This window comes from Dasypus novemcinctus, chromosome 9, assembly GCF_030445035.2.
Source record: "Dasypus novemcinctus isolate mDasNov1 chromosome 9, mDasNov1.1.hap2, whole genome shotgun sequence".
NCBI classification, from domain to species: Eukaryota; Metazoa; Chordata; class Mammalia; order Cingulata; family Dasypodidae; genus Dasypus; species Dasypus novemcinctus.
The window spans coordinates 130396124-130457219 of record NC_080681.1 but is presented as its reverse complement, the minus strand read 5'-3'; the positions used below and the strand labels follow the sequence as shown (position 1 = coordinate 130457219).

Here is a 61096-nt window from a genome sequence, read left to right as displayed (position 1 = left end):
TCTGACTCCAAGGCAGCTGCACACCCTGGGAGGTCCGGGGGTAGGGCCCTGCAGCAGCTGGCATTGTTCATGAATTCCAAGCACAGATACTGGATTATGCCTTCAACGAGTCTGTCTTCTGGGTGTGATTAAGTTATGATTAAGGCTTTGATTGGGCCACGTCAGTAGGATGCTGAGTCCCCGCCCCCTTGGCGGGCAGAGAAACCCCAAGGCAGAGAAGGGGGTTGGAGTTTCTGAGCTGGAGCCCGGGAAGCATGCACACAGAGGACCGGAACAGCTGAGCCCAGAGAGAAACGAGCCCTGGGGGAGAGGAACCCAGGACGGCTGGACCTGGCAGACGTCGGCAACCATCTTGCTCCGACATGCGGCAACAGACTTTGGTGAGGGAAGCAAATTACACTTTATGACCTTGTAACTCTAAGCTTCTACCCCAAATAAACACTCATTGTAAAAACCTACAGATACCTGGTACTGTGCATTAGCACCCATTTGGCCGACTGATATACCCCCCCATCTCCACCAGGGCCAAAGTGGCCCGCCCTCAATCCTTCCAAACTGCAGGATCCTTGGTGCTAGACAAGGGGGCCCTGGAGCAGGGGTGAGGCTGCACTGCAAGGGGCTCTGGGCCTCCCAGGAGGCTCCTGTGGATGCCTCACCTTTTACTTTGCAGGGCTAGAAGCAGGGAAGTGGCTTGTCCAGCACCCACCCTTCCAAGGGTGAGAAGGGCAGGAGGGTGGGTGAGCGTCTCCCGGATGCGGGCAGGGGCTGGGGCAGTGGATGTCTGACAAAGACGGCAGGGCCTGGGCGGGCTACCAGGCCGTCAGTGGAGCCGGCAGCCCCGAGGCCGCCTCCCGCCGGGTTCTCGCCCGCAGGCCTCTTCAGGCCGCTCTGGTCCGGGTCCACGAGGAGGCCACTCTCAGCCGCCGCCCAGGCCTCGGAGTAGCGACGCTCCTCCAGGCAGCGCTGCCGTGGCGCTGGAACCACGCGGGCGGTGGGGGCCCTGCCCGGCCGCCCCCACAGGCTGCTCAGGGCGGGGGCCGGCGCCAGCTCCAGGGCCCGGGTGAAGGCCCCAGCGGCCCCCGCCTCGTCGCCCAGGCTCAGTAGCAGGCGGCCCTGGGAGCACAGGTCCCTCCGCCCGCGTCGGGGCGTCCCCGTCTCCCACGTCCATCTGTAGCACGCGGTCCAGGTCCCCAAGGGCCCGGCCAAACTTGCGCAGCTCGGCCAGGCAGGCGGCCCGTAGGCGCAGGGGCTGGGCACTGTCCCCCGCCGGCCAGCACCGCCAGCGAGCAGTAGCCCAGCGCCTGCCCGGGGGAGCCCTTTGCGCAGGAGGGCGCCGGCTTCCTGGGCTGCGGCCTGCAGAGGGAGGGGGCGAAGGTGAGCCCAGGAGGCCGCTGCCACCCGCTGGGCCCTGGCCAGCCAGCCTGTTGGCTCCAGTGGGCACACCCCTCGCTGGCCCTGTCCCTCATAAGCAGGTGCTGCTGGCTTCCCCAGGAGAGCGGTGAGTGGGGAGGGGTGGGGCAGGCAGTGGCCTCCTCCCTGCAGCCCCCTGCCCGGCAGCGCCTGCTGCGAGGCCCTGCTCAGATGGCGTCCTCAACTCCCACCTGGCTTGCTATCACCTCCTCTCCAGTCCTGCCCCTTCTCGCACCCCCACTGCCCCACGTCGGCACCCCAGGGCCTGTGCTGCTCTCAGCAGTCACCTCTGCAGGCCCAGCTCCCCCGGGGCTCAGCGTCCAGGCCGCAGCCAGGGGTCCCCTGCGGGCTCCGTGTGGGGGGGTTAGGGGACGCAGCCTGCAGGCCTGCGCTTGAATTCCAGCACCCCCTTCCCTGCTGTGTGACCCCACGGAGCCTCTTAACCGCTCTGTCCTCAGGCTGCGCGGCGTGTGCGAGGATGGCCGAGGGTGCGGGCAGCGGGAAAGGCCTGGGCCACCGGCGTCTGCCGGGGACGTTCGGCGAAGGGGCCACGCCCGCCCCCCCGCAAACGGCCGCCCGGGGAGCGTCGGGGCGCTCGGCCGCCGGGAAGCGGGACCCCCACGCGAGCCCGGGTGGGGGGTTAAAAGGCGTTCGGGACCGCGTAGACTCTCCGCGGCCTCCAGGGGAGCCTCGGGGGACCCCCGGTGAGAGGCAGGCGGACTCAGGGCCCACTTCCGGGCCCGCTGGGCGGAGCCGCAGGCTGCGCAGCCGCAGTACCGCCCCGGAGCAGGAAGCGGACACCACCACTTCCGGCCCGCTTCCGGGTCTGCCCGCGTCGTCTGGCAACGGCCCGGGTCGCGCAGGCGCTCGTCGCAGCCCGAGCGGGCCTCCCGGCAGCCCCGGATGTGAGCGGCGACCCCTCCGGCGGCCTCAGCTTCCCCGCCCGCCCCTGCTCCAGCTCGGCAGCCGCCCTCCCTCCCCTGCCCGCGGCCCCACCGCCTCAGCTGCGTGGGCTCCCCGCCTCCTTCCTGAGCATCCCAGCACTTAGCTACCCCAGGGCCTTCGCGCTGCCCTCGCCGCGGCTGGTTTCTCCCGGGCGCACCTCCAGCGCCCCCTCACTACCCCACTGCCCTGCTGTCGTGTTGACCCTTCACCACCGGTCACTCTGAAACGGCCTCGCGCATGTCTGTTTCTGGGGGAGGGGGGCCCCAGGCCCCCTCCCGTTGGCTTCTGGTGGGAGCTGCTGCACGGCCCGCTCTTAGCTCCCCACTGCAGGGTCACCGCCTTGCCCCACCCCTGCGTGGCCGCGGCCCCTGGGGAGGGGACTCTGACCTGACCTGGAGGTTGGGGTGGGCCTCCTCAAGGGCGAGGTGTTGGTGGCTGGCTCAGACCGGCTCTGAGGGGTACCCCCCGCCCCCCAAGTCATCTGTGGTTTAGGTGTCCCGTGCAAAGAAGCCGAAAGGTCCGTAGGGTTGTTGGGGTCAAGTGGCCAGAGGCCATCTTGTTGGGCCAGACCCACCCCCACCCCACCCGAAAGGGGACCATGCAGGTAGAAGCTGCCGGAAGGAACAGCAGGGAGGGAGGAGTGCCCCGGGCCTAGGGGTGGCGTTGGGGTGGGGGTTCCATGGGTGCTTCTGCACACCTGGCTGAGGTCGTGCCGCTCCGAGGCCCCCAGGAGACGCAGCAGGAAGCCAAGGTCCCCGGCGTCCTTCTCCGCCAGGCACTGCAGCTCCCGGGCGGCGGCCAGCGGGTCGCCCCTCTTGAGCCGGAGCAGGCCGAGCCGGGCCCGGGCCGCCTCGGACCGCGGCGCCAGCTGCTGGATTTCTCGCAGGCGGGAGTCGGCCTCCTCATAGCTGCCTGTCGGGGTGGGGAGGATGGCGAGAGGGTGGGGCTGGACGGGATGCCCGAGAGAGGCGGGGCGCGCGGGCACCAGGAAGCCCCCCACGCCTTTGCTTGACCCTGGGAGTGAGCATCTGCGGGGAGCAGGCGCAGGGAGCAGGTGTAGGACGCAGGCCAGGCCCTGTGGGTCACCGGGACTCACTTGCTGACTCAGTCTCTGCGCCCCGTGGGGAAGGGGGTGTTTTAGAACCAGGCAGCATGGGACGGGCACCCACAGGCCACAGCCGCAGGAGCCCCTGGGAGCCCCTGGTCGGGACACCTCCCACCGCTGGTGGTGAGTGGACAAGGAAGATTGGGCTGCAGAGACCCCCTCAGGTGTGCCTCAGGTGTGCGGGGCAGAGCGAGCTCCCTGCACCCCTGAGCCCAAGGAGGTCCCGCCCACACGAGGGCCCCTGCAGGTGCCCGGCCAGTCTCCGTTGACCACGTGGACGGAGGAGGCCGAGCCGGGAGTCCCGGCAGCAAGCTCAGCTCGCCCCCTTGCCTCTCCGTGCAGACCAAGGGCCAGGTGAGGCCGGGGGCCCGCCGCCCGGGAAGCAGGGTCGTGGGCCGTGCGCTGTGGGATTGGACAGGACCTTGGAGTGTCCAGCGTCCTTTCCCTCAATTAACAGAAAATAGGGAAGGCCGGGGAACCTGGCGCCAGGCGCCATGGCCGCCCCCGGGGGCCGCACCTACCCATGGCCAGGAGGATGTCGGCGAGGAGGATGTGCGCGCCGGGCTGCCGGGCCTCGAGTCTGACGAGAGCCTCCCCCGCAGCCAGGAGCGCCCGCGCGCGTCCTCGTCGCTGAAGGGGGCCCTGGGGTCCTGCGGCCGGCTCAGGAGCGCGCGGCAGTGGGAGTGGAGGCCCCGCGCGACGAGGGCCTGGGCTTCTGGCTTCAGAGAGCGGATCTCGGAGACGGTGGCTGCGGGGTCCAGCGTCAGTGCAGCAACGATGTCATCCGTGGCCTCCTGCAAAGGCGGGGCGGGGGCTGCCGAGGCCCAGGGCAGGGACGCTGGCCCGCTCCGCCCTGTCCTCTGGGTTCCGCTCCCCGGGGCCCTCGAGGGTCCCTGCTGCCCCGCTTTCAGGCCTTCCCCCTCCCCCCACGGTGGCAGCCCCTTGCCCTTCCATCCCTTTTCTATCCAGGGTATTTGGGGGTCCCGGCTCATTGGCTTCTTCTCCAGCCCAGAACCCCCTTCCCGAGGTGGGCCGCACGTCCCCTCGTCGGACCTATAGGCTTCAGCCCCGTTGTGGCCTGGGCACCTTCTCTGTGCAGCACGGCCACTCCACCTGCAGATGGCCCTGCCCTGCACCTGCCCCTCCTAGAAGGGCCATCTGGTCTACCTCACAGGTGGCGCCTCGGGAGCTCAACAGAAATTGGCCAAGAGTTCTTCCCAGAGCGGGGGGCCGAGGCCTTCAGGAGGATGCAGGAACATGGGGCTCGGCCTCCCGCCCCCCGGGGGCGGCCACAGGGAGGGCCCGGGCACAGCGGTGAGCAGTCCCCGCAGCATGGCCAAGCTCCCCGGAAGCATGCCAGAGTTCTGGAAGGGGGGAGGATCAGAAGTGCGTGGCAGAGGATGGCACTGAGGGCCGCCCAGGGGACGAGCTCGGGCAGGGGCCGCGGGCAGGACTGCCCCCCAGGTGGGGGCTGGAGGGGGAGGATTGGAAGTTTCCGGAGGCCTCGCCTGAGGCCGTGGAAGCCCGGGCGACCAGAGCAGTGGGTGGCCTCCTCCAGGAGGGCCTCCATGGTCGAGAGCGCGGTTTGCGTCTGCGCTGGCGGCAGCGTGGGGCCACCGGGCGTCTTCACATCCGTCTTCCTGCTGTTTGTTCTCCACTTGTCCTTTAAGGGTTTGAATTCTTTCCTGAAAACAGTTGTTGGAAGCAAATTCCCAGGACCACACAGGGGGGCTTATTTGCAGACAGGATCAACGTGGGGAACTGAGTTCCAGTGAGGTCGCGGGGTGGGGCGCCCTGATCTGGGGTGACTCATGTCCTTACGCAGAGGAGGCTGCGGCTCGCCAGGAGGCGGGAGCGGCCCTCCCCGTGCCGCCGAGGCCACGCAGCCCTGCGCCCGCCCTGACTTCTGGCTTCCAGAGCGGGAGAGTATAAATTCCTCTTGTTTTAAGTCACCAGTTTGTGGTACTTTGTTTGTGACCGCCCTGGGAAGCGAGGACTTCCTGGAGGCGTGTGCGGTGCGTGCACATGCGCCTGTGCTCCTCCCTTCCTACCTCCTTTTTTTTTTTAAAGATTTATTCATTTCTCCCACGCCTCACCCCATTCCCCCTGTTGTCTGCTCTCTGTGTCCATTTGCTGTGTGTTCTCTCTCTGCTTGTGTTCTCGTTAGGCGGCTCCAGGAACCGATCCTGAGACCTTCCGGAGTGGGAGAGAGGCAATTATTCTCTTGTGCCACCTCAGCTCCCTGTTCTGCCAGGTATCCTCATTTTCTCTCCTCTGTGTCTCTTTTTGTGTCACCTTGCTGCGCCAGCTCTCTGCATCAGCTGGCACTCCTACGCGGGGTGGCTTTCCTGTGCTGGGTGGGATTCCCGCATGGGCCGGCACTCCACGTGGGCCAGCTTGCTGCTTGGGCCAGCTTGCCCTCACCAGGAGGCCCTGGGCATCGAACCCCGGACCTCCTGTATGGTAGACGGAAGCCCAGCTGGTTGAGCCACATCCGCTTCCCCTCTACCTACTTTTGTGTTAACAATATTTCTAGTGTTTCCTTCTCATTTCTCTGTTGGCCTTTTAGCTACACCTCTTTCTGTTACTCTGGGCAGATGCTCTAGAGATTACAATGTGTATCCTTAACTTACCACAGTCTGCATAAAGCCAACAGAGAACCACTTCATAGAAAACGTGCAAACTATGCAGTGGTAAGTTTCATTTTCCCAACACCACCCCTTTTGTGCTGTTCTTGTCATATACTAAGCAATAAACCGTAGAGTGAAATGTTATTTTTGCTTTAAATGACTTTGTTCAAAGAAATTAAGAGGATAAATAAATATCCACTTTTGTATTTAAATGTGCTCTTCATTTCTTCCAGCAGAGCATTTCCATTTGCTGTCAATTCTCTTCAAGCTCATGAACTTCCTTTAGCATTTCTTAAAGTGTGAGTCTGCTGGTGATGAATTCTCTCAATTTTTACTTATCTGAAAATATCTTTACTTCCACCCTAAGTTAAAAAAAAATTTTTTTTAAGGAGATACTGGGGATTGAATCCAGGACTTCATACATGGGAAGCGAGCGTTCAGTCACAGCTACGTTTGCTCCTCAATGAGAGTTGTTTTTTTTCATTTGTTTGTTTTGTTTTTAGGAGATACTGGGGATTGAACCTGGGACCTTGTACATGGGAAGCAGGCACTTGACCACTTGAGCTCCCCTCCACCCTTGTTTTTGAAGAATATTTTAACTGGATATAGATTTCTGGTTTGACCCTTTTTTTCTTTAAGCATTTGAAAAATACCAGTTTGTTGTTTTCTGGTCTCCATGGCCTCTGATGACAAGCCAGTCATTATTCATATTTTTGGCCTATGGTATGCAATGTTCTTTTTCTCTGACTGTTTTTAAGATGTTCTTTATTTTTCCTTGTCAGCAATTTGAGCAAGATGTGCCTAAATGTAGTTCTCTTTGCGTTTTTCATCTTAGGGTTTGCTGAGCTTCCTGGAAAAATTTCTACAAATCTATCTATTTACTTACCTACCTAGATTTGCCCCACTCTTTCTCCTCTTCATCTGGGACACTAGTTATATACGTTAGACCACTTGGGATTGTCCCACAGCTTACTGAAGCACTCTTCATTTTTTCCTAATCTTTTTTCTCCTCTGCTTTTCAGAGTGGATAAGTTTTATTGGTCTATCCTCATGTTTACTAACTCTGTGTTCCACAGTTTCCAATCTGCTGGTAAACCCATCCAGTAAATTTTAAATTTTAGATACACTTTTCAGTACTAGACTTTCCATTTGGTTCTTTTTTATAGTTGCCATTTCTTTGCTAGTATTCCCCATGTGACAAAATTTTTCTTTTAAACCCTTCACGTGATTACAGTAGCTGCTTTAAAGCCCCTGTCTGCGAAAGCCAGCGCTGAGGTCGTCTCAGGGCCTGTTCCTATTGCGTGCTTACTTTCTTGATTATTGGTCACATGTTCCTGGCTCTCTGCTTGCCCAGCCATTTCTTCATTTTGTGCTGGTCTTTGTGGATGATACGCTGAGCCTGGATTATGTATGCGTTCTTTACAGGGCATTGAGTTGTGTCTGGTAGGTGTTAAATTATTGATGGATCATTTTGGTCCTGCAGACTTGGCTTTTTGTTTGTTTGTTCTTAAATAGGCTCAATTTTTTTTTTTTTAAGAACAGCTTTTTCGTTTACAGTGAACTTGCACAGAAAACCCAGAAATCCCATATTCTCCCCGTGGTAGTTTGAGGCTTTTATGGACCCCAGAAAAGATCGTGTCCTTAGTGCCAGCCCGTCCCCGTGGGTGTGAGCCTGCAGTCGGGGACCTTCCTTCTGACTGGCCACTTCAGCAGGGCGTGGCCAGGGCGGGCCTCAGTCCTCTTCCTGGAGCCCCTTATAAATGGGTGAATATGGGAGAGGAAGCCGCAGAGAGAAACCCGCACAATCTGAGAGAGGAAGCCAGGAAGCCAGGAAGCTGAGAACGGCACGACCCAGAGGGCAAAGGAGAGGCACCGTGTGCTGTCCCACGAGACAGGAGTCCAGGATCGCCGGCAGCCGGCCACAGGGAGAGCCACCTGATGCCTTGATTTGGACATTTTTTCCAGCCTTGGAAGTGTAAGCTTATAAATTAATAAGTCTCCATTGTAAAAGTCAACCCATTTCTGGTATATTACTTTTGGCAGCTTTTAGCAAATTAAAATGCTCCCACACATGGCTTTTCCTATTACTAACATCTCACGTTCGTGTGGTCTGGTTGTTACGGATGAACCAGTTTCGATGCAGTGTTGTGACCTGAAGCCCATTGTTTACAGGAGGGTTCAGTTTCTGTGCTGGACAGTTTTGGGCTTTGACAAACGTCCAGTGACACAGATCCTCCAATACAGTGTCATACAGAAGAGTTTCACTTCCCTGAAGTCCGCAGTTCTCCACCCGTTCATCCCTCCCTCCCCTTCCCCCCAGGTCTCTGGCAATCACTGAGCTTTTCACTGTCTCTAGTTTGGCCATTTCTAGACTACTATATAGTGGAATCTCATATGCAGCCTTTCCAGACTGGCTTTTTTATTTTTTTATTTTTTATTTTTTATTTATTTCTCTCCCCATCCTCCTGTTATCTGCTCTCTCTGTCCATTCGCTGTGTGTTCTTTTATGTTTGCTTGTGTTATCTGGCGGCACTGGGAAACTGCATCTCTTTCTTATTGCATCATCTTGCTGCATCAGCTCTCTGTGTGTGCGACACCACTCCTGGGCAGGCCGCGCTTTTTTCATGCGGGGTGGCTCTCCTTGCGGGGTGCACTCCTTGTGTGTGGGGCTCCTCTACGTGGGGACACACCTGTGTGGCATGGCACTCCTTGAGTGCAGCAGCAGTGTGCATGGGCCAGCTGACCACATGGGTCAGGAGGCTCTGGGGATCGAACCCTGGACCCTCCATGTGGTAGACGGATGCTCTGTCAGTTAAGCCACATCCGCTTCCCCAGACTGGCTTCTTTTACTTAGCAACATGCGTTCAAAGGCCCTTCCACCTCTTTTCATGGCCTGAAGCCTCATTTCTGTTTATTGCTGAACTGTATGGGGCCACCAGTTTATCTACTTACCTATTGCAGGGTATCTTGTTTGCTTCCAATTTTATGAATAAAATCTGCTATAAACATTCATGTGCAGATTCTTGTGTGGACATAAGTTTTCAGCTTCTTTGGGTAAATACCTAGGAGCACCACTGCTGGGTCGTATGGTGGGCCTTAGTTTAGCTTTGTAAGTAACTGCCAGCCTGTCTTCCACGGTGGCTGGACACTTTGCATTCCCGCCAGGTGCTGCCCCACCTCCTTGTCAGCATTTGGTGTTGTCAGTACTTTGGATTTTAGTCATTCTGATAGCTGTGTAATGGTATCTAATTGCTGTTTCAATTTGCAGTTCCTAATGACACATGATATTAAGAATGTTTTCATATGCTTATTTGATATCTGTGTAAGTTTTTTGGCAATGTGTCTTCAGATCTTTTGCCCATTTTGTAATAGAGTTGTTTATTTTCATATTGTAGAGTTTTAGGTGTTCTTTGTATATTTTGGATACAAGTCCTTGATCAGATTTGTGTTTTGAAAATATCTTCTTCTACTCCATGACTTGTATTTTCATTCTCTTAACAGGATCTTTCACAGAGCAGCAGTTTATACTTTTAATGAAGTCCAATTTACCATTTTTTTTTCATGGATCAGATCATACTTTTGGTGTTGTACGCAAAGTCATTTAGATTTTCTCCCGAGTTACCTTCTAGAAATCGTATAGTTTTGTGCTTTACATTTGGGTCTGTAATCCATTTTCAGGATCTTTTTGTAAAGGCTCTAATGTCTGTGTGTAAACTCATTTTTTTTCATGTGGATGTCTAGTTGTCTGAAGACTGTTTGGTGAAAAGACCTTCTTTTCTCCCTTGAATTGCAGCTGCTCCGCTGCCAGAGATGGGTCGGCTGTGCTCGTGGGTCTATTTGTGGCTCTCTGCACAGCTCCGTTGAGCTGTCTGGCTCCTCTTTCAGCAGTCCCGCACTGTTTGGATCACTGTAGCTTCGGGTGGGGTGGGCCTCTTTCTTCTTCCTCAGCACTGCGTTGCCTATTCTGGTTCTTTGGTGTTTCTTTAGGAACTTTAAAGTCCATTTGCCAATATCCACAAAACAACTTGCTGGGACTAAGGTTGGGATTGGGTCGAATCTATAGCTCAAGCGGGGGAGCTGACATCATAACAACATTAAGTCATCCTATTCATTACCGTGGAACAGCTCTCCATGTAATTAAATACCTTTTTCTCTCATCAGTGTTTTGTCATTTTCACCATACCACTCTTGTACACATTTTGTTAGGTATATACCTAAGTCCTTAATGGATTAATTAAAAACCAGCCGAGCACACAGCCTGCCAGCCGGCCCCACCGGCGGGGGAGTGGCCCTCTGCCTGCCGCCCGCGCCCCTGGCCGCGTTGAGCGGGAGCGGTTTCTGCGCGCAGAGCCCTTCCCGCGGGTGAGGCTCGGCCAGGGTTCTTGAAGCTCCGCTCCTGCGCCCCGAGCCGACCTGGCACTTACGCCTGGACACGGCTTTGGCCTCTCCACCCCCGCGGCTGGGCACCCCTCGGCGGCCAGGTGCCGCTCCCACCCAAGCCTTCCGCGTCTGCGCAGAGCGCTGCCCCAGCGGCTGAGCTGGGGGACACGGGGCGGCCCAGGGGCAGGGGCCACGTGGCCTGGGGGGGCCGGGCTCGGTGGGCTTCCCCTACCCGCTCCCTCTTCGGGGCTGAGGGCCTGCCGGGCCCCCGCGCCCGTCCCCCGCGGTACCTGCTGCCGGTCCAGGGCCAGGCGCACGAGGGCGCGCCCGCACAGCGCCGCCACGCTCCCCGGCTGGGCCCGCAGCGCCGCGTCCAGGTCCAGCAGCGCCGTCTTCCTCTGGCCCAGGAAGCCGTAGCAGCGGGCGCGGGCGAGGAGGGACTCGCTGGCCTGGGCTCCTGGGAGGGCAGGGGGTGTCGGGACCCTCGAGGCCGCCCTGGCTGTTGCCCTCACCCCGCATCCGCCGCCCGCCTCCCCCGCCTCAGCCCAGGGGGTGGCCCCGGGGCCCCCGGGGGGACACAGCCAGGGGGGCACAGCCAGGGGAAACTGCCAGGGGTGCCCGGGGGCACTGGCCGCTGGATGGGGGCCAAGCAGGAGGGGTGCGGCGGGGAGGGCTTCCGAGAGCGGGGCGGGGGCAGGGATGGAGGGACACTCGGGCGAGGGGGCCAGGCAGGCAGGGCAGGGGCTGGCCGGGGGAGGGCCCCGAAGTCCTGCTCCTGTCCCCGTCCCGGTCCCGTGGACGTGGCCTTGTTTGGAAACAGGGGTCTTTGAAGGAGTGACCGGTTAGGAGGAGGCTGCGCTGGCGGAGGGGGCGCCGATGGGGCCCCTGAGATGAGCAGAGACTCGGCAGCTCGGGGGACGGCCACATGGCCACGGAGGCACAGATTGGGGTGGCCGGCCACCCCGACACGCCGGAGAAGGCCGGGAAGGCCCCTCCCCCACCTCCAGAGAAACTTCCGCTGCTGGAAGCCGCCCCAGGAGCCCAAGCGGAGGTGTCTGAGCAGAACCCCAGGTCCGAGGCCCCAGGCCCCCAGGCCCCCACCCCTGGCCCCCAGCCCCCCAGGTCCCCAGCCCCCCAGGTCCCCAGGCCCCCAGCCCCCCCAGGTCCCCAGCCTCCCAGGCCCCAGCCCTCCTGGCCCCCAGACCCAGGAGACTTGGGGTGGTGGCGCCGGGCCGGCTGGAAGCTGCCTCGCAGGGGTCTGTGGTCGCGGAGCTGGGGGCCGGGAGGGTTTGGCCAAAACCCCACAGAGGGAGGGGGTGGGGCGGGCACCGGGAGGAGACACAGAGGCCGACTCGGCCCGTTTCGCCCGCGTGCTGCCTGACCACTCTCAGCGCGTCAAGAGCCGGCGCCCAGCGCTGTTTCGAGCCCGGGTGGCGACACCAGCTCCCCCGTGGAAACGGCCTTTCAGGCGGGCGGGCCCTGGGGACCGGAGTCCGAGGCCAGCGGCCACCCCTGCGCCTCTGGGGCCGGCACCTCAGTGGCTGCAAAGGACCCTGGCCTGGGCACACTCGGGGGGCTTGCAGTCAGCGGCCTTGGGGAGCGGCGCCCCAGGACCCCACCACCTCCGGGGGAGATGCTCCCCCAGTCCCGCCCCATCAGCCGCCCGCATGGCCCCCGGGGCGTCTGGGCAGGAGCTCGTGGACTTGCCCACCAGCGAGGGCTGGGGACCCGGGACCCGGGGAGCCGTGCCCACCCCGATGGGCGCTGCAGGCCTGGGGCCACATGTGCAGATCTCCTGACCCGCTGCACCGTGAGGGGGCCCTTTGGGTGGGCGGCTTCAGCCGGTCAGGGAGGGGCTCAGCGCTTTACGAGGGGGATGAATTCGGACTCGGAGAGGAAGCCACGCAGGGCGCAGCCGGCCGCTGAAGCCCGCGGAGCCGGAGAGAAGGAGGGGACAGGAACTGCCGCCACGGGACGGAGGTGCCAGGGGGCCGCCAGGTGCCCGCCTCCGGGTGAGGGCATCGCCTGGACTTGGGTCCTCCCAGCCCCAGGGCTGGGGGCTCCCACCGCGCAAGCTGGCCCGTCGCGCAGCACTGGCTCAAGCAGCCCGGAGGCTCCAACCCGGGCATCCCGCCCGGTCCTGGCCACAGAGTGTCCGGGGGCCACCGCCAGGCCTCGAGCTCCCCGGCGAGAGCCCCGTGGAGAGCTCCCGCTGGGGTCTCCGCCCCACTTTTGCCAAAATGAGACTTCTCTGTGCGGGAACCGGGAGAGCGGCTTCACGCAAGGCCCTGGGGCCGCCCTTGGCCCCGTGGGCGCCTGGGGCTGAGTGTGGGCACCAGGGGACTGGGAGTCACGCCCGGGGCCCGGGAGGGGCGGTGGAGGCCAGGGCAGAGGGGCGCGGGCGGGGTCCTTCTGGGGCTGAAATCGGGGGGAGCCGGCCGAGCCCCTGGACCCGGGGCTTTCTGCCCCTGAAGAGGGAGCGTCCCCGCGTAGAGGGGGTGCCTCCCCGCGCGGCGCCCCTGCTCCCGGTGCTCTGACGTTGCCTTTTCCTTCTACCTTCCCCTCGGCCCCTCCCAGGCAGGGACAGCTCCTGACGGGCTGTGCCACCCCATGGGCACATGGGCACCAGGCTGCCCCGGGACCGGCCCCTGCTGACAAGAGGCACGGGCAGTAGGGCCTCGGGTGGGCAGCGGCTCGGCCCGGCCTCAGCCACGCTCCACGTCGTGCTTCTGCTGCCCGAGGCCTGGCGTTAGCAGCTGCGCGGGTGGTTGGGGCCAGGCCGGAACCGAGAGTCCCCGCCGGTGACCCCAGACCCGGGTGCCGTGGGACAGACCCAGGCTGGCCTTCAGGGGGACGCCCTCTGTTGCTCCCCAGACTCAGCACGGGGCACTGAGCGGCGGGGAGGATGGCCTGATGCTCAAAGGGCGCCCGGAGCGGCCTGAAGCCCAGGGCCAGCCTGGCCACGGCCTTAGGTCCAGGCCCTGAGGGCCTCCGGGAGGCAGCGGCACTGCCTGAGCCCCGGCTGCCCTGATGGTAAACGGTTTGGGTAGTCGGGGCATCAGAGGAATAACCAGCTGGAAAGGTTTGCTGGTCCTCGGCCACCGGCCCGGAGCGGGAGCCGGTAAACCCAGTCGCTGGGGGCCGTGGAGGAGGCCGGGTCTGGGTTTGAGCCCTGGCTCCTCTACTGGGTTGCCCCAGGCAGCTGCTAAGCCTCTCTGACCTTCTGTCTCTTTCTCTATAACTTGAGATGACCGCAGAGGCCGCCTCCTGGGGTGTGCTGGAGAGTGCGAGGCGCTGCCCACGTGCGCTCTGAGCCCGGCTTGGGGGACCCCAAACAGGAGTCCTTGCGCTGTGGGGGGGAACTCCCACGATTGGAGACTTCCTGAAGTTGCTTCTTTCTAACAACTGCTTTCTAAGGGCACACTGCCCGTCCAGCCCCCAGGGCTGCTCTGCCTCCCAGCCTCGGTGTCCCTTCCTGGCCGTGGGTGACGCAGCCCCAGGCAGGCACAGCCCTCAGGGGGCTTGGGGATCCTGTGACCCATCCCCCCGGGCCCCGCACTGCACCCTGGGGCGGGCGGGGTCGTGGGCAGCCGTGCGCCCCTTGGGTGCCCCGGCCGGGCCCATTTGGGCGGAATGTCACAGGAGGCCCCTGCGGGCAGATGCGTCCCAGGCGCGCCCCGCCCCCTTCGAGCCCCCGGTGGGGGTGGCAGGAAGGGGCCGCTGTCATGGGGAGCGCGCAGGGCCAGGCGGGCTGCGCTGAGGGAGTCCCTCAGGCTGGCCGTGCAGGCGCGGGACCTCAGCCCTGGGAGGGGGTGCCTCTCAGAGAGGGACGCGGAGGCACAGGGTGGCCGGGGGGCGGGCCGGGGCCTGGCGCTGCCTGCACTGCCCTCTGCCCCTCGGGTCACAGCTGGGGACGCAGCCCAGAGAAGGCGAGCGGCCCTCAGGGACACTCGGTTGGGCCGGCCCGGGGCGGCTCCTGGGGCGTCGCCCCCACTGTGGCACTAGCCCAGCAGCAGGTGCCGCCGACGCCCTGTCGGCCTGGTCTCCACGCACCTTCACCCGTGGTCTCCAGGCCCCCCACCCCAGGAAAGGTGAAGCCGAGCGGCTGGGGGGCAGGGACAGCCCGGGGACTCCCACCCTCGCTCTGCCCGAGGGGCTTCTCGAGCGCCCCCAGGGGGAGCAAAGCGCGGGCGGGGCGGGGGGCACTGGGGAACGCCCCTTCCCTCCGGCATCTCGTGCTCTACGCCAGGGCCCCAGGAAGGAGCCCCCCGGGGGGCTCAGGCGGCAGCGCCCCTCACCCGGGGCCTGCGATGGGCCGTGGTGGGGGTGGCCAGCCCAGCAGGGAGCCTGGGCCCCTATTTCCAGGAAGGGGCAGCCTGGCAGTCGGGGACGCGGTTCCTGTCCCCGTGCGTTCGCCCGGCCGGTCGGGGCCTGGGCACGGGGGCGGCCCTCAGCAGCGGCCCCGCCCTGGGACCCCCAGCCGTGAACCCAGGTGGCCCCCGGGACCCCCAGCTCCTACCTGCGGCGAAGATGGCCAGGGAGAGGTAGGCGATGGCCTCCCTGGTGCGGGGCCCGCCCCCGGCCGCGTCCGGCCGCGCCCGCAGGATGGCCAGGGCCCGCGCGTGGCAGTGGCCGTGCAGCAGCTGCCGGTCCTCCTCGCGGAAGACGTCCAGGGCGGGCCGCAGGCAGGCCGTGTCCCCGGCCCGGACCAGCCTCTCCACGAGCTGCGGGGGCAGGCCGAGTTGGCGGCGCCCCGCTCCCCGCGCCCCCTGGGCCCCGCTGCCAGCGCCCGCCCCCTCGCCCTGGACCGGCGGCCCCCGGGCTCCCTGTGGACACGGGCGGTCCACGCCCTTGGGTCCCTGGGGCCACTTTTCGTCTCCCCATAAGAGCTTGTGGGGGCTGGGGCTGAAGCTGGGTGGGCTCCTGCCAGCTGCGGGGTGGGGACTCCCGGCGCCCCTGGGCCTCTGCCCCCAATTCTGCGAAACGGAAGCTCCGCTCCCCAGGGTCCGCTCTGACGGGCAGAGGAAGGGGCTTCTGCCTCCTGAAGGACCGCGGTCTCGGGGCGGGGGTGACCCGTGGGAGCGCAGGCCAAAGCTGGGGGGCACCGGCCCACGGCCCTCCCGGGCTCCCCCGGCCGGCTGCCATCCCGAGGCCCGGTGCTGCCCCCTGCCGGCCAGCTCGCAGGAGGACACGGCCGGTTTCGGGGAGAGCAGCCCTGGGAGCCGGAGAGAGCCGGCAGCGGCGAAGCCCTCGAAGCCCCCGCGGCCCCCGCGGCCCCAAAGCGGCGCCTGGAACGGACCCTCCGCCTGGAACAATGGGAAAGTTTTCCGAGAGCTGGGCGGGGCCGAGCCTCTGTCTGCCCGGAGCAGAGCCTTCTCGGAAGGGGGCTTGAGGCAGGCAGGGGTCCCCAGGCCCTGGGACCCCTCTGCTGACCTCGCTGGGAGGGCAGGGTCACGCCTGGGGCCAGCCTGGAGCCAGCCAGGCTTACGTGGGAGACTTGGGACTGAGCTTGGCCTAGAACCAGCTCGTGGCCCTTTCTCTTCCCAACCATGGCCAAGCAAGCACGGGGCACCCACTGCATGCAGGAAACCTGCTGGGCCCTGCGGCACCTCCTCCCACAACAGATCGGCAAGGCCAGAACACAGATGAAGAGACTGAGGGTCAGAGAGGTGAGGGAATCTGCCCGAGGTGGCAGAGCAGGAGCTGGAACGAGGTTTGTCTGGCTGTGGGGCCCAGAACGAGGGGCTGCGGGGGCCTGGCACCCTCCACGGGGCTGTGCCCCGTGTCCACCAGCCCCGGGCCCCCTCCCCCACACCCGCCCCCTTACCTGGCTGGCTTCGGAGACAAAGCCCCTCCGCAGCTGCAGCAGGGCCAGCCGTGCCAGCACGGGGGCCGCCTGGGGCCTCTGGGACAGGCCCGCCAGCAGCACCGTGTGGGCGTCGTCCAGGCGGCCCAGGCGGTACAGGGCGTCGGCCGCCAGGAGGCGCGCGGCCTCGTCCTCCGTGTCCAGCTCCATCAGCAGCGTGGCCAGCTGGTACACGCCGTGGGCGTCCCTGCAGAGACAGCAGCTCGTCCTGCCGGCCGACTGCAGAGAGGGGTCCGCAGGGGGTCCTCGGCCACTCCACCCAGGGCCCCCCGCTGCCCCTCCCTCTGCCCTCTCCCCCTCCCTCGAGCCTCCCCCCACCCTCGAGGCAGGCGTTTCGTAGGGGGCAGAACCGAGGCTTGTGGATGGCAGTGGTGGCGCAGTTTCCTTTTCTGCATCTCGGGGATGACAGTTTGGGCCCTGCCAGACTCAGGGATGCGCTACGGGCAGGACGTAGCGTGCAGGGCTGCGTTCGGAATGCCACGGCGCTTCCGTGGGAGTGCCAGCGACCTCCCACTGGAGACGGGGCCAGACCAGAGAGAACCAAGGGAAACGGCCCCAAATCGCAGGGTGGAAAGTGCCACCTCGCGGCGGGCCGAGCAGCAGCAGGGAGGAGGAGGTGGGATTGCGAGCCGGCACCGAGCACCCCCAGGCTAGGCCCCCGGACGCCGCGCTTTTCGCTTGGCTAAAGCACACTCCCTGCTCCGCCGGGCCCTCGGGGGTGCCAATCAAAATGCGCCCGGGCACTCCTGCGGGTGGCAAAGAGGCTGGGAGGGCTCGGCCGGGCGGGCTTGGTGGGCATCTCCCGAAGCCGAGGACCTCGCGGGTGGACGGGCTCCCTGCCCGGGGTCTGGGTCCCCACGAGAAGGAACCATGACGGTGGTACCCCTAAGAGCCAAAGGCCTGGAAATGCCGGAAAAAGGGGCACATTTGCAGGCTGGGAAACTGCTGCCTGGAAACAGGTTTACCCACAAGGGTTGTGATCTACTGAGTAAAAAAGGCAGGCTACAAACGCTCGTGCAGTTCAAACTCGTCTTGTGAAATCTATTTTATATGCACAAGCTCGGGAAGGAAACAGGAAGGCTGGGCTCCTGGGTGAGTTTTTCTTTCCCATTTTCCTATGCTGCTACTTTTCTAATTTCATGTCGACATTTGGACCCCACCTGCCGCCAGGGCTTTGGGGGAATCAGGGAGCCCTGCTGTGCCTCAGTTTACTCCTCTGTAACTGGAAGCAGCACACCCTGCCCTCCCCACCGCCCAGGAGACCGGGACAGCGGGCAGTCCCAAGCGCCGCCCCGCTTTACCCTTCCTGAGCCTCGGGGCCGCCCCTCTCCGCGGGCCTCCCCGGGCGGCCGGGCTCGGGGTCCCGCGCGCGCAGCAGCATCCCGCGGCCCTCCTCCCGCAGCACGATCAGCAAGAGCCCGCGCTGGTTCCAGGGCACCAGCGCCTTGGCGGCGAGCAGCACCTCCGGGCGCCGCAGCCGGCAGGCGGTGACATAGTCCAGCGCGCCCAGGAACGCGCTGCCCGCCAGCACCCGCAGCAGCCCGCGCCCGCACAGCGCCCGCACGCAGCCGCCCGCGTGCGGCGCGCCCTGCTCCACCACCGCCTGGAAGTCCTCCCGGGCGCGCCGCGCGTCGCCGGCGTGCAGCGCGCAGAAGCCGCGCAGCGCCAGCAGGGGCGCGCGGTCCCCCGCGGGGTCTCCCGGGCGCGCGGGCCGCAGCAGGTGGTCGCACAGCGCGCGGGCGCCCGCCGCGTCGCCGGTGAGCAGCAGGCACTCGGCCAGGCGGGCGCTCAGCGCGGGCCGCGCCGCGGGAGGCGCCACGCGCAGCAGGAAGCGGAGCGCGCGGGTCGCCGGGGCCAGCAGCTCGCGGCCCGTGTCCTCCCGGAGCTCCGGGCGGCCGCGCACCGCCTCCTGGAAGCGCGCGAGGCCCTCGTCGGCCGCCGCCTGCGCCTGCGCCTGGATGCGCCCCTGGTCCCGGGCGGAGAGCGCGGCCTCGAACTGCCTCCGCGCGGCGGACGGGCTCTCGCCGAAGGCCTCCTGCAGGTCCCGGAGCGCGTCCTGGGCCCGGCCGTCCAGGGAGAAGGCTGCCGCCGCGCGCGTGACCAGCAGGGCCGCCAAGCGCTCGCCTGGGGGGGGAAACGGAGGGCGGGTGCTGCTGGCGCCTGGCTGGAACCCGGCCCACAGACCCCACTCCCTCCGACCTCGCCAGGGCAAGTGCCGGCCAGAGGCCGCGTGGCCTGTTCATGGCAGAGCTGGTGCCCAAAACAGAGCTTCCCGGCTGTCGAAACCACCACACCAAGGGGCAGGTGAACGAGGGAGATTGTTGGCTCATGATTCTGAGGCTCAGAGAAGCCCAAAGTCAAGGTGGCATCAAGGTGACGCTGTCTAGGGAAGCGGACTTGGCCCAGTGGTTAGGGCGTCCGCCTACCATATGGGAGGTCCGCGGTTCAAACCCCGGGCCTCCTTGACCCGTGTGGAGCTGGCCCATGCGCAGTGCTGATGCCCGCAAGGAGTGCCGTGCCATGCAAGGGTGTCCCCGCGTAGGGGAGCCCCACGCGCAAGGAGTGCACCCCGTAAGGAGAGCCGCCCAGCGAGAAGGAAGGTGCAGCCTGCCCAGGAATGGCGCCGCCCACACTTCCCGTGCCGCTGAGGACAACAGAAGCGGACAAAGAAACAGGATGCAGCAAACAGACACCGAGAACAGACAACCGGGGGAGGGGGGGAAATTAAATAAATAAATAAATCTTAAAAAAAAAAAAAAAAGGTGATGCTGTCTCGCCTGTGACCGTGGCCTGCCGGGGCCGGCTGCCGGCACTCCACGGCCCGTGGCACTGCACGTGGTGGCCGCCCCGGCTCTCCTCTCGCTCTGCTGGCCGCTGGCTATTCCCGCGGCCTTCGCGCTCCCTCTGAGTGGCAGTCTGCTCCTAACGGACTCCACCAGGCTCCGCCGGGCCGCTCCTTACTGCAGTACCAGCGCTGCGGGCAGGGTCCACGCTGGACACCCAGGGGCCCCAAGGCCATGCGGACACTCCTCCGTCCGCGGGGGCCCAGGGTCAGCCTTGCCTCTCAGGCAGAACGGGAGTTAGCTAGAATACCAACCCCGCCGCCAACATTCAGTGGTGGCTTTTAGGATTTGGGGATCAGGTGTCCTCTTCTGGGAATTCACCCCCAGGGCAGACCTCCCCCTGTCCTGTGGCGCCTTTTTGGGGCTGTGTGTCATGTTTCTCTCTTTGAAACAGAGACCCCCTGCCAGGCCAAGGAGGAGGGGGTGACGCACGCAATGCCGCTCACCAGGTGGGCGAACTTGATGATTTGCCAAACCACACCATGCCTTGGTTTCCTCTCTGCGCCATAACGGGCTAACGGCCTGCAGTCACAGGGCGGCGGGGACTACAGCTGGCACCGGAGCCGCGTCCCCTCCACCATCACGCTATTTTATGTCCAAGCAACTCAGATGAGCATATGCAAGCAGGGGCTTCCTGCTTGGTAAAAAGAGAGCTTAGCCTCACGCTCGCAGGGTCCCTAGGTGAGTACATCAGGGAGAGACTCACAGAAATGTCAGTGTTGGGAGCAGAGGCTGTGGACCTCTACCCTTATTCTACAAGTTGGAGAAATTCTCAGAGGCCCAGTGAGTCTCGACCCTGTTCTGTTTCTGGAACAGGTTTCTGGAACTTTTTGCACTGAGTCCTTCAGAAATTTCAAAGAACTTTTATACTTACAGCCTAACTTTAACAGCAGCTTGACGTTCAGATAGGACCCTGTAGAAGACAAAACACCTTACGTGGGCGTAGCAGTTTGATATGGGTATGAATTCCAAAAATAGATGTTAGGTTATGTTTGTAATCTCGCCTGTACCTGGGTGTGATTAAGTTAAGATGAGGGCTTTGATTGGGCCACATCATTAGGGTGTTGGGTCCCTACCCCTTGGTGGGTGGGGACTCATAGATAAAAAGGCATGGCAGAGGAGAGAGTTGAGGGGTTTTGATGTTGGAGTTTTGATGTTGGAGTTTGATGCTAAAACCTTAAGCTGGAGCCCCAGGAATTAAGCTCACAGGGGAAAAGAAGCAGCCCCGGGAAGAGAGGAACCCTGAGCCCAGGCAGAAGCAAGCCCTGGGAAGAGATGAACCCTGGACCCAGAGAGAAACAAGAACCTGGAAGAGAGGAACCCAGGAAGCCTGAACCCTCACAGACGCAGACGTCGGCAGCCATCTTGCTCCAACATGTGGGAAAAGACTTTGTTGACGGAAGTAACCTATGCTTTACAGCCTGGTAACTGTAAGCTCCTACCCCAAATAAATACCCTTTATAAAAACCAACCAATTTCTGGTATTTTGCATCAGCACCCCTTTGGCTGACTAATACAGAATTTGGTACCGGAGAGTGGGGTCATGCTTTTGCACTTACCAAAATGCTGAAATGGGTTTATAAATGGGGAAGGGGTATTTTTTGGAGGAATTGTGAGATGTTTGGAAGAAAAGACCCACAGTGTGTTGAAGAGCCTGCTGACAACAATATGGATGTGAAGGAGACTTTTTATGATGCCTTAAAACTAAATGATGAAACTCTTAATGGAAACTGGAGGAAAGGCGATCCGTGTTTTAAAGTTGCAGAGAGCTTAGCAAGATTAACTCCTGGTGTTTTATGGAAGGCAGAATTTGAAAATGGCAAGCCTGGGCATTTAGCTAAAGAAATTTCCAAAGTAAACCCAGAGAATGCAGCTTGGCTTCTGCTTGCAGCTTATAGCAAAATGCTAGATGGGAGAGATATGCTGAGGACTGAACTGTCGGGCACAAAGAAAACAGAAACTGATTCTGGAAATTCCAAGCCTCTGGAAATCAAGCTCTCATATAAAAGTGCCCCATTGGAGGGCTTTACTAACTTTGGAACTGGTAAATCAAGATTGAAGATTCAGTTATCTTGGAAAGACTTGTAGAAAGTCTTACTGTCTGATGGCTTGGACCCCTGCTTCCTGTATGCTAAACCAACAAGGTTTTTGAGAGAGCTGTATGAAAAAAAACCACTGTCAGCCTGGAATAAAAGGGACATGGAAAGGAGAGATTGAAGGAGAAACAACTTTAAGAGGAAAATCATGGAAGCTGAGATCTGGAATTAAGACTTCACCTTGGGACAAGAGAGGAACCCCACCCATGTGTACAGAGAGGGTGAGTTTGCCCAGCAGTTGAAGCGGGTGGGTGTTCCCACCTGATGTTCAGGGAGAGTTTTGCTGCCCCAGGGTACAGAGAGGGTGGGGCACATTCCCCAAGGATTATGGTGGTTAAGATCAGCACCCCACAGGTCTGAGAGGGGTGGACCTGTCCCCCATGGATTAGGGAAGGCCAGGTGGTCAACTTGTTGCTCTGAGAGGGTTGAGCCTGTACGCCAAAGGTGAGGGGGAATGTTGTCTTCACATCACTGTGCTAGGGGGGTTAAGACTCTAGCCCAAAGCTTGGGTGAGGTGTGGCAGTCACCACAATGCTCTTGGAGGGAGAAGTCTGGAGCTTGGTTGACACCCAGATGCTTGATGAGGGTGGAACCAAAAAAATGTCTGTTGGGCAAGAATGTGGAAAGGGCGAGTTCCCATAAGGAACCAAGGAGAAGAAACCATCTTCTTAAGGATGACTCTCAGACTGAAATGGAATGGAGGACCCCCTGCAGGTTTACTGACCTGTAGAGGACCAGTGACTCGTGTATCCCTCCCAATGTCTCCTTATTGTAGTGAAAATGTTTATCCTTTGTCCATTTGTGTATTGGAAACAGATAAATTGTTTTGTTAAGTTTCAGAGGTCTATAGCAGACAGGATTTTTGCCCCAAGACAAACTGTATTTCTTTAAATTGATTGTGATATGATTTAGTACTTACCTTGTTACTGATTTAAGGTTTTTTTTTTTAATATTGTAATGTATTTTTGGAATTCAGAGGGTGGAGTGTAGCAGTTTGATGTGGTTATGATTTCCAAAAATAGATATTGGATTATGTTTGTAATCTGGTCTGTACCTGGGCATGATTAAATATTGATTAGGGCTTTGATTGGGCCATGTCATTAGGGCATTGAGTCCCTGCCTCTTGGTGGGTGGAGACTCACAGATAAAAGGCATGGCAAAGGACAGAGTTGAGGGTTTTTGATGTTGGAGTTTTGATGTTGGAGTTTGATGCTGAAGCCTTAAGCTGGAACCCTGGGAAATAAGCACACAGAGGAAACAGAAGCAAGCCCCAGGAGGAGAGGAACCCTGAGCCAAGGCGGACACAAGCCCCAGGAAGAGAGGAACCCTGAGCCCAGAGAGAAGCAAGACCCTGGAAGGGAGGAACCCAGGAAGCCTGAACCCTGGCAGACGTCGGCAGCCATCTTGCTCTAATACGTGAAAACAGAGTTTGGTGAGGGAAGTAACTTATGCTTTATGGCCTGGTATCTGTAAGCTCCTACCCCAAATAAATACCCTTTATAAAAGCCAGCAGATTTTGGTATTTCTGGTATTTTGCTTCAGCACCCCTTCAGCTGATTAATACAATGGGTAAGTGTACATCACAGTCAAGGAAAGAGCAGATCGCACCCTAAGATCAACCAACTAACCAACAGCAGCCTCACCCTGTCTAGTTCTGGTGGCCAAAGTAGAGGAAACCTTGAGCTTTTCCTGTCAGTCACTGACTCCTGAACAGAAACAAGCCTCTCCCTGACTTCCGTGATGGTTCCCGGGTCCAGGAAGTGGCAGGGGAGTCAAGCTCTTGGGACCTAGGGGGAGCAAGTATTTACTTACCCACATGGAAATGTGTTCTCTCTTCTCCTTCCAGGATGCCAACTGCACGTTAGGTTTCTTGCTTCATCTCGCAGGTCCCTGAGGCTCTGTTCATTCTTCTGTTCTTCATGTTGGATAACTTACATTGATCTGTCTTCAAGTTCACTGACTCATCTGCTGACTGCAGTCTGCTTTGAATGTTTCATTTCACTTACTGCACTTTTCAATTCTAGAATTTCCATTCGGTTCTTTTTTTTTTTTTTTTTCCCTGTGGAGAGTTCACATCTGTGCATTCATTACGACCAAATTTCCTTTTAGTCCTTTACCATTTATAATTGTTCCTTTGAAGTCCCTAGCCTGCTAATATTCCAGTGTCTGGGTCATCTTGAGGCTGGCTTATACTGATTTCTTTTCCTCCTGGATGTAGGTCACATTTTATTTTCCTGTTTCTTTGCAGATCTAGCAATTTTTATTGTATACTAGGTATTGTGAATTAGGGTTTGTAGAGACTCTGGATTCAGTTATGCTCCTCTGAAGATGACTGGTACTTGTTCTAGCAGGCAGTTAAATTACCTAGGGTCAAACTTCAAATTCTGTCTCTCTTGTGGTGGGCAGCAGCTAAAATCTCCCTTTAGTTCTTGCAGCTTCCAGCTGCTGCTTTTTTAACCACTATTCTCTCATGTATGGGTAGTTTGGTGGTCAGCCAAGGATTTAAGTGGATTCCATACAAAGACTCTGGCTCTCTTCCCCTCTGTGGCTCCCTCCTTTCCAAGATTTCTCCTTTAACTTTGCAGCCACTTGTCAGCCCTGGCTTTGTTCTGTGACATTTCAAGCAAGTAAAACTGCAACTTTCTGTTTTATGGTGACACATGGACTGGGGAGCCTCCCTTGGGCAAAAAAGCTGCAACCCTCACGTGGTACAGCCCCCATCTTGCAAGGGCCAACTTCCCTCCAGGTTCTGCTTGCTTTTGGTCACTATCTAGTGCCTTCAAATAGTTGCTTTTCATATTTCGTCCAAATTTTATAATTGTTATCTGTGGCACACTTAGTCCAGTTAAGTTATGCTATGTTTATTGAAAGCCAGCCTCTTCTATTGTTAGATATTAAAACATTTGGGGGTTAGGGAATATAAAATGTTATCACATTGTTTTAATTTTCATTTTCCTTATTATTAGTGAACTTCATTCATCTTTTTTTTTTATTCCCCAATCTGGTGAGTAGAAAATGGTATCTCATTGTTTTAATTTGCATTTCCCTCATTCCTAATGATATTGAGCATTTGTCACATGTTTATTAGCCATCTGTGCTTTCTCTTCTGGGAAATGCTTTTGCCAACTTTTGTATTGGATTTTTTCCTCTTATTGATCTGTAGGAACTAGTCAGCTACTTGAATACTAATATTTTGCCCATTGTATATTTTGCAAATATTTTCTTTCTGTGGATCATCCTTTCATTTTCTATAATTACAGACAAAATGGAACTTTTAACATTTTAATTTAACCAAATATATCAGTTTATTCTTTATCGTTTCCATCTTTTGTGTCTTGTGAAGTCCAACTTTACACAGAAGTTTTAATGAAGTTCACGTATATTCTCTTAAAAAACTTTATAATTTTGCCATTCGCCTTTTAGGCTTTAGTCCACCTGGAGTTGACTTTCCCTGTGGTTTGATGTCCTTTGATCCTCCCCTACAGATCTGCAATGCTTGCTTTGTCACATGTTACCTTCCAGATATATGTGGGGGTAGCAGTTTGATATGGTTATGAATTCCAAAAATAGAGATTGGATTATGTTTGTAATCTGGTCTGTACCTGTACGTGATTAAGTTATGATTAGGGCTCTGATTGGGCCACCTCAGTAGGGTGTTGAGTCCCCGCCCCTTGGTGGGTGGAGACTCAGATAGAAGGCGTGGCAAAGGACAGAGTTGGAGCATTTTGATGTTGGAGTTTTGATGTTGGAGTTTGATGCTCAAGTCTTAAGCTGGAGCTCTGGGATGTGAGCACACAGAGGAAAGAGTCACAAGCCCCAGGAATAGAGGAACCCTGAGCCGAGAGAGAAGCAACACCTGGGAAGAGAGGAACCCATGAAGCCTGAACCCCGGCAGACGTCGGCAGCCATCTTGCTCCAACACATGGAAATAGACTTTGGTGAGGGAAGTAACTTATGCTTTATGGCCTGGGATCTGTAAGCTCCTACGTCACCTAAGTACCCTTTTTTAAAACCAGCAGATTTCTGGTATTTTGCACCACACCCTTTGGCTGACTAACACAGTAGGTTTATGTCTCTCTTCTCTGATTTGTTCTGCTGGTCTTTCTATCTCTTCCTTAGGTCAATAACTGTCTGTATTGATTAGTATAGCTTTGTAACAACAGGTAGAGCAAGGCTTCCTCCCACCACTTTCTCCAGCTTCTCCTCCTCCTCCCCTCTTTCACTCTTCTTTTTTTCTGGAGTGTCTTGTCTATTACTTGTCCTTTGCTCTTCTATTATAATATCAGATCTTTCTAATGATGGAAGTTGAATATGTCTCCATTTATAACTTTCTCCATAAAGTCATATGACTCTTTAAAATAACTTATTTTTTGTTGCTGTGGTAAATGATATATTTCAAAACCAAAAATTCCTGTTTGTTGCTGGCATCTAGAAATGTAAGTGACTTTTTGCATATCCTGCTAAACTCTCTTGCTATATCTAAACTTATTGTCTTGCTTCTTTTGGAGTTTTTACATAGCTAATCATATTGTCTGGAAATACTGATACCTTTGTTCCTTCCTTTCTTGTCTTACATGTTTTGTTTCATTTTCATATCTTATTGCATGGGCTAGACGTGCTAGTCCAATGAAGAATAAATGGGAAAGCAGGCAGCCACTTCATTCTTTTCTATTCCTTTCTGGCTTCCACTTCTCACTGTTAACCATAGGCCACAGAAAGTCAAATCCTAGTGAAAAAAATTAAAGGAATAAGTGGGAGAGTAGGCAGCCATCTCATTCTTGATTTTAAATGGAAGGCTTCTAAAATCTAGCCATTAAGTGTGAGGTTTAATAGCTAGGTTTTGATGGATTATAATTTTTTTCAATTAGTAAGTTTCCTTCTATTTCTGGGTTATTAAAATTTTGGGGGTGTTAAATAAATACTTTTTATGAATCTAGTGTGATGATAATATATTCTACTCTATTCTATCGGTGAATGTAATGAGTTATGTTATTATAAATACATATAAAAGCTATATTACTTAACTCAGTTTTGCTAAAACATGCAACAAAAACTGATCCTTCAATCCAGTTAGCAGTTGCATCGGTTAACTATTGCTGTGTAACAAATCAGCACAAAATGCAGTGGCGCTCGGGATTGAAACAGAAAGCTCCCGAGTCTGGCCGGCCGTCAATAAACCATTTTGCCTTCTCAAAAAAAAAAAATGCAGTGACTTAAAACAACCATTTGTTTCTCCATGAGTCTTCAGTTTGGGCTGAGTTCATTTGGGCAGTTCTTCTGTTGGTCTCACTTGGGGTTGCTCATGGCTGTGGCTCGACCGGGCTGGAGGCCTCAGGGGCCTCCCCACGAGCCTGGAGCCTGGTGTGGTCACTGGCCGGGCCTCTGTCTCATGCATCCTCCCACCTTTCACATATTTCCCTGTTCACAGCAGGTCGCACGGCCCGTCCAGATCTGCAGCCGGGCAGCGGCTCCGCCCAGGCTGGAAGGGGCAGCAGGGCTGTGCCCCGTCCTCCTCCTGCCCCAGCACTTCCTGAGGAAGAGCCTTGAGGGATGGGGCACCGGTGCCGGCGCTTCGGGCGGCTCAGCAGGTGGGGAGCCGTGACATCTGGATGTTAATGGAACAGTTACCAGGAAATAGGAGTTACAGCCACGCGTGTTCTCTACCTTGCCCTGAGTTCGGATTCTCTGCGTCTTTGGGAGGGTCTGAAGTTCTTTTCCAAAAGGAAAACAATGACATTCTTGAGCTAATCCACCCCTGCAGGTGCGGGGCCTTTAGACTGGACGACGCCAGTGAGGCCCGACTCAGGCTGGGTCCACCCTCTTACCGGAGCATTACTAAATGGAGGCACCGAGAGAGGCACGGAGAAGGGGGGCCGCTGTGCTTGACCCTGCCGATGGGAGAGGACTGGAGGATCGCCAGCAGCCCTGGCTTGACCGGGAGCCCCCAAGGGGCTGGGCCCAGGGAGCAGGTCGCGGCTGAAGGGACGAGCCACCTGCCTGGCCACCCACAGCTGAGGGCGGGAAGAAGGTGGAGCACGGAGAGGAGGCTGGAAAGAGACAAACCCCACGCCAGGTGCCCAGAGCTGGGCTCCCGGAGGCGGAAGGTCCTGGAAGGGACCACAGGGCCCTGGGCGGAGGTCGGCTGCCGTCTCTGCCGTGTGGCCGCATGCCCAGGGCCACCAGTGGCTGACTTCGGTGAGAAAGTGCCTTGATCTGGGCACTTCACAGCCCGGCACTGTAAGATTTTACCCTGAGTAAATGTTCTGGTAGTTTGCGTTGGCAAAACGGTTGCAAACTAAGACAACCTGTTTACTAAGGAGGGCAAAGGACGTTGCCAAAACATAGAAGGGCACGTCATTCGTTTCCGAGGACTTTTGGTAAGTAACCAGAGCTGGAGCACGTCTGTGGCAGAAAACTGCACTTGTAAAACGTTTATGGAAAAGTTGCTCGTTCGCTCCCGCTGTAGGCCCCGCCTGTGCCCAGCGCAGGGGCCGGTGATCCCTGCACATCCGACTTGGTCTGAGCTCGCTGGTCCCGGGGGAGGCAGCCCGTCCACCTGTGACCACACTGTCCACCTGTGACCACACCGTCCACCTGTGACCACACCGTCCACCTGTGACCACGGCCGGCGCAGACGCGGTGCGGAAGCCTGCCCCGAGGGGCGGGGGCTTTTCTAGGTCACCGGGGGGAGGCCCTTGGGGCTGTGGACTTCGCAGGGGTCTCTTCTGACCCCCACTTTACGCCCTGCCTGCCCGGTCACTAAGGCAGAGACCTTCCATCCCAGGAGCTGCCGTGGGCCTTGGCGCCCCCTCATCGGGGCCCTGACCCCCGAGGGTCCCCGCTGTTAAAAGAAGGAGCTTCTTCCAGCCTCTGTGGGTAATTCACAGCAGGAGGATTTCAGAATATCTGGTCTAGGAGTTTTCCAGAAGCAGACCTGCTCGCTCGCTTGGCTCTCCGGCCACCCTGCTCCCCCACCGGTCAGGGCCCCCGGGAACCTGCGCCCCCGTGCTCAGCACACACCTTCCTTTCCCTCCAACAGGATGCACGGTGGGACCCGGCGCAGGCCGCCGTCTCTATGCAGACGCCGTCACCCCGCGGCCTAGTCCTCCCCACCCCGGGCTGCTCCCCTGGCCCCATCTTCCCAGGAGCACCTGTGGCCAAACTCCAGGCCCCCACCAGCACCCGGCCGTGCTCGGCCCCCCCTCGGCGTGGGCTGCCACGTGGACTAGGGGGAACCGACCCCTCCAAACGACGTCCGCCCGGGAAGGCTCAACAACGCCTGCCGAGGTCGCCGTCCGCCCTGATGGCTGCCTTCCTCCTCTGCGGCCCGCCGGCTGGACACGGGCCTGGAGCGCTGGCCGCGGTGCCCGGCGGTGCTGTCCTTCACCCGCTCCGGGGCTGCTGCTCGGCTGCCCCGCCGCCCCCAGGCCCCCGGGTGCCGCCTGCGCGTCCCTTTTTGTGCTGATGGCCCTGAAACCCGCTCGTTATGCCTCCTCACCCCAGGCTCGTGGCTGCCCGGCCTGTCCTCCTGGGGGGCGCAAGGACAGCCCTGGACCCCTCCCCGCGGGGCCGCCGTCGTACGTGGCCCACACATTCTCACTTAAACCCGGAACCCGGCCCCCAGGCGCCCTGATGCCCACCACATGGCCTCTGAGGCGGAGGGAGGGCCGGGGGCCGGCGGGGCATGCAGCGTGCTGGGAAGGGGGCTGGCAAGGGAGCAGCACCCCAAGCTGGAGGCGCCCAAAGCACACGGCACGCCGGGTTGCGGGGTGCGCCTCTCCCCCAGAAACACGTTCAAGTGCTCACGCCCCGGCCTGTGGCTGGGCTTGTCTGGAAAATGGGGTCTTTGAAGACGGGGTGACGAGATGAGGCCACACAGGGGCAGGTGGGCCCCAGGTCCCTCCGACTCCTAAGAGGACAGCTGGACGGGCAGGGGGCCGAGGGAAGGCGGAGGCAGGGCTGCGGCCACAGCAGAAGGGCAGGGCCTGTGCCCGAGCCGGGAGGGCAGGGGGTGCTGCCTGCGCCTCCTGCAGGACTGCAGACCCCTGAATGGGCAGAACCAGCGTCTGCCGTGTCAAGCCACCTCGGCGGTACTTTGCTACAGCTGCCCCTTCCACCGTGTGCCCCTTCCCCTGGCACCCCAGTCCACTGGCTCGACTCCGCCTCATCCACGGCCCACCTTCTCCACGCCTCTCTCCCCATTCAAGTCCACTGTTCCCACCTCACGACACCTGAGACCCTCCTGCCCCTCCCCTGCCCCTCCCCCTGTTCCCCTGCCCCTCCCCCTTCCCCCTCCGCCTGCCCCTCCCCCTGTCCCCCTGCCCCTCCCCCTGCCCCTCCCCCTGCCCTGCCCCCTTCCCCTGTCCCTCCTGCCTCACCCCTTCCCCCTCTGCCTGCCCCTCCCCTGCCCCTCCCCCTGTTCCCCTGCCCCTCCCCCTTCCCCCTCCACCTGCCCCTCCCCATCCCTCTGCCCCTTCACCTGCCCCTCCCCCTTCCCTGCCCCCTCCCCCTGTCCCCCTGCCCCTCCCCCTTCCCTGCCCCCTCCCCGTCTCTCCTGCCTCACCCCTTCCCCCTCTGCCTGCCTCTCCCCTGCCCCTCCCCCTGTCCCCCTGCCCCTCCCCTGCCCCCTCTACCTGTCCCCTCCACCTGCTTCTCACCGAGCGAGCGACCACCCCTGTGGCAGTTTGAAGCTGCATGTGCCCCAGAAAACACGATCTTAACCCCAACCCGCTCCTGAGGTGTGGACCTTCTAAGTGGGGCCTCTGGAGGCTATGCCAGCTGGGGCCCCTCAGCCAGGACGAGAGTCAGCCTCTTCCCGGGGTCTTTACAGGTGGAACCAAGGCACAGAGAGAGCCGCAGAGCAGGACGCTGAAGCCGCGGGAAGAGAAGGGCAAGGCCAGCAGCCGCCACGTGCCTGCCCGGGCCCAGGAGCCGAGGGGCACGGCAGGGCCGGGGGGCCCAGGAGCCGAGGGGCCCAAGAGCCGGGGGGCACGGTGGCCAGCGTTAGCGGGGGCAGCGCCTGACGATGCCTTCGTTTGGGCATTTCTCAGCCTCAGAACTGTAAGCGAATCCATTCCGTTGTCAAGCCTCCCCGCTGCAGCACCCGAGGCGTCTGCCCGCCCCCCGCCCCCCTCCTGCCGTGGTTCTGCTCCGGCAGCCAGAGGAAACTGAAAGAGGCAGCCAGGCGCGTCGCGCCCCAGGGAGGAGGCCGCAGTCCTCCTGAGGCCGGGGTCCAGCTGCCTCCCCCTCCCCTCCAGGGCCCCGGCTCTGGCCAGTGGCAAGAATCAAGCTCCTTCAGTCTCAGCTCAAGTAACACCTCCTCGGAGAAGCCTGCCCTGACCCCCCGCCTAGCACAGCCCCTTGCAGGCTCCATGTTTCTGAAGCGCCCCGCTGGGGCATTTTACTTCATTGGCTTGTTTTCTTGGGCTCCGGGAGGGCGGGGCCTGTCTGTGTTGTCACCGCAGTGTCCCCAGCCCCGGACACGCTCGCCCCTCCCCGCAAGGTCAGCAGGCGCCACCTCAACGGCGCCCCGCACGGGACCCCTCAGGAAGGCTGGAAGCACCTGTCCACCCAGGCCCAGCGGGGCCCTGTGACCTCTGGCCTGGCACCGCCCCTGCTCGCCCCCGGGCCAGCGTGTGCCACTGGCCGACGGGACTTGGGGACGAGGAAGCTGAAGGCGCGTGTGCCCGGCCCCAGAGGGGGACGCGACTCCGCACACCTACCTCGGGGCCCTCTGCCCGCAGGGCCCCGCTCCAGCGCCCGGCCGCACGCTGCCAGGCAGTCCTCGTACCGGCCGTGGCGGAGCAGCGCCGCCGGCGACAGGGGCCGGCCGTGGGTGCCCCCCCGGGTCCAGGGCGGCCAGGAGTCCCTGGCAGCTGGTCTCCGGGGGGCTGGTGCCGCCTCCTGCCTCCGGGCGCCCCGAGATGTAGTCCTGGAGGGCACCGACCAGCAGGGGGAGGTAGGGCCGCTGGTGCGCGCGGACGAAGGCCACCGTCCGGTCGGGGCTGGCCGCGAAAGCCTGGAGGTAGGTGGCCACGCCCTGGCCGGCCTGCGCCCCGGACAGCACCCAGGCCAGGGCACGCATGAGCCGCAGCTCCTGCGCCTGCTGGGGGTGGGCGGCCAGCAGGGCCCCGCAGCGCCGCACCACCTCGCCGTGGCACCCTCGGGCCAGCAGGCCGGCCAGCGAGTGGAGGGCGGCGGCCGGGTGGTCCGGGCGGAGGGCGGCCAGGAAGGCGGAGGCCAGCGTCGCCGTCAGGGAGACCACGGCCATGCCGTCCCAGCGGATGGCCGGGATCTGGCCGTCGCCGCGGCACCAGGCCTCCAGGGTGGCCACGACGGGCGCGCCGCGCGCCTCGGCCAGGGCCGCCCGGACACTGCGCAGGGCGGAGGCGGCGTGGCAGCTGAAGGCGGCCAGATAGAAGGCGGCGGCCAGCGGGGGCGCCCCCCGCGCCAGGTGATGGTCGCCCTCGCGGCAGAGGCAGGCCACCAGCTCCTGCGCCGACATCTCGCCCGCGCCGGGGGGCGGCCCCTGTCGGGTCCTCATGGCACCTGTGGAGGGAGGGGCGTGGCTAGCACACAGGTGGGCGGGCCCTGTCGCCGGCCTCGCGACCCCTGCCCCCACCCCAGCCCAGTGCTCCCCCAGCACCCCCGCCGCACCCCCAGGGCCGGCTCAGAGGCCCCCGGAATGGAAACGGGGTGACTTCTTCCCTTCTGGGGCACTATGGGGTGCCCCCAGCCGCTGGCCTGCCAGGAGTGGGGGCCGAAACTGGCCCAGACCAGCCTCTGGAGCCCCGGGGCCCTTGTCTGGAAATTGGGGGCTCGGGGCTGCCCCGCTCAGCTCTGGCTGTGGCGTGAACACCCCATCCCCCTGCCGAGCTCCCACGGGAGGAGTCGGGTGCGGCAGGCGCGGGGCGCCGAGCGGAACCGAGAGGCCCCGCCCCCGGCACCTGGCTCCACCCTTGCCCCGCCCCCAAGGACACTTCAGGAAAGCTGGCCGCACCCACGCACCCACCCAGCCAGGCCCAGCAGGGCCCCGCCGCGCTCTGCGCCCCACCTCAGGGCCACCCGCCGCCCACCTGCGCACACCTGGGCACACCTGCGCCCACCTGGGCACACCTGCCCTGCTCCTGCGCGGGGACAGGAGGAGCACCGTCGGAGGCGGGGCTTCCCAGGGCAGGACAGCCTCTCCCCTAGCCCTCCGGCCCCAGGAGCCGCTCCGGGCCCTTTCCCGCTCCCAAAGCGCGCCCCCGCCCCGCCACGGCCACGCCCGTGCGCAGCCCACGCTCCCGGACACGCGCTCACGGTCGCCTGTGGCTCGGCAGGGGTGGTGGGTGCGGGCGCCTGGACGGGCTCGCGGGCGCGGCTGGTCCTGCAGAGGCGTCGTCCCCCGCGCCCGGGCGAGGCCGTTTCCAGGGAGAGCGTCAACAGCCGCGGCTGCCGGGCTGCTCCGGGGCGCCTCCCCTGGCCGGACGGGCCCGGCCTTGCTCCCCAGCCCGTCCCCAGGAAGCTCGGGAGGGTGGGGGCTGGGGGCGCCCCTGCAGAGAGGCTCCAGGTAGTGTGGGGCCCAGGGAAGCCGCTGTGTCTGTGCGTGTGTGTCGGGGAGGGGGGCGGGAATCAGGGAGGCGGGGGCTCGCGGAGGCTGGTGGACCTCGGGGAGGCTGGGGGGCCCTCGGGGAGGCTGGGGGGGCTCGTGGAGGCTGGGGGGGCCTCTGCAGCTGGTGCACAGATGCCCCCTGAGCGCTGCCCTGGCCCAGCCTGCCCCTTCTTCCTCCCGGCTGCCCCTCAGCACCCCAGGCCGCCCAGTACACCTGCACTCCCAGGGCCCTCTCCGCCTGGCTGTGGACCACTCCCCACCCTGGCTGCTCGGGGCGGGGTGGCCTGGGACGCTTGTGCACGCCCACCCTGTTTCCACGCCTTCTCTTTCTGGCCGGCGGCCCAGCGCCGAGCGGAGGGGTTGTGATGGGGGGGCTCCTCGGCCGTGATTGAAGAGGGGACGCGGCATCCTGCGCCGTTCCGGGAATCACCCCCAGCAGTGGGCAGTGGAGGGTGGCTGTGGCCCGCAGGGATGCCAGCTGGGGAGGCCAGCTGGACGTGGCTGGCCACGTGGCTCCAGGGAGGTGGTCCCGCTTTGGGCAAAGACCACTCCCAATTTGAGGTGCCCGGGTGCCAGCCAACTTGGTTGCTCTGTGGGGCCAAGGGGCCAGGCAGGGAGGGCCTGCTGGGGGGCATGGGTGCTGAAGGCAGGGCTGGGGTGGCCTCAGTGGACGAGGCCAGCTCATGCCCCTGGACGGGTGGGTGGTGGCCGAGCCTGGGGTCCAGGCCCACAGAGGGGAGGGCCGGCGTCCTTGGCCCGCTCTTCCGTGGCTCTGTGACCTTCATGAAGGCGTATCTCCGTGCGGTGAGTGCAGTGGTGACAGTTTATTAAGAGATTTCCATTACTTTGATTGCTTTCATTTTAATTACCCTAATTAGGCATGGAGCCGTAATGGAGCAGGGCTGTCACGGCTGTGGGGACGGCCGGGGGCGGGGGTCCGTGTGACATTCGCCGTCACATTAGCCCAGTCGATCCCCTGCGCCCCTCCCTGCACATGGGGCCCGTGGACCCACAGGCGCTGCCCAGATGAGGCGCTGCCGGGCGTCTGGGCGGACCTGAGTGGCAGCAGGAGGACGGCTGGCTTGGGGCGAGCGAGCGGCACCCCGAGTTCGGGATCCGCCAGGCACCAAGCCTTTCACTATCGGAGGTGTCGGCGGTGCTCAGGGGCGCCCGTGGCAGCACAGAGTGGAGGCGGGCACCCCCAGGCACCGGCCACCCCTCCACTCCCGGTTCTGCCGTGAAGGGCAGGGGCAGCCAGGGCTGGGCGGGCAGAGCTGCGCGGAGGTACCTGCCCCCGCCCTGGGCCCGGCCGCTGAATTCAAAAGGGGTCAAGGCTCTTTGCCCATTTCTGATTGTGTCTAACTGGGTCACGTGCTTGGCCAGGACGCTGGGACCTTGTGGGGAGCTCGTGGCCCATCCAGAGGTTTAGGTGGAAGCGGGATCTCGTAGCGATGCAAACATGAGGCTCCGACTGAACACACTTCCATTCTTGCCCCTCTGTCAGGAACCCACAGTACCCACAGCTCGTGGCAGCCCCCAGTGCCCGCGGAGGGTGCCTGGGGCCCCGGGTTTGTCCTGCTCTAATGGGTTCAGCCTGCCCAGCTGCCCCCGCTGGTACGGTCAGCCCCGGCGGTGGGCGGAGAGGGACAGGGACGCGCCGCCAGCCCCTGAGAGGGCTTGCTGGCCCCCGACATGTCCAGCAATGACACGGCCGTCCCCAGGATGGTGCAGCGCTCGCACTCGGGGTCTGAGCCCGTGGTTGCGTGGGGGGGCCCTGAGCAGGGCGGGGCCTGCCCTTGTGCCCCTGAGACGGTGGAAAGGCCAGGGAGAGCGCCACGTGCTCACTACGGGGGAACACCAGGGGAGTGGCAGAGAGGCTGATGCCCGCTTGCGACGAGCGTGGCTATTGCGGTCGCCATCCCCCTGCCCTCACCCACGCCCCCGGGGAGGTGATGCCCTCGTTCTGCCCTCCCCACGGCGCAGCCGCCCTTAGCACCTGCACAGGTGGGCACTTGCCAGACCTCTCCCCTCGGGGGTGGCCCCGCCAGAGCCGGCCTGGGGGCCACTGTCCCACGAAGGAATCCTCTCACACTGGAAGTGCTCCCCGAGATGGGCTGGAGCACGCGGGCGGCGAAGTCCGCTTTACTCGCCACCTTTTAGGCACAGGTGCATTTCAAACGCCCTGGCGCTCAGCGGCCCCCCTTGCCCGCCCCCGCCTGCCGCCACCTGAGGGGGCCAGGTCCGACCCCCCCTTCTGCCAAGTGTGCAGGCTGCGCCGTGGCCCCGGGGGCTGGCAGCTTGGGGTCGATCCCCTTTGGGAGGTGGGGGAGCATTGCTGCCAGGACCCCTGGGTGGGGCCGCAGGGCCAGCTGGTAGGGACCCCACCCCATGAGGGAGGGGATTTCCGCACGGCCCCTCGTCCCTCAGTCCCGGCTGGACCATGACGCTGCCCTCTTCTCAGCGGGTCACTCTCTGCCCGCCTCCTGGGTTCTCGCCTGGGAAGGTGGTCTCAGGTTGTCTAAACTGACCTCAACCAGAAAGGGAAACGCTGAGGAAGGGCCCGAGACTGCGCCCCCAAAAGGGGTGGCTCTGGGGCATCTTGGGCAGTGCCAGGGCAGCTCTGCTCGGCCACCTGTGGACCCCCAGCTGCTCCGAGGGGTGTGAGCCCCCTCAGGGCCCTCCCCGGCGGCCAGAGCAGACCCCCGGGCCCCAGGAGGCTTACCTGGGCTGCAGACCCGGCTGGGGCCGGGCGGGGGCCCACCTGTCTCCAGATGAAATTTCAGCCTCGCGTCCCTGCCTGCGGACTGCGGGAAGGCGGGGTCTCCGGGGACAGATGGGGGCGGCCCTGCGGGGCCTGGGGCAGCAGCAGCCTCGCCCCTCAGGCCCCCTCCTGGCCACGGACCGTCCCGGGGCTGGACCCCCGCCGCCCTTCCCCCTCCTGCCAGCTGGGCCGCGAGTTACCTGCAGGTGGGCGGCGCGGAGGCCGCACCTGTCGTCTCCTCTCCTTCCCGCTTTGTCCCTCATCAATAATGCAGCGTGGGAGGCGCCCGCCCCCGGGCTCCCTGCCCCCCGCGCCCCAGCCCTCAGGGCAGCTCCTCCCGCCGTGAGCAAGGGCTCCTGGTCCCTGCGTGGGCCCAGAGCATGTGGACAGGGCCACGGAGGGGGGCGCCGTGGCTGCTGTGTCGGGGGCTCTGAATGCTGGCGGCGTCCATGACTGTGCCCCGTGCCCCCCGGGGGTCTGCGCGTGGCTCCCCTTCGCTCACCCTGCACCTGCCAGGCTGTCCTTGGCGGCCCCACCTGCAGGGTATCCCCCGCCCCACGACTGCGGGCGCCCGGCCCCCAAGGGTCCCCTTCCCCGGCCCTTGCCCCCAGCCCCGCCCCCCACAGAGCCCCTGGCCCCAGCAGGTGCCCAGCTTGCCCCGGGGCCTCTGCTCGGCCGCCCTCTTGCCCCATGGCCTCTGGCCCCTGCCTCGCCCGGTGGCCCCCCTGAGAGGCCCTCCCGGACCCCCGTCCTCTCCCACTTCAACACTCCCCATCGTGCGTCCGGGCTCCTCTTGGAGAGCGGGGCTGGGTCGTGGCTGCTCAGCCGGGGCCTGGCACGTCCAGGCGGGAGGAGGCAGGGGCAGGGACGGGGGGAGCCACTGCCGGGCGGGGCGGGCCCCCACGAGCCCCCAAGTAGACCCCGCGGCGCAGACCCGGGAGACAGCGCCCTGGCAGCGGGACGCCCGCTGCCTCCACGGCCGCCCGCCCCCTCCTCCGCCTGCTCCTTCCTCTGAAACTTCGTCACCGGCGGGATCGGGGAGAGATTAATGGGCGCCCGAGCCGCCCGCCCGTTTGTGTACAGAACCTCTATCGGTTTGAACTAAGTTTATCAACCGGGCACGGAATCATTAATCACACAGAAAAATAGCACCGCAAAATGACTTTTCAAAATGTCGTTGGTGTAATTATCATCTTGCCCATTCCGCTAAGTGCCGCCATTTGTATCTGTGATGTTTAAGTATGCAAACAGTAATTAACTTGGTAATGAACCGAGGACCCCAGTGCCTCCCCTCCCGGAGCTAATTTGCATGTTAATTATCATTAGCGACCAGGGAAACAAGTTATAAACAGCCTAATTAGCAGCCGAATCATTTTTACAAGAAATCGCGTGCACTTTGACACGTGGGCGAGAGTTAGATTGATGAAGTCGGGGAGACTCCTTGCCTGCTTTTGGGGCGGGGGCTGCCCTCAATGCTGGGGCTGCTGTGGCCAAAGGTGGCCTGTCCCCATATGAGGCGACAGCAGGGCGCGTGGGAAACTGGCACCTGGGGGGGCAGGGTGGTGGCCGGGCGCGGTGGCCGGCAGGAGCCGTGCCTGGCCGGGCTGGGTCTTGGACCCGCAGGCAGAGTCTGGAACCTGCTCGGGTCGGGCGGACCCGGGGCTGGAGGGGACACAGGCTCGCGGTCCTTGGCTCCGCTCCCGGCTCGTCTCCTGGGCCGGCGCCGGGTCTCACTCAAAGCAAGAGGCTGGCAGCTCCGACAGACAGCCCGGGGGTCGCCGCGCCGCCGCGAGGTTCCCACCCGAGCAGGAAGAGGAAGGGCCTTGCGTGCCGGCTGGGTGCGGCAGCCGAGATCAAATGGGGGTCCAGGAAATTCTAAAACCATGGGGAGGGGAAATGATCTTTGCAACTCAGAAATAAACTTGTAGACAGTGGGAAAAAACACCTATGTTTAATTTAAAAATTTAAAAAAGTCCAGGTAATTTACCACACTAACAGGAGAAAGATAAAAGTAATGGTCTAAAGAAAAGTGGTAAAAGCATTTAACCTTCGACATTTGTGATGAGATTCTCAACGAACGAATGAGCTGATGGAGATCAGCTGCGCAAACCCCACGGCAGGCGTCGTGCTTCACGGCGAAACGGTCAGCGCTCCCCCCCCCAGACCCCGAGCCGGGAAAGGGGTCTGATTTTACCATTTCCACTTAACCTCGCATTGGAAGTCCAAGTGCAGCCAGGCAAGGCAAGGAAATGAAACACATAGACGTGGGGGAAAAAAGAAGTGGCGTTGGCTGAGCTAGTAAGAGGCTGGGGCTGGGCCTGAGCCCACCTGCCACAGAACGAGCCTCAGGCGGCGACCCCTGCCGTGTTTCAGCAGCAAGGAGCCCCGGGTGCCGCGAGGGTGGGCCTCGGGGCCTCAGCACCTGCCGCTCCCGCTTCCCTCCAGCACGACTCGCTCCTCAGGTCACTTCCAAGGGCTTTTGGCTTGAAGAGACCCTTCCCCATCACCCCCTCCAAACCCCCCCACCCCCCTTTCCTGGCACCGTGTACTTTACCGCCTGTCTTCCCAGCTGGAATGCCACCTCCCGAGGGCAGGGGGGTCCCGCTCGGCCCCCGGGGCACGTGGCAGGCCCCTCGGCTGCCTGGGGCTCTGCAGGTCCTGGGCTCGGCGCCTGCAGGGCGGGTGCAGCTGCGGCCCATTCACGAGCGAGAGGGCCTGGCTGTGTTGCGAGAAGACTTGGTTTACGGATGCCAAAATCTGAATCTCACTTCATTTTCACGTGTCACAAAACATGACTCCTCTCCTGATTTTTTCACTCATTTGAAAATGTAGAAACCATCCTTAGCTCCTAGCCCGAACAAAAGCAGGGGCGGGAGCAGATGTGGCTCGAGCAGTTGGGCTCCCGTCGGCCACACAGGAGGTCCAGGGTTCGAAGCCCAGGGCCTCCTGGTGAGGGCAAGCTGGCCCATGCAGCGGAGAGCTGATGCAGCAAGATGATGCAACAGAAAGAGACACAGGAGGCAGCGGACTTCGCCGAGCGGTTAGGGTATCCCCCTACCACATGGGAGGTCCGCGGTTCAAACCCCGGGTACTCCTTGACCCGTGTGGAGCTGGCCCATGCGCAGTGCTGATGCGCGCAAGGAGTGCTGTGCCATGCAGGGGTGTCCCCCGCATAGGGGAGCCCCACGCGCAAGGAGTGCGCCCCGTAAGGAGAGCCACCCTGCGCGAAAGTGCAGCCTGCCCAGGAATGGCACCACACATACGGAGAGCTGACACAGCAAGATGACGCAACAAAAAGAAACACAGATTCCCGTGCCACTGACAACAGAAGTGAACAAAGAAGACACAGCAAATAGACACAGAGAACAGATAACCGGGGTGAGGTGGCGGGGGGGGAGAGAAATAAATAAATAAATAAATCTTAAAAAAGTAAAAAGAGAGAGAGACACACAGGAGAGATAAGAGACACAGCAGACCAGGGAGCTGAGGTGGCACAAGAGAAAGATCGTCTCTCTCCCACTGCAGAAGCTCCCAGGGTCGGTTCCCAGAGCCGCCTAACGAGAAGACAAGCAGACACAGAAGAACACACAGCGAATGGACACAGCGAATGGGGGGGGGGGGGTAAATAAATAAAAATCTTTGAAAAAAACAAACGAACTAGGGGCAGCCATAGAGAACCAGGCAGGGGCTGGACTTGTCTATTTTTCATTTTCACTCTTCCATATGAACTTTAAATTCTGATTGGTCCCAAGAAAAGGCTGCATGCTGTATCTTAGCAGGGTTTTATTAAATGGAGCGATTGAGCTAAGCAGAACCGCCGTTTTCATACAGATTTTATACCTTGCTATTTTTCATTTTTTAATCTTTTTTTCTAAAGATACATAGATCACACAAAAACATTTCTTTTTATTAGAGAAGTTGTAGTTTCACAGAAAAATCATAAACTACCTGTTGTTTAACAGGGTTCTCTGGTCGCACGGCCCCGTGCTTTTTATTTTTAATTTTTGTTCTGGCGGCACACGCACGGTCTGACGTTTCCCCTCTCCGCGTGCGGCCCCGCACCCCTGGCCACGGCCGCCCGCGCCGGCCTCTGCCCCTGAGCTTCCCCCGCAGCTCGTCCTCTGCTCTGCGTCGCCGGCATGTATGAGAGGGCTGGCTTCTCTGGGTTCATTTTTTCCCCGTCGCGTCGCCGGCTTCTCTGGCGGCTCGTCGTGGTCTCCGGTGGCTGGACCGGGGCGGCCGTGGTCCCTGCGGCTGGTGTTTGCTTCCCCCGTGCCGGCTCCCGTGGCTCCGTTCCCCTCCCCGGGACCTCCGGGGCCAGGCGGAAGGCAGGGTGGGGGCTCCTTGTCCCGCACTGACCGTCTTGGGGTTTGTGCTGTGAAGCGGGCGCTGGGATGTCACCTGCCACGCTCCATTTCCGAAGCCCTCAGCCTCCCTGGCCCTTCCCCCGGTCCACGGGGCCCCGGACGCCCTCAGACGGGCGCCCTGCCCCTCCAGGCGCCCCCCTGCCCCTCCAGGCGCCGCCTGCCCCTCCAGGCGCCGCCCTGCCCCTCCAGGCGCCGCCTGCCCCTCCAGGCGCCCCCCTGCCCCTCCAGGCGCCCCCCTGCCCCTCCAGGCGCCGCCCTGCCCCTCCAGGCGCCGCCCTGCCCCTCCAGGCGCCGCCTGCCCCTCCAAGCGCCGCCCTGCCCCTCCAGGCGCCCCCCTGCCCCTCCAGGCGCCGCCCTGCCCCTCCAGGCGCCCCCCTGCCCCTCCAGGCACCGCCTGCCCCTCCAGGCGCTCCCCTGCCCCTCCAGGCGCCGCCTGCCCCTCCAGGCGCCGCCCTGCCCGGGCTTGCTGACCCCTCAGGACCACGAGGCCGGGCGCGAGCCCCGCGGGCGAGTGTGGCCTGGGAGCCGGCGAGCAGCCTCCTGGGCACGGGCTGTCTTGGGCGGCGCCGGCGGTCACCACCCTGGCGGGAGCCCGGCTGGACACACGGCTCTGGGCGCCCCCCGGGCCCTCACCACCACTTCCCAGGGCTGCTCCCCCAGTAGATAAGAGCCCCCGGCCCTGCTGGACTCTGCTTTCTGGAAAGACGACCCTCGGGGTGGCATTTCAGAGCTGGTCCCCCACGGGTGTGGGGGCCCAGGGGACAGCCCTGGAGGAGGCAGGCGAGTGGGGGGCAGAGCTGGCCCGCTTCCCATCGGCTCCCGTTCCATCTGCTGGAGCAAGTCACTGGGCCAAACCCAAAGCCGGGCTGGTGGGGAACGGCCCCCAGTGGAGTCTGGAAAGGGTGGGGAGGGGCTGGAAAGCTGTGAACAAGCAGTTCAATTCCCAGCAGGGGCTATGTGAAAACAGCCCTGCACTCCCCGTGTTTCAAGGTCAGAAAACCTCAATGTGCGTCACTGCAGGACTTGTCAGAGCCTTCGCCCGGCTGAGTGGTGTTAGGACTTTTCTGAAAGGGACTCCAGAGCGGGGGCTCTTCACCTTTTTTGTTCCATGGACCCTTTTGCCGTCAGGTGAAAACCACAGACCCCTTCTCAAAACGTAGCGGCAGGTGGTTCATGACACTCAACATTGGGATGGCTTTAAATTAAATTTTAGGATTATTCAAAATGACGTTTTACAACTTCCCCATAATTTCAATACCTGATAACTTCACACGGTTCAACATCTGTGCAAATGGTCATTTTTGGCAACATTTAGAAATTCACGTGTTCCCACGGTGTCATAAAACCATCTCCGCCACCTTCCCCACTTTTGTAGACAGTTACCCACTGCCCTCAGAACACACGCCATCAGAATAAAAACTGTGCTAAGGCCACACCGTACTGTGTGTTGTTTAACAAATATATCACACCCGCACCACCATGTCCCACAAGAATAGTGCTTTTAAATGCATAAAATAAAATTACAAAGGAAATCAGTTACATATATTGAAATACAGTCACTAAAATAAAAAACATACGATATAATGCTATACATATGTGCCCCTTTCTTAACACATTAAACAATAATCCAATGCATAAAAAATAGAGGAAAGTTAAAGCTGAATTTTCTTTTTTTCAGACGTGCCAGCGTGCAGACTGTTGTTTGTCTCGAATGGGGACGTTACACTGTGGGGCAGCGTTGGACGAGGCAACAGGCCTCGCGTGTTGGCAGCTAATGGAGTTGATTTTTTTCAGCTCACGGACCCCCTGAAATCTTTCCACGCAGCCCTTGGGGGTCCGTGGACCTCTGGTTAAGAGCCGCTGCTCTAGAAGGAAATCGTTCCAGATAACTTTAATTAGAAAACACTACCGGCTCCAGAACCCATTTGAGGAGAGCTGTTTTCACGTGCAAATGCTTGAATTTTGGAAATGATTAGTGAGTAACGTGATTATGATAAATATTCCGTATAACCACATTTAGAATATTTGAAGCAGTGGGAAACAGGACGAAATGAACCGGATGCCCCTTCCCGGAAGGAGCCGGGGCTCACCCTAGGGGCTCCGTGGAAAGGGTCCAAGTCCACGGCCGTCTCGTGAGCCAGGTAGGGGTGAGGGGTCGAGGGGGTGGCGTCCGAGCAGCTTTAAGGCCAGCCGAGGTGGCATCCCAGCGTTTTAAGAGGAGGTGAAACCTGTGGCCCCGAGAGCAGGCCTGGGCGCCGCGGTCTGGGCGAGGGCAGGGCACGTCCTGTGTAGACCGAGCGGGACTCAGTTTACCTCCAGTGCCGACAGCGGCGCGGATCCTTCCGGCGTGGGGCCTGCTACAAGGTGGCCCACCAAGCAGTCGTAAGGAGCCGGGCGGGGCTGTCCCCCCCACTTTCCCTGGAGCCGTCTGGGCCCCCCGGGGAATGGGACTCGCGACGGAAACGATGAAGCGAGAAACCGATCGGTTCCCGTTTTGTTGTTAAATGAAAACCTAATCGGCATGTGTTCCCGCAACAAGGAGGCAGATTAGATTATCCAGCAGACCAGCCTCATAAAAAGTTTAAATAGCGTAATCGAGGCAGATTTGTAGTTTTAGGTTGAATGGCCCAAGACAACGTGACGCAGCTCGTGACCTGTTGGAAGACGTCCCCGCTCACCGGTGAAATTCGTCGCAGTCACGGGGTTGTGCAGGAAGTGCTGGAGACATTTGTTTATTAGGCAGTGGATGCTCTTAAAGAATAAATAACGCATCCCCTTTATAAGTGTGGCCTAAAACGTTTAAAGGAATTTAATGCCATTGCCGCCTTCCTTAGAAAGCAGGTTACACCTTCCTTGCCCTGGAGAAAGGCAGTGAGAAGGCTGCTTTGCACTAGAGCTGGAGCTGGGGTTGAATTCCCAGAAGCCGCGAGCCCTGGAGGACAGGGCGGGCGCCCGCTGGACCCTGCCCTCGCCCCCTCCCCGTGCCCCCTCGCCCCGTCCCTGTGCCCCCTCAGTGGTCACTGGCACCCTCTGCTGGGCGGGAGCCCGCCGGCCGCCCGGCACGCGCCCTGGGATTTCGTTCTCCTTTCCCACCGTTGTCCAGACTGCGCCAGGAGTGGCCGCAAGGCCACAGGAAGTGGCCGCCCTGCCGTTTGGTGTTTATTCCATGCAGTCCTGAGGTGGCATTTTTAAAGTATTCAAATTTCATTTAACAAACCAAAGAAACTACATATTTGCCACACCTGAAATATAAAAATACCTATTATGTTACAAACATGAAGCAAAAATATAAATTTATAAGCTGTAAGTTTTACACCAAACCTATACTATTATCTAAAATAAGGTTTTAGCGAATATATTAATTATGATAAAGTATTTCACACAAAAAATTAAACCCCATGTAATAACAGAAAAGCTGGAGAAAAGAAAACCTCTTTCTGACTCTTGATACTGTTGAAAATAGCGAGAGGTCGTTGGGCTCCAGTTACTCATCTCTGACTCTTACCTTCAAGCGACCTTACCAGGTCTTCAGTGGTGTGTATCAGGTAGCAACAGCTGCATAACAAACCAGACTCTGGGTGGTGTAAAACCGACCCCATTTATCTGCTCATGTGTTCTTGGCCAGCAGTGGGTCAGGGGGGCAGCTGTGCTGGGCCAGGCAGAGTCGTTGCGTGCCTGGGGGGGGGGCTGTAGGCGCCTCGACTTGCCTCCACTTGGCCTCTTCTCCAGCAGGCTGGCCTGGGCACGTTGTTGTGGTCGAGGCAGGATCTGAGAGAGGGAGGGAGAGAGAGAAGGGGAGAGAGAGAGAGAGGGAGAGAGAGAGAGGGAGAGAGAGAGAGAGAGGGAGAGAGAGGGAGGGAGAGAGGAAGAGGGAGAGAGAGGGGAGAGGGAGAGAGAGAGGGGGAGAGAGAGAGAGAGGAAGAGAGAGAGGGAGAGAGAGCGGGAGGGCGGAGGGCCGTACTCTGGACGGCTGGCCCCGTGTTCTCCTGCTCGGCCTGGGCTCGAGGGCTGGGACCCGGGCTGTGCCTCCCGAGCATGGAGAACGGCAGGGCGCAGGGCTGCCGCGTCCTGGGCTGAGAGCCGCCCCCGACCTTCTCCCTGGGGCCGGGGGTGGCACGGCTGGTCCAGTCGCCGCCACACAGCCAGGCCGTGTCCTTGGGGACGCGCCGCGTTGCCTGCGAGGAGCAGCCTGCCTCTGGCTGCCACGTGCTCCCAGCCTCCCTGCTCCGTGCGGCCCACCTGGCGCCTGCTGGCCCTCCTCGGGGGACCCCGCTCCCGCGCCCCCACCTGCCACACCTCCGCCGGCTCCCACTCCCCAGACGCCCCTTCTCCCGAGGGCCCCCTCGGCACCTGGGCGCTCGCTGGCGCGGGCTCTGCCGAGTCGGGGTCCTGGGCTCAAGGCTGGACTCGCCCCCCTCCCCCGGCTGACCCTCCGCTCCTCCGCGCCCCAAGTCTCCCCGGTGAAGGCAGGAGCGCCAGAGCCCGGCGAGGGCCTGAGGACCGGGGAGACGAGGACCCCGCTTCGCAGCTCCTCGGCTCCATCAATCTTCACCCGGACCGTGCTGGCCCTGCCGCCTGCTTAACCTCCGGCCTCAGTTTCCCCTCCTGTAGCGGTGACTCACTGCCGGGCCAGCAGAGGGGCTCCTGGGATGACGGGCGTGGGGGGCTTGCCCAGGTGTGAGGCCAAGCGGTGGGCCAGGTGCACAGGCAGGTGGAAATGTCCAGGGGCCTGGAGGTCCGGGGGCCCGGGAGTCCAGGGGCTCAGGGAACCAGGGGCCAGCGGTCACGGGGCTGGAGGGCAGGGAGCCCAGCGCGGGTGGGGAGCGGGCGAGTGCAGCCGGGTCTGCGTCCTGGTCACGGCTCGGCGCCATCCTGGGGGCTGGGGGGCTGCCCGGCTGACAGGGACGGCCCAGCTTTGCTGTCAGGCCGGATGAATTGCCGCCTACTGTTTACTCCTGCCGGGGCGGCCAGGCCCCTTCCTGGGAGCCGGGGCTTGGCCCACGCCAGGGCCTGAGGGCGGCGGCCCCTGCGGGCCTGGTCAGCTGCGGCCAGGCTGAGGGCTCCACGACTTGGCGGCTGGGGGTGGGACCCAGAGCCCAGGGCACCCGGCTCCCGGGGGGCCGCAGGGCATGGGGGCCGGGGGCTCCAGGGCCTCGTGGGGAGCGGTGGGCTGGGGCTGGGGTCTAGAGGTTCGGGAAGCGCAGGCGGGCGAGGGCGAGGGCAGCTGGGGGTGGGGGCTGGGCCTCGCACTCAGGCCCGCTGGCTTGCAGAGGGTCCTCGTGGGAGAGGGGCGGCAGGCGGGGAGGGGGTGCCGGGAGGGGACGGCCTGCAGACGCCCCGCCAAGCGGCACTTAGGCCGCCCACGCCCGCCAGCCGTCCTGTCCCCGGGACCGCCACAGCCCAGGCCTGGGAGGGGCTTCGGGACGGAGGGTGGCGTCCGGTCCCCCAGCCGGGCTCTGCACATCGGCCTCCCGCTCTGTCCTCCCCCAAGTGACCCGCTGGGGCAGCCCCTGGACCACCCCACGAGGTCTGAGCTCCAGCCGGGGCCGGTGGTGCCCTGGGGCCTGCTGCCGCGCTCAGGCCGTCGTGCCTCGGTTTCTCCGTCCAGGTGGTGGGAGAAGGGTGACCTTGATGCATACGATCTCCCTGTCCAGGGCGAGAAGTGACCTCGTGGGGTGACGGCGTGCTCAGCCCCAGGGTGGGGTGAGAGTGGGCCAGGCACTGACTCGCCTCCAGAGCTGTGCCTCGGTTTCCCTCCTGACGAGCATGGGTGGCAGGGCGGCCCTCTGGACGCGCAGTAGGGCGGGTGCTGGGCCTTGAGGGGCGGAGTCAGCAGCTCTGGTAGGCCGGGGCCCCCACACAAGCCGCCTGCTGACTTGGGGGTTCGGGTCACGCCCCCATCCAGGCAGGCTCTGGGTCCCCCGGGCGGCCGCGGGCATCTCCGCCCGTGGTCATTGCAGGCCGAGGCCAGCAGAGGGCGCCCGCGCTCCATCCCCGCGCGGCCTCTCCGTGGAGGCGGGGACGGTGGGGTGGGGGCTGCGCGGAGGCGGGAGCGCGGCCTCCTCGCAGCGGCGGGAGGTGCGGGCCTGGGGCCTGGCCCCGCAGACTGGGCACAGCGGGAGGGAGGGGCGGGGTGGGGGCTGCACCGGGGCGGGGGGCACTGTCCCGAGCGTCCACCGCTTGGCCCTACGGGGGGACACGGGCCGCCGGCCACCCCAGAGTCCAGGAGGCGAGACGGGGGCAGGGCTCGTGCCGGCCTGGGCTGGGGACCCCGAGTCTAACCGTGGGAAGGGGCGAGAGGAGGGGTCCTGCCTGACGCCCCCAGATGCTCTGGCCGAGGCCCCCCGCCCCTCCGCTGTCTTTGTTCGGTGGGCGCTGGCCAAACGCCAGGCGGCTGCTCCCGGGGCGGGGGTCCGGCCTCCCCGCTGGGGTGGACGGCAGGCGTGGGCCGCGAGCAGCCAGCTCCCTGGGTGGGGACCCCAGGCACAGCCCCTGCAGGAGGGAGGGTCCCCACGAGACCAGAAGCCCCCTGGCCACACGCACTGAATCAGCGCCTGCGAGGGTACCAGGCCGGGCAGTGCATCTGGGGACGCCCGCGAAGGGCGGGTGCGGGGCCCCGGGCGCATCTGGGCTCTGGGCGTGGCCCCTCGTCCCGGTGCCCGCTCGGCGCCACAGGAAGAGCTAAACCCTTGAGATGGGGCCGTGACACGGGCCTCTACTTGGGCCGGCGGTGGTGACCGCGTTCCGAGAGTGGCCGTCCCGGACAGAGCTGGCAGGAGCCAGGACCCCCGGGCGCGGTGGGGGCTCAGGTGGGCCCTGAGCGCAGCCGCCCCCCGCTGCCTCGCGTGGTGCCCGAGAATCCCGCTGTCCGTCCTGCGGAAAGGTGAGGAGTCGTGGGTGGGGGGGCGTGTGCACGAGCGGCTCAGGACCCCTGGGTGGGAAGCCCCCGCCAGGGGCTGGGTGGGCTCTTCCCTGAGAGGGGGCTGCCGGGGTCGGGGGTGCGGAGCTCCTGAACTTGGTTCTGCCAGCTTCTCCCTCGTGAGACCTCGGGGTGGGGCCCTCGGGGCCAGCACCTTAAAATGTGGGTGCCGCGGCCATCCAGTCTCGCCCCCGGGTGGTGGGGAGGGGGCTTCTGCGGCCATGGGGGGAGGTCATGGGCAGTGGGCGGTGCTGCCGGCTGAGGAGGGGGTGTCGTGTGCGCCCTGCGGGGGGCCCACGGGGGCTCCTGCCCGACCCCCTGCCCAGACAGAGGGCGCCCACGCCCGGGCCCGCCCCTGCGCGCTCATGCCAGCCAGAGGGCTGCCCCTCCTGCCAAGCGGCAGGTGCACGTGCCCAGGCGGCCGCTGCCAGGAGCCCACGCAGGGACCCCCGCCCTGGGGCCGAACGCCGCGACGTTCCCTGCGCTGACGGCGTCGGGCTTCCTCAGAGCTGCCCCCCGCCCCCGGCTCCCCTTCCAGAGCCTTCCGGGAGGACGCTGTCGCCGGCAGTCGGAGCAGCCGCCGTGTGAGGTCGCCCACCAGCTCACCCAGTGGCTCCTGGAACCAGGGCCCTGCAGAGGGGGCTGGGGCGCCCCCCGACGTGGCCCCCCAACGCCTGGGGGTGGGGACCGCGGTCCTCGTGGCCGGGGTGTCGGGTGGCACGGGGAGCAGGGCGGGGAGCCAGGGCTGAGCAGCCTGGACGCACCCCGGCCTCGCCGTGCACCGCCGTCAGCCGCGAGCCGGTCGCCACACAGGGCGCCCCCACACCCACATCCTTTTTACCCGACAATTTCAAGGCAAAGCCCTTTGACCCCCGATTGTCCAGAGCCGTCAGTCCTGCCGGAGTTGCTGGGAGATGATGGCCGTGGCCCTGGCGGGGCGCGGAGCGGACTCGGGGCCTGCGCGGCGGGCCGGCCGCGGGGAGGGGCGGGCGGCGCTGGACCCCTCAGCACCTGGGCGCGAGGAGCTGGGGGACGGCGGGGAGGGGCTCACAGAGCCAAGAGGGGGGCCGGTGTGAGCCGAGGAGCGGGCTTCCCATCTGCGGGGGTCCCCCGGGAAAGAGAGAGAGAGAGGGAGAGAGAGATGGAGAGAGATGGAGAAAGACGGAGAGAGAGATGGAGAGAGATAAAGAGAGAGATGGGGAGAGAAGGAGAGGAGGAGCGGGTGGGGGAGCCTCGTGGCCGCCCGCTGACCCTGCCTCCGCCGGCCAGGTGTGGGCTGCAGGTGCGTCCCGCCGCGGGGCGCGTGCCCGGCTCGGCAGGTGAACATCCTCGGAGGCGGGCCCCTGCCGTGCCCTTCGCCTCGCCGACACCTGGGGCTGCAGTGGGGCAGGTGGACGTGGCCCGGCAGCGGGTCCCTGAGGGAGCTGCAGCCCATCTCGCACCCAGCTCCCTGGCCGAGCGGCCGTGCACCCCCTTTAGCAGGGGCAGGGGCCAGCCTGCGCCCCCCAGGCTGTGCTGGACACGGGCAGACCCCACGCCTGGCAGAGCCGACTCCCGAGGAAGGAGGGTCGCCCTGAAACCCCCTCCCAGCCCTCCTGGCCCTCCGCACTCGGGGGAGGCGCGTGGGACCACGGGGGCAAGTGAGGCTCCTCGAGAGGAGGGGGGCTCCCGGTGCGGGGGGAGCAGGCCCCGGGAGGGGGCTGGGGCACCCCGGTACTTTTCCCACCGGTGGGTCCCCAACAGTCTTTCGTGGGCTGCCAGCGCGGGACCGAGGGGTCCCGCGGCTGGTTGTGCCCACCCTTGCCGGGGGGCCGGTGGCTGAGACGAGCCCCTGCCAGGCCGTGGGGGTGGAGGGGGGCACCCCGGGCCGGGGGCTGCAGGGAGGGCGGGCAGGGGGCGCAGTGGAGGCGACGGGATGTCCGGTGAGCGCGGCTCGTTCTGGGTAAGCCTGTCCTGCGTGTTTGGGGTGTGCTTGCGCTACCCTGTTCATCGGAGGCGCGCGTTTAGGGGGTCTTCTCCTGCCCCCGTTTCAGGGCCCCCAGGCCGGGCCCTATGTGGGGCCGACCGCGCGATGTCCTGCTCCCCAAGGCACGCGGGCGGCCTGCCCTGTGGCTCCTCGGTGGCCGTCCCCCTGGGGAGCGGCCCACGGCGCTCAGAGGACAACCGGCCCCTCCTCTTGGCCTCGGGCCGGTTTCCTGGGCGGTTCCTCAGGAGCCAAGAAACCAAAATTAAACGTGAAGACGGCGAGCTGGGGGCGGGGGGGGGGGGGGAAGGTTCCAGAGCCAACGTGCCTCAAGCACCTGCGCCAGCACCGGAACTCGGCGCTGAGCCACGGACGGACACGGGGAAGCTCTCTCTTGAGTCTGGCTTAAGTCTTTCTGGCTGCTGCCCAGGCTGAGACTGGAAGGAGGGGGGAGCGCAGACCCCACATCTCTGCGCCCCCGTCCCTCGCAACTGGACCCCCCCCCCGCGATGTCACGCCTGCAGTCGCCCCCCGAGCCCGCAGGGGGTCCGTGCTCTGTCTTCTGGGAGGGCTTGGGGGGCACCGAGGGGGCTTGGAGCTGGCCAACTAGAGGTGCAGAGCCGCGACAGCAGCGTCGGGGCTGGGGGCTGAGGACCCGGGGGCTGCCTGGCTTCCCGGGCCTGACCTCGACCAGGGCCTTGGGGAAGAGGGCTGGGAAGTTCATCTCAGAGCTGGCTGCTCTCTGCCACGGGGTCCAGCGCGGCACGTGTCGCGGCCCAGCCCCTGCACGCGCCCGGAGGACTGTTTCCTTTTCTTGGCGACGGGAGCCTTGGCCCCTTCCCCGCGTGTCCCGTGGGGCCCCTGGCGGCCAGGCTCCTGGCGTCCGGCTTTGCCAGGCTCGGACCGGGCGGCGGCCGTTGCGGGTGCAATCCGAGGGCAGGGACTGCCGGGCGGGTGGAGGGAGGCCGCGCTTAGAAGCCACTAACTACCAGGTAACAGAATTTGATTAATTTTCTGCCTGGAGGTTTGGTTTTTTTTTTCCATTTTTTTCTTTCTTTTTTTTCTTCCCAAAGAATCAGAGAAAACAAAATATTTTTCTAATTAAATATATCTACGGTGCCTGCTAATGGAGGCCGTCTGTGGGTTTGTGACAGGGCCGGGGAAAGTGGAATAATGATTTTATTTTTTCATTAAATAGAATTATAGGCAGTTACTCAAAGCAACGCTGAGCCTAATTGAAAGAAACCCATTTCTTCTTAATTTACTTTCACGGTTTTGGATGATAAAAGAGTGTGTTCGTTGGAAAATTAAATAAAAAACACAACACAAGGAAAGGACTTTCTTTCAGTGCATTATTTTCCCCTCCGAGCTTCGTGTAATGGCCACCAGGCGCAGGTGAGGGGGCTCGGGGGCAGGGAGGAAGTGCAGCGGGGGCGGCGGTGAGCCGAGACCACCGCGCTCCGGGGGCCGCTCCCGCCCCGGACGCCCCTCGCGCCCCGTGGGGCCGGGGGCTGCCCCCCGTGCTTCCTGCTGCCCGGGCTCCTTGGGGGGCCGGGGAGCAGGGGGCTGGGGTGCGGGCGGTCGGGGCGGCTTGCTGCCCTGGGCCCAGGGGCCCGTCTCCACCTCTGCCGGCGCTGGCCCTGCCCGGTCCTCCGGGAGCAGCCCCACTATCAGCCCTAACGGCCTCTGCCTCTTCCAGGCAGCCCTCCCTGACCAGCCCCTCACCTTCGCTGCTCCCACCACGCCCGGCTCGGTGCCCAGGTCAGTGGGCCGTGCTGGCAATTGCCCCGGCCGCGGGTGGGGACGGGAGCTGCGCCCGTCGAGGCTCTGCCGGCGCCTTGAGGCCCCTGTCCTTCCACCTTCCAGCAGTTGAACCCAGAGCCGAGGCCCGTGAAGGCGGCCGAACGACGGCGCCGATGGACGGGGATGGACCCCGCAGGTACCCACGGAGCTCCGGCCGTGTGCCAGGCAGCGCCCGGGGAGGGGGCATCCAGCGCCGTCCAACGGAACTTGGGCCACGATGGACACGTCTGGTGCCCGCTGTCGGGCACGGCCGGCGCGGGCAGCTGGTGTGCCCGAGGAGCCCGCTTTGCACCTTACTCAACCTTCCTGAATTGAAATTGAAGAAGCCGCGGGCGGCGGGCGGCTGCGCGCTGTGCGGAGCGGGTCATCCTGAAACCCCAGGGCCTTCCTCTTGCGTGAGAGACGGGAAGGGGAGTCCATCCTGGGAGGAGACTCCGGTCCTCGGTGACACAAACGTCCCAGCCGCCGCGGGCGGTCTCGACGGCCGATCTCAGCACTGCTCTGCGGCGCATTTATGTGGTTGGACAAGCAGGAGGACGGGATTTTTAATCGAGTTGTCTTTTTCTTAATGTAATACGGAGTTCAGCACGGACGACAGGTTCTCTGGCGGCGTGTGAGCCTCTCTCCGCCGGTAGGGCGGTGGTCCCACCCGCGTCGGCCACCTCTGCCATCTGCTGCTCCTCCATCTCCCCTGGCCACCCTGCAGGGGAAAATTGCACAGGTCCAAGGGGGACAGGGGCCTCTGCCTCCCACCGCAGGGCACCGGGTCAGCTCCGCTCTCTCCGGCCAGGGCTGCTGGGGGGTCCGGTTCTAGGCAAGGGTGTGGCGTGGCAGATGCCCCGGCCTGCCGTCACCCGGTTGACCTCAAAGCTGGTGTGCGGCCGCGCTACACGATGTAGGCAGTTGGGGCTGCCCCGAGCACCCAGCTGCACACGTGTCCCCGCCCCAGGGCCTCGCCCCTTTCAGGATTTCTGGTCGCGTGACCCGTCTCCTTTGGGCTCGGGAATGCAGGTGCATGGGGCTCCCTCTTGGGCACCCCGGGGTCCCCACTCCTCTGAGCCCCTCTGCAGCCCCACGCCCTGGACCTCAAGCATGACCCGCGCGGAGCTGCCCCTGGAATCTGCACCCCACTCCCTTTCCGAGCTCGGCTGGCGTTGTGGGCCCTCAAGATTGGCTGGTGATGTCTGCCTGGGGTTTGGGTCCGAGGATCGACTAGTGATGTCTGCCGTGGGCATCAGCTCCAGGATGGGTTGGTGATGCCTGCCGGGGGTATGGGCTGGGAAAGCAGGATTGAGTGCCAGGTACATTCCACTCTGGGGCCTGCCTGGAGGTGAGGAATGTGGAGCTGCTGGGAGCCTCGCTCCCAGGGCCACCTGGTCACCAGTTCTGTTCATTATTAATAGCCTCTTTGCCCAAATAGCAATCAATTTCCTCAGCCCTCAAGCAGGTGTCAATCAGGCAAGTGCAGAGGGGAGCTGGACGCGTGGGGACAGGCGAGAGAGGGGCCGAGGCCGAGGAGAGGGGCCGCCCGGCAAGAGCAGGAGTTCTGCAGGTGGGGAAGGGGTGCACGTGGGCCGTGGACACCATTGGGCAGCTGGGGTCCTGGGCAGGGGTGGCCACGGGGCCTCCGAGCCTTGCCTCGGGGCTCTGCATCCCAAGCCACCGCGCCAGGGCTCTGAGCGGGCATGTGCCGGGTGCTCTGCGCTGTCCCCCAGCCCCGCCCTGCCGGGCCCTGCTGCCGAGGGGTGGGGGGTGAGAAGTGCCGGGGCCCCCAGGCAGCAAAGCAGGGGCCGTGGCTCCATGGGGGCTCCAGGAGAAAGAGGTGGGGTCTCCCTTCAGGAGGAAGAGGTGGGGTCTCCGGTCTCGTGTCTCCCGTGGGGGTGGCCAGAGGTGGGGGGGCGCCGAGTTCGGACACCTCCCGGCGGCGCAGTCCCTTGCAGAGGGCACGGTGCAGTGCCCAGGGCCAGCCAGGGCGCGCGGTGGATGCGCCGGGCCGTGATGGATCGAGGGGCGCCGGCCTGCCAGCCCGTGACAAACGTCCCCTCGCCCCCCAGGCTCTCTTTGGAATCCCCTAATACCCCTCAAGTGTGAAGTCCCATTTTTCCCCTGTAATCACAGTATTAAAGTTTAATGCCCAGTATTAATAAAACATACGCTCCCTAATAGAGCCGGCCGCGGCCGGGCGCTGCCCGGGAAGACGGAAGGCGGCCCCGGGATGCCCCTGGATCCGTCCCGCCGCGGGGCGCCGGGCGGGGCTGCGGGGGGCTGGGGCTCCCGCCGCCCCCTCCCCGCTGGCAGCGCCCGGCTCTCCCGGCCTTTCTGCTGAGGATGGGGACTCACGCACAACGTGGGGTCTCTGGAAGCTGGGCGGGGGCTGCGCCCCTGGGGCTCGAGCGCGGCCCCCTCCTCAGGAGAGGAAGGAGGGGTGGTCTGTGTTTCAGCCAAAGCCCACCTTCCACCCAAAGCCTCTCCCACCTCCCCGCCCGCCCCAGCCCCTGGCGCGCTGATTCGTGCCAACCCGGGTGGGGTCCCCTACAGGAGTTTGCCCAAACCGGGGGTGCTTAGAGTGTAAAAGGGGGCGCGGCTCAGTGGGGGTAGCTGGGCCCCCCGGGGGACTCAGGAGCCAGCCCGCCCCCGCCGAGCCCCCGTTCCTCCCGCTCCCGGCCTTGTGGGGAGCCCACCTTGGTGCGCTGCCTGCCCTCTGTCCGGCATCCCCCGTGCCATGCCCACCCACTCCTCAGGGCTCCCCGCCGGCGATGCACCCGCGACCTGGAGCCCCCTGCCCTGCAGTCGGGGGTGGCCCTGGTGGGCGGGGAGGCATCGCCTCTTCTCTGGGAGGGGTCCTACCTGCCCTGCCCCCCACGCCGCCCCAGGACTCGGGGTGGGGGCGGTGGGTCCAGGCCGATCACTGGCTCCCCAGGCACCGCGGCCTCTGGACTGGCATTTGGGGTGTTTCCTTCCTCCCAGGCAGGGCTTCATTTTATTTCATTTTAAATTTAAATTTAATTGTATAATGTGCTTCATTTCATTTTTTATCGAGCTATCGTTCACATACCGTGACCTCTACCCATTTAAAGGGTACAATTCAGTGGTTTTCAGCGTGTTGGCTAGGCTGTGTGTCCATCAGGCTACCTGGTTCCAGAACATTGCAACACCCCGGAAGAAGCCTCTCCGTTAGCGGGACCCGCCCGGCGGCCAGGCCTGCTCGCACCCGAGTGGACGCTCGCACCCGAGTGGACGCTCGCGCCTCTGTCCTCTGGGCCTGGCTTCTCTCCTCAGAGGGTGTCTTAGGGCGTCGCCCCTTCTCGCCGGGACGGAACGATTTCCCATATTCAGTCCCCACCTGCCGATGGGCCCCGGGGGTCCTGCCGCCTTGGTTTGTGACGGGCACTGCGGCGGGCGCTGGCGGGAGGTACCTGAGCCCCACTTTCTGCTCTTCGGGGCGTACCCTGGCGTGGGGTGCCAGGTCGTGCGGTAATTTTGCGTTTAACACTTTGCGGAATGGCCGCGGCCTCCCACGGCGCCACCCCCGCCTCCCCGTCCTCGCGGGCTCTGCTTTCTCCCGGGAGAGACCGAGGCACGGGCCTCTGGGTGCACTGGCGGCACGTGTGCGCGGCTGCCCCGCTGGACCCCGGCCTGCGCGGGCCAGGCCTTCCCTTCTACTCGCGACAGCTCCCGCCCGCAGCGTTTCTGGCGTTTGGGCTCTGGCAGCCACGGCGGGGGGCGCTGGGGGCGTGCACGGGCTGTGTCCTGGGAGGGCAGCGCCTGGCGCCTCCGTGTCCCCGGCCGTCACAGAGCGCCCGGCGGCTGCGCCCACGTGGAAGCAGGACTGCTCCGGGGCTCTGGCCCCGTGGAGGCGGCGAGGCCTGGCCCCTCCGTCCGTCCGTGTGTCCGTGTGTCCGTGGCTCCCTGCCTGGAGGACAGTCACACGGGGTGGGCCGCCTGCTCCACTTGGCCCCGCGCGTCTTGACAGACACAGTCTACGACCCCAGAACTGGGGAGAGGGCGTGGGCATGGCCTTTGGGGGTCACGGGTCACTCACAGCCCCCTCTCTAGAGACGGCCCCGGCATGTCCCCGAGCCCGCCTGGCCCCCGGGCGTCTCCCTCCAGGCACAGACCCAGGTGCGGGAACAGCCTCTTTTCTCCCCTCTTTCCGACACCCCCGGGAAAAGGAGCTGGGGGTTGGGGTGCTGCCCTCACTGGGGAGGTGGGTTGGGGTGAGGGGACCTGCTCTCCCTCTGTGGGTCAGGCCTGGGCCGGGGGACGTGAGAGAGAGAGGAGGGGTCACTACGAACAAGGCAGAAAGGAATTAGGAGGGGAGGGAGGAGGGGGAGGAGCAGGGAGGAAGAGGAGGAGAGGAGGGGAGGAGCGGGGGGGGGGGGGGGGGGACGGGCGCGGCCAGGCGGCGGCCGGGCGACTTCACCTTCATGCCAGGGCCCGCCCTTGCTCCAGGCCCGGGAGGACCCAGCGCCGTGGTGGCCCACGTGGCCTGGGGAGCAGAGGCCGTGCGTGGCTGGGCGCGTGGCTGGGCGTGCGCACGTGGGCACAGGGCCCCGCTGGCTCTGGCACAGCCGCGGTGTGTGGGCAGCAGGAGTGGCGCAGAGGTGCGGGACAGGCAGGGCGCGGCGGCGGGGCCGGGCAGGGCTGGGCGGGGCTGGGAGCCTGGATCAGGCCTGCGCCGTGAGCGCTTCAGCGCGGTGTTTCCAGGCCTGGAGACCCCTGACACCCCAGGAGCCTCCAGCGGCTGAGGGTGGCCTGAGACCCCGGCCTCCTGCCCTCGGGCCTCTAGAAGCTTCCTGTCAACCTTGCCATGCCCCAGCGCACTGGTGTGGGCGCCACGGCGCAGGCCCCGCCCCCAGGGTGAGCCCCTCACCCAGGATGGTCCACGGCACCAGGAGGAGGGTGGCCGCCGCGTCCCCCCGCCCTGCGCCCCGATTCCTCTTCGCTTCTCCAAAGCCGGCCCAGGGGTGTTGGAGGTCTGGGGGCGCCGGGCCCGTGGGAAGATGGAGGAGGCCCCGAGCCCCCCACCCCTCCCTGCGGCGGGGTCCTCCCTGCGCCTGCAGGTGGCGAGGGGCTTCCAGGGGGCGATTCTGGAACGAGGCTGGACTTCGCTGGAAGGAGCGCCAGGTGGGGCTGGAAACCTGCAGGGAAAATCGGAATGTGCCCCGTTCCCCGGAGGGAGGAGAAGGGGCTTTGCGCGCCGCCCTCGCCCGGGCCGCGGGCTGCCCAGCATCCCGTCACCTGGAACCTTCCAGAGGCTGGTCCTCCTGCCTGGTGGGAGCACGAGACCTCGGGTCCCGGAACGTCCGGGGCTCCAAGCCTGGGCTTGCGGTCCAGGGTTCAAGGTCACGAGACGGGTGACCGGTGGGGCGGGGGGATCCCAGCCTCTAGGAATCACTCGGACGTGGAGCCGGACCCCCCAGAAGCCTTGAGGGGACCTGGAGGAACCCAAGCGGGTCCCGTGAGGAAAGGTCACTGCCCTGGTCCCCGGGTCCTTTAAATCTCGCCTTGGGCCTTGAAACACCAGCTGGTGGCAGCTCTGGACTGTCCTTCGTGCCAGCTCCCCGCCAGGACCCTCAGCACCCACCCGCTTCTGCCCCCGCGGTCCCGCACAGAAGTCTGGGGCCGGGGACCCCGCTCTCCCGGCAGCAGCCGCTGCGGCCGGCACCCCTCCTGGAGCCCAGCCCTGTCCCTTCTCCACCTCTGGCCGTTTCCTAAAGGACACCCTGCACCCCTGAGCCCCGGCGCCTTCGAGGGGTCTTGGTGCGGTGTGGGGGTGTCCCGGGACAGCGCCGACCCCTCTTGTTTCCCGCACACTCACTAACAGGAAGTTTAAGATTGGTCGTCATTTCCACAGAAGCCCCATTATGCAAATCATCATCATTTTCCTCGGAAGGCTGGCAGCGGGTGTGGGGCCTGAGGGGTCCGCAGACCCGTCCCCCCACCCCCGGGTGCCATCTGTCATGGAGCTTTGCCAGGTGGAGGCCCTGAGTGAGCACTTGGAGCTTTGGCATCGTCTTCGAAAAATGCTCAGGGATGTTTGGGTGAAACCAATCGTTTTCTTTCGCCCCTAGAACAACTGCAAAAGGCTCTTCAGGAGTGAGTGGAAGAGTTGAGTTGCCAAAGGTCGAGAAGCGGTGGAAGCCGGCCAGGAGTGTTTTGTGCTGTCCCTGAGGATGTCACAGGACGTGCCCCAATGCCGACAGCAGCATGGAGGCTGCAGAGAAGCAGGGCGGGCTCCTGGCGCTCCTGGCCGCGCAGGACCACGCACAGCCAAGTGGCGCTGCGCGACCGAGGAGAAGAGCTGGCTCACCTGGCTGGGGCTGCTGCGGGGCCTCCCCAGAATCCACCAGACGGGCCAAGAAGCCAGACAGGGAGGAGGTGGCCCCAGACAGAGTCCCCTCGAGGATGCGGTCGGCTTCCGAGGACATAAATGCCCGGACGAGCCTCCTGGGCTCACGCCATGGCCACTGGGAGCTCATCTTCTTGGCTCTGCTCCCAGGGGCCGAGAGGGGTCTGGCACCCACAGGGACGCGTGTGCGGTCGACGTGCAATGAGGGACAGGCAGAGGAATTTATCCAGCACCCTTGGGAGGGCCATCGGTCTGATTTCCAGGGCCCCGAGTGGCTGGCCCGAGGCCTGGGTTGAACGTCTGGAACAGTCCGCGCCCCTTGCAGCCGGGATAAAGAGCGGCAGCTTTCCTTCCATCCTGGCAGAGGGAGTCTAGCTGAAGCGCACAGGTGTGCAGAAAATGGCGCCGTCGGAACAAAACACGCTCATATGCGCCACCACCCAGATCAGGGACTAAAGCAATCCGTGCCCACTACCTGCTCCAAAAGGCAAAGCCTGCTGCATTCCCATAGATCGGTTTTGCTGATTCTGAACTTCATATCCGTGGAGCCACATGTGTGCGCTCCGGCAGCCTGACTTCCTTCTTTCAGCATCCCGTTCACGAGATGAGCCGGCGCCGTGTGAGCTGTAATTTGCTCATTTTCTTTGCTGTGCAGCATGCCGTCGTGCGACTCGCCCACGATTTCTTCGTTTGGGTGGGGCCTACCTGGGGCTCCACCGGTAGTGCTCGCAGGGAATGCTGTTGCAGAAGTCTTCGAGGAAAGCTGTGTCCGTCTTCCAAGTGGGGAAATTCCTGGGAGGGGAATTGCTGGGTTAGAAAGTGTGTGTACATTCAGCTCTAGTAAATGCTGCCACTCAGGTTTCCAGGGTTGCACCAATTTACATTCTCACTAGGAGCTGTGTGTGAGTTCCAGTGGCTCCACAGTCTTGTCAACATTTGGTATTGTCAGTCTTTAATTTTAGTCCTTGTGGCAGGTGTGCTAGGTCTCATTGTATTTTTATTTCACATTCCCCTGGTTGAGTAATGATGTTGAGTACTTTTTAAAAATGCTTATAGGATAACTTCTGTGAAATGCCTGCTCAAGTATTTCCCCCCTTTTTAAAATATTGAGTTGTCTTTTTTCCTTACTGATTTGTAGAAGTTCAATATATTGTCTGGATACGGGTCATTTACCAGATACACGGGTTACAAATATTTCCCCCCAATCTGTGGTTTGCCTTTTTGTCTTCTTAAAATGTCTTAATAGTAGACCACAGGAGTGTCTTATGGTCAGTTTCTGTATACGTCATTTAAGAACTCTTGGCCTAACCCAAAGTTGTGGGAATTTTCTCCTATATTATCTTCCAGAAATTTTGCTTTATCTTCCCATGCAGAAGTCCTGGTATCTGGTAGTGTGTACCTCCTACTTAGCTCTTCTCCTGCAAGTGTTTCTGACCTATTCCTGAGCATATAGATTAATTTTAGATTAGATAGATTAATAGATTAATTTTAATATCTATTTTAAAACTTATTTTTCACCTCCCACCAACAAAAATTTGTGGGGATTTTAAAGTTAATATTGAATTGAATCTATGAATTGATTCGGGGATAATAGACAGCTTTCCAATATTTTGTCTTCAATGCATGAACATGGAATAGCTGAGAGACGTCCGTTAATTTAGGTGCTTCGTTACTTGTTTGAAAAAAGTGTATTTCTGTATAAAAATAAACTTTGTTTTTAAAGAGGTTTTAGATTACAGAAAAGTTACATTGAAAGTATAAGGGATTCCCACATAACCCCCCCCCCCATCTTCCCCTATTTATAACGTCTTACAATGGTGTGGTATACATTGTTACAAACGATAAATAAATACTGAAGCAGTGCTCCAACCAAGGTCTGTAGTTTACATTGTGGTTTACACTTGATTCCAGTGCCCTGAAAATGCCCCACGCTCCCCCTGCTCTTCCCTCCCCCTCCCCTCAGAACCTCTGGAACCCACTGTCTTCTATCCATGCTACATGCTCTTGATTTCTACGTATCAGCGAGTTTACTTTGTCCCTGGCGCATTCCGCCCTTACGTTTGTGCACTCTTCAACCTTGAGGATTTTGGTGGGGCGATGCCCATTCTACCTCAGATTGGGAGGGGGCGTAGATCTTATGGGGCAGATGGAAGGAACTCTTTTTTTTTCTTTTACTTTTTAAAATGTATTTTTTATTTTTATCATTGTTGGAAATTGAACCTGGGCCCTTGTATGTGGGAAGCTGGTGCTCAACCACCGAGCCTCGTGGGCTTCCCTGAGTTGGTTTTTCATTTGTTTGCTTTGCTTTTTTTCTTTTCAAGAAGCACTGGTAGCTGAACACAAGACCTCCTACGGGAAGCAGGCACTCAATTACTTGAGCCATACCTGCTCCCCTTCATTAATTTTTTTAAAGGTTTAATTTAATTTATTTCTTCCCCACCCTCTGTCTGCTTTTTGTGACTGCTTGTCTTCTTTTTAGGAGACTCTAGGAATGGAACCCAGGACCTCCCATGTGGGAGGGAGGTGCCCAATCACTTGAGCCACTTCTGCTCCCTCCTTGTTGTGTTTCTCATTGTGTTTCCTCATTGTGTCTCCTCATTGGATCATTTCGTTATGCCACCTTGTTGTGTCAGCTCACCATGCCAGCCCCTTGTATCAGCCTGCTGTCTCGCTCATCTTCTTTAGGAGGCACTGGGAACTGAACCTGGGACCTCCCATATGGCAGGTGGGCACCCAACTCCTCCCCCCACTTCATTACTTTTTAAAGATAGTGTTTTGCATTTTTTCTGTGGGAGATCTTATACACGTTTCATCTATTCTTGGGTATTTGATTTTTTACGTTACTGTCAATGATATCGTTTCCCTTGGTGGTTGTTTCGTTTCCTAATTGTTTATTTCCCACTTTATTAAGGGCTGACCCCGGTTTTGATGTTTGCCAATAGCTTTGAAGTCTCCTCCTTCTCTGGCCCACGCCGGGGAGGTGGACCAGGTGGCTCAGGTGCTCCCTCCCTTGCTGCTGGCAGGAAGTCCCAACCCTCAGCCCGTCCGTGGGAACCCTTCCCCCAGTCCCACCCCAAACACCACAGAAGCCGAGCCGGTCTCCCTTCCCAGCTCTCTCAAGCCCTTTAGAGCCGGCCGGGGAGCGGCCCTGCTCTCCCCAGGAAGCCTCATCGTGCGGCTCACGGGCCCCACCGTCCTCTCTCGGTGTGAGTGGCGCCGTCGGCGTCGCCACCTGGACCACAGGCTGGATGGGTGGCCGGTGCCATTTCGTAGGGAGCGCCACAGCAGACTTGTCACCGACGCTTACAGGGCGGCCTCGCATCCAGTGACCTCACTGACTTAATCATTCTAATGGTTCATCTGTGGATTCTTTCAGTTCTTTTAACATACAAAATCATGTTATCTGCAAATATAGAAATTTTATTTCTTCCTTTTCAATCATATGCCTGCATTTTTTTCTTGCCTTGTTATACTGGCTAGGACCTCCAGTGTAAGGCTGAATAGATGCAGGGGGAGAATTCATTTTTGTCTCATTCTGCATCTTGTGGGAAAGGTTTTGACCATTTCACCATTAAGTATTATATGTTCACAGTTGCTCTTTATCAAGTTAAGGAAGTGCTCTTGTTTCCTGAGAATTTTTTTTTTTATTATTGAGGGAATTTTTCTGCATCCTAGTTATCTTTATAGATTGATTTCTCGGCGACCACTGGCGACATGTCCTTGCAGAAGTCTGAGGGCAAGGATCCCCACTGAAGTTTGTCGAGGCCTGATTTCTGTCCCAGAGTATGATAAATTTTGGTTAATTGTCTGAGTGCATTTGAAAAGAATGTGTTTTCTCCATGTCTTGGGTACAGTGTTCTAGATCTCCAAATAAGGTCACATTTAAATCACATTTTCTTTTCTTAAAAATTCATTTCTCTCCCCTTCCCCACCCCTCCCCCCACAGTTGTCTGCTCTGTGTCCATTCGCTGTGTGTTCTTCTGTGACCGCTCATATTCTTGTCAGCAGCACCTGAAATCTGTGTCTCGTTTCGTTGTGTCATCTTGCTGTGTCAGCTCTCCAT

The 61096-nt window shown here is 61.8% G+C and overlaps 1 protein-coding gene and 1 long non-coding RNA gene across 3 annotated transcripts; one reads left to right on the top strand and one right to left on the bottom strand.

Moving 5' to 3' along the window:
* Positions 1 to 720: 720 nt before the first annotated feature.
* TTC34 (tetratricopeptide repeat domain 34) lies at positions 721 to 32652 on the bottom strand. The gene is given in 15 exon segments (XM_058304603.2): positions 721 to 872; positions 874 to 1128; positions 1130 to 1267; positions 1269 to 1304; positions 1306 to 1353; positions 3053 to 3267; positions 3982 to 4069; positions 4072 to 4254; positions 10761 to 10927; positions 14990 to 15194; positions 16298 to 16523; positions 17638 to 18460; positions 30998 to 31118; positions 31120 to 31823; positions 32577 to 32652. Coding segments are annotated over 14 exon segments (3267 nt in total). The 5' UTR covers positions 31819 to 31823; positions 32577 to 32652; the 3' UTR covers positions 721 to 809.
* LOC131279865 (uncharacterized) lies at positions 3142 to 10247 on the top strand. 2 transcript variants are annotated; one of them, XR_009187373.1, is made up of 3 exons: positions 3142 to 3814; positions 3918 to 8065; positions 9884 to 10247. It is a non-coding gene; the product is annotated as an uncharacterized lncRNA (long non-coding RNA). The 2 variants fall into 2 exon arrangements; XR_009187372.1 differs by having other exon boundaries at positions 3918 to 10247.
* Positions 32653 to 61096: the final 28444 nt, after the last annotated feature.